The 56,469-nt window shown below is 60.2% G+C and overlaps 1 protein-coding gene across 1 annotated transcript; it reads left to right on the forward strand.

Annotated features, from left to right (window-relative positions):
- Positions 1-310: 310 nt before the first annotated feature.
- On the forward strand, positions 311-43,530 carry MUC5AC (mucin 5AC, oligomeric mucus/gel-forming). Its single transcript, XM_063783583.1, is given in 56 exon segments — positions 311-408; positions 2,765-2,836; positions 2,839-2,862; positions 3,700-3,759; positions 4,080-4,341; positions 4,705-4,819; positions 5,128-5,218; positions 6,055-6,164; positions 6,279-6,492; positions 6,580-6,705; positions 7,374-7,491; positions 7,692-7,830; positions 8,932-9,042; positions 9,538-9,607; positions 9,697-9,834; positions 9,917-10,081; positions 12,869-12,963; positions 14,944-14,992; positions 14,995-15,026; positions 15,028-15,070; positions 15,330-15,585; positions 15,666-15,718; positions 16,613-16,713; positions 16,976-17,127; positions 17,390-17,528; positions 17,693-17,806; positions 17,916-18,095; positions 18,904-19,143; positions 19,553-19,709; positions 20,570-20,698; positions 20,904-21,066; positions 21,690-21,733; positions 21,822-22,010; positions 22,707-26,030; positions 26,123-26,449; positions 26,628-26,917; positions 26,995-27,511; positions 27,642-34,874; positions 35,132-35,331; positions 35,835-36,009; positions 36,461-36,711; positions 36,838-37,021; positions 37,361-37,598; positions 38,262-38,440; positions 38,773-38,860; positions 39,003-39,106; positions 39,263-39,294; positions 39,850-40,021; positions 40,285-40,386; positions 40,650-40,687; positions 41,266-41,388; positions 41,479-41,577; positions 41,763-41,882; positions 42,087-42,156; positions 42,247-42,361; positions 42,830-43,530. Coding segments are annotated over 56 exon segments (18,270 nt in total). The 5' UTR covers positions 311-335; the 3' UTR covers positions 43,095-43,530.
- The last annotated feature ends 12,939 nt before the right edge of the window (positions 43,531-56,469 follow it).

Raw genomic sequence — 56,469 nt, forward strand, 5'->3', positions numbered from 1 at the left:
GGAACTCACAGGCTACTGGGCATGGCACGGTGCCCAGGGAGAGTCTAGGGTGGGGTATGTGGGGAGGACCCCTGCAGGCCAGGGCTTGGGGGGGCCCTCGGAAACTGGGCTCTACCCGGCAGACACACCCATCTCCGCCTGCCACCGGCCGCTGGCCAGCCCGCAGTGAGCACCCACTGTTTACTTGGGTGAGGGGGAACCACAGGCCCCGCCCTGCCCACCCACGTGAAGCACGGGGCTGGAGCCAGCTCTGGGGCTACAAAAAGCTCCTGCCACCTTGGGTCCCTCCTCAGAGGCTGCTGAGGGACAGGGCACTCTTCCCCGCCGTCCACACGATGAGTGTTGGCCGGAGGAAGCTGGCCCCGCTCTGGGCCCTGGCTCTCGCTCTGGCCTGCACCCGGCACACAGGTACGGCTCGGCCCCTGGCCGCTCTACTGGTCCTGGGTGGTGCGGTACTGAGTGGGCCTCAGGCAGCTCAGTCTTTGCCCTGGGTTCCGGGCAGGCTGCATGTGCCATGAACGGCTCCCAGCAGCATAGCCCCTGCCTGTGGCCTGGCCACCAATGAGCAGTTTCCCCTTGTGGGGTTGGGAAGGGATCTCTGGGCTTCGGGGACATCTGAGGCTGGGCCATTCCCTGAGGCAGGGAAGTAGGAACTCAGATCTCGGGCTTTCCCTCCCAGCCTGGATGCCTGCACCTGTCCCCAGAAGCCGACAGCACCCGGCCCACAGTATCTCCAGCTGCTCATGGCCCCTGCTGGGCCTGGTCGGGGCATCAGCCCCAGGCACCTGCCCTTGCACACCCCACACATGCCCAGTTCACCAGCTCACGTTCCCTGTCTGGGCCTCGATGGGGATCTCCTGCGGTGGGGAGGTCTCAGCCTCTGAGCTGGGATGTGATGGTGAGGTCCACAAGGGAACTGTTTCACCCCCGGCCTGAGGCTAAGAGGGTGATGGGGGAGGCTCCAGGTCCTGTGGTCTGGACTGCCCCTTGCTGGGCCAGCAGGTCCCTTCCTCTGCTTCTGAGGGACACCTGGGACCGGGTCTGCTGGTGACCATGTGCCCCCATGGGGTAATGCCTGAGGTTGGAGGGGGGTGGGTGCTCCTGGGCTCCTGGAACAGCAGGGCAGGGACCTCAGCACTGCTGAGACTGCCACATGGCCCACCCAGGTCCCTCGCCCAGCCCTGTCCCCAGCCTCTGGCCCTCTGCCAGGCAGTCTCAGAGCAAGAAGAACCCTCTCCCAGTGTCTCCGTGCCGCCCTCCGCTGTGGCCTAGTCGGACTCTGCCCCGCCGTCCCTCGTCTGTACCACCCTCATCTCAGAAGCAGGAATTCTGTCCCGGGGCTGCTCCCAGGAGAGGGCGGCGCTGGGGCTGGGGTCTGCGGGGGCTCAGAAGGTGGGGGCAGGCCTGGGCCGGGACTAGATAAGTGAGGCTCAGGCCGTCATCTCCGTCTCCCCCACAGGGCTTGCAGATGCTAACGCCCCCTCCGCCCACTGACGGATTTGATGCTGTGGGCCCCACTGGGGCCAGAGGGTGTGAGGGCGAGGGGGGTCTCCCAGCCTGGCCTGAGGACCCCATGCCAGTTGCGGGAACTGGAAAGCTGGGGCTGGGGTGCAGGCGAATCACAGCTTTCCCTAAGACCTCTCTCTGCAGGGTCCTGGGCTGGGCCGGGCGCCCCTCCCACCATGCTGGGGCTGTGCGGGGCTGTGCGGGGCTGTGCGGGGCTGTGCGGGGCTGTGCGGGGCTGTGCGGGGCTGTGCGGGGCTGGGGTCCAGTCCCACGATGATGGTGCTGTGCGGGGCTGTGCGGGGCTGTGAGGGGCTGTGTGGGGCTGGGGCTGGTCCCACCATGCTGGCTCTGTGCGGGGCTGTGCGGGGCTGGGGCTGGTCCCACCATGCTGGCTCTGTGCAGGGCTGTGCGGGGCTGTGCGGGGTTGTATGGGGCTGGGGCTGGTCCCACCATGCTGGCTCTGTGCAGGGCTGTGCGGGGCTGGGGCTGGTCCCACCATGCTGGCTCTGTGCAGGGCTGTGCGGGGCTGTGCGGGGCTGTGCGGGGTTGTGTGGGGCTGGGGCTGGTCCCACCATGCTGGCTCTGTGCAGGGCTGTGTGGGGCTGGGGCTGGTCCCACCATGCTGGCTCTGTGCAGGGCTGTGCAGGGCTGTGTGGGGCTGGGGCTGGTCCCACCATGCTGGCTCTGTGCAGGGCTGTGCGAGGCTGGGGTCTGATCCCATCATGCTGGTTCTGTGCAGGGCTGTGCGGGGCTGGGCCGGGCTGAAATCTGGTGACATTCTGCACATTAGCACAGTCTCTATGGACCCTGGAGATCAGCCTCCTGCAGGGTCTGCTGCTTGCAGGGAGGCAGGGTCCTCCAGGTGGTCTTGGGGCCGACCCCTCCCATGCCTTTGACTGCTCCAGCCCCTCAGTGGGATCACTGTACTGGACAGGGGTCCCAAGCGTGGCAGCGTGGAGGCCAGGGCCTGGCACGCTCGGCAGTGAGTGGGAATGAATAGATAGGGATGCCAGATCGGGGCGAAGGGTCCTGACGCCACCTGCTCCATGGGGCCAGGCTGAGGAGATGCTCCTGGAGGGTCTGGGCTCAGACTTCAGACTCACGTGGACAGAGGCCTCCTAGGACCCCCCAACCCAGCACAGAGAGAGCCCTCGCCACGGGCCACCCCCACGCACTGTGGCCTCCCATCCCTCTGGTGTCCACGCTGCATCTGTGGCCGCAGCCTGAGCCCCCTCAGCCACCCTGCATCTGGGCTCAGCCCCCCTCCTCTTTCTGCAGGCCATGCCCAGGATGGCTCCTCCGAATCCAGCTACAAGCACCACCCTGCCCTCTCTCCTATCGCCCGGGGGCCCGGCGGTGAGTCTGAGCGTCCGGCCCCCACCCTAAGCCTGTCAGATTCCACCCTCCACCGTGTGGCACGGCCCCCAGGGCCACTGGTCTTAGGGTGGCTCCCCAGCTGGCCACTGCTGAGGACCAAACCTGGGGGGACAGGAGGACACCCCCACATCCATGGCCCTGGTCGGTCACACTACCTGCCTCTCCTTGGGCCAGCCCCCTGCAGCGCTTAGGCTCTGAAGGAGCTGCAGGGCGGGGCAGATTTGTTGTGCCTGTGTCCCGTGGGAGCCGGTCACCCTCCGGGGATCTGGAGCTGGGTCCTGCCTTGGTGTCCCCCCCGTTCACCTCCTGACGCTTCAGCAACACGGGCATCTCCCTTGGCGCCGGCCGTCCCCATGTGGCTCGTGCTAGCGGGAGCCCGTGGAGGCCCAGCAGCCCTGGCAGAGGCAGGGCAGGCAAGGGCAGCCAGGGCAGGGGGCTTCGGGCAAACTCTCAGATTGCATTTCTCCAAATCGGGCCAGACAGGCCTAATCTCAGCACCTAAGAGATTGTCTTGAGCCGCTGATGCAGACTCAGGTTCTGAGGCCCATGGGTATGTGAGAGCTGGCAGCCCCTGGGGACTTCTTCCTGGTGACAGCCGGGAGGAATGAAAAAGTCACCGAACGCAGGGTGTGTGGCCACAAGTACACAACGTGCAGCTGGTGAGTGGGTGGGAGGGGGCCCAACACGCAGCAGAATCCGGAGTCGGCTTCGGAGCCAGGAGCTGGGACCTGCTGACTCTGGAACGTCTCCTCTGGCTGCGGAGCCCCCGCCCCACGTGGGGCCGTGCGTGCATCCTACCAGCCCCTGTCTCCGCAGGGGTCCCGCTCCGTGGGGCGACTGTCTTCCCATCTCTGAGGACCATCCCTGTGGTACGAGGTGAGTGGAGCCCGGAGGCCTGGGTGGGGAGGGGTCATAGCTTTGCTGAGCTCCCCGCTCAGGCCTGGAGGTGCCGGGTGGAGAGGGGCCCCAGCTTTCCGGGTGACCACTGGGTGGGTATTGGAGCCAGAGGGCCCAGCATCTCCCTGCACACGTTTCTGGGACTTCCCAGACGCAGGAAGGACCCCTGGGTGCCCCGTCCAGGGCAGCAGCACCTGCTGCAGGACCCTGGGGAGTGGCAGGAGGTACAGGGCAGAGGCAGGGGGTGCGGGGCGAGGACGAGGGCGACGCCCCCAAACGCCATGCTGCTTCCACCGCAGCCTCCAACCCGGCGCACAACGGGCGGGTGTGCAGCACCTGGGGCAGCTTCCACTACAAGACCTTCGACGGCGACGTCTTCCGCTTCCCCGGCCTCTGCAACTACGTGTTCTCCGAGCACTGCGGTGCCGCCTACGAGGATTTTAACATCCAGCTACGCCGCAGCCAGGAGTCAGCGGCCCCCACGCTGAGCAGGGTCCTCATGAAGGTGGATGGCATGGTCATCCAGCTGACCAAGGGCTCCGTCCTGGTCAACGGCCACCCGTGAGTCTGGGTTCTGGGATGGTGGGGGCCACGCGGCGTGTGGGGTGGCATTTCTGGGTGGTCACGGGGTTTCGCGGTCCTGGGAGGGATGTGGACTTCTCAGGAAGCCCCTGAGAGCGGAGCTGGACATGGGCCCTCCCTCGTCCCCCGAGTGGCCCACCTGCCCCTCCTGGGATTGCCAGGCTCTTATTCTGCCCCTTCCTAGCTCCTCGTGACCCCCGAGCTCCAGAGGTCAATGTCCCCATCCCAGACGTGACTTCACGGTCACGATGACCGTGTCACATTTGTGACCGCAGGCATCTGCCCTGCCTGGGGTCTCTCCTCACTGTGCTCCCAGCCCCTCAGCCCTGCCTTCCTCCGCAGGGTCCTGCTGCCCTTCAGCCAGTCTGGGGTCCTCATTCAGCAGAGCAGCAGCTACACCAAGGTGGAGGCCAGGCTGGGCCTTGTCCTCATGTGGAACCACGATGATAGCCTGCTGGTGAGGCTGGGTGGGGGTGTCCCGGTGTGCAACTCCAGCCCTCGAGGGCCGGCCTGCTCCCACAGCCTCTCCGGAGAGGGTAGAAGGTGCCCTGGGCCCAGTCAGGGTCAGACTCCACTCCACACAGCAGGCAAGAACAGGTGCCCAGACACCAATGGTGTCCCGGGGTCTGTGCTCCCAGGATGGAGACTGCTTTCGGGGGTGTCTCTTCCGTGGGCCTCGGCCCCTCCTCGGAAATCTCAGGCTCGAGCCTTATCTGTCCATCTGCTCCTGGTGGGGATGGGTGTCTGATGTCTCTCCCATTGCAGCTGGAGCTGGACACCAAATACGCCAACAAGACCTGTGGGCTCTGTGGGGACTTCAACGGGATGCCTGTGGTCAGCGAGCTCCTCTCCCACAGTAAGGCCCTACATCGCCCTCAGCCCCTTCCTCAGTATCCCCTGGGGGCTCAGTGTTGTGTGCACACACACCCTCCGACACTCCGGGCACACACATGCACAGATACACGGATGCAGCTGCCCTCCCTCCTAGCACAGCACACACGTGCACACACGCGATCCCGTAACACCGGCCTGTCTCAGGAGTGCAGGCGGGGAGCAAATCGCCCATTGGGCCCCTTGCTCTGTGTGGCTGCTCTGGGTGGCGACCCCTGACTGCACGCCCTCTCCTGAAATGACAGACCTGCCTCCTTCTTGGTCTTTGAGTCTCTGCCACCAGGCAGTGGCCTTGCAAATGTGACCTGCACCAGCCAAGGCCCCACTCCCCGCCTCCCCCTGCCAGGCCCATGAAGCCCCATACAAGCCCCGAGTACAGGGTGTCCCTCTGTGGGGAACTGAGTCTGCCTGGGTGTCCAGCAGCCCTTGGCAAGGCAGGCTCAGCGCTGGGTTGGCTGGGTTCTGTGGACTGGGAGGTGTTCAGGCTCCAGCCAGCCTGGCAGGAGGAGACCAGGGTCCTGGGTCAGTTGAGGCCTCAGCCGGCGGCACCCTGTGGCCCGGACACCAACCTCCTGGGCTGTTTCTCCCAATCATTCCAGACCCCCTGAGGGTCCCAGCAGCATGCATGGGGTGGCCAAGCGGGTGCAGTCAGGACAACTCAGGCATCCAGATGGGGCAGGAGCCACCGATGGCCCTTCTAACCCCACCCCAGGGACCCGGCCCTGGGGGCTCTGCTGCTCGGGTGCTGGGCTGACGGGTACCGGGACCTGCAGGCAGAGCCCACCTCTGTGCTTGCCGCAGACACCAAGCTGACACCCATGGAATTCGGGAACCTGCAGAAGATGGACGACCCCACGGAGCAGTGTCAGGACCCTGTCCCTGAACCCCCGAGGAACTGCTCCACTGGCTTTGTAAGCCTTGGAGGGAACAGAGGGCCCAGCAGGTTGAGCAGGAGGGGTTGTGAGCCTGGGAACCGGTCCAGATCCCCCACCGAGGACTCAGACGGGCTGTGGCCTTTGTCCTAGGGCATCTGTGAGGAGCTCCTGCACGGCCAGCTGTTCTCTGGCTGCGTGGCCCTGGTGGACGTCGGCAGCTACCTGGAGGCCTGCAGGCAAGACCTCTGCTTCTGTGAAGACACCGACCTGCTCAGCTGCGTCTGCCACACCCTTGCCGAGTACTCCCGGCAGTGCACCCATGCAGGGGGGTTGCCCCAGGACTGGCGGGGCCCTGACTTCTGCCGTGAGTGTCCCGGCCCCCTGTCCCCCAACCCCTTTGGCAGGGAGGGCAGGGGCAGGCGGACGTGAGCCCTCTCTCTGCCTCCCGCAGCCCAGAAGTGCCCCAACAACATGCAGTACCACGAGTGCCGCTCCCCCTGCGCAGACACCTGCTCCAACCAGGAGCACTCCCGGGCCTGTGAGGACCACTGTGTGGCCGGCTGCTTCTGCCCTGAGGGTGAGGCTCCCCCGCCCCTGGGAAACACAGGTGCACCCCGGCAACTAGGGGGCTGTGCTCCCATGGCTAAGCCTCAGAAGAAGGACCCCAGTCCTAGTGTCCCGGGCCCCTGAGGCTGACTGAGGCCCCTGTCCCGGGCCCCTGAGGCTGGCTGAGGCCCCTGTCCTGGGCCCCTGAGGCTGACTGAGGCCCCTGGCTTGAGGTGTCCCGGACCCCTGAGGCTGGCTGAGGCCTCCGTCCCGGGCCCCTGGAGCTGGCCGAGGCCCGTCTCCTGGGCCCCTGAGGCTGGCTGAGGATCCTGTCCTGGGCCCCCTGAGGCTGGCTGAGGCCCCTGTCCCGGGCCCCTGAGGCTGGCTGAGGCCCATGTCCTGGGCCCCTGAGGCTGGCTGAGGATCCTGTCCTGGGCCCCCTGAGGCTGGCTGAGGCCCCTGGCCCAAGGTGTCCCAGGCCCCTGAGGCTGGCTGAGGATCCTGTCCTGGGCCCCTGAGGCTGGCTGATGCCCCTGGCTTGAGGTGTCCCGGGCCCCTGAGGCTGGCTGAGGCCCCCGTCCCGGGCCCCTGGAGCTGGCTGAGGCCCCAGCTCGCTGTAGGGCTGCCATGTTGTTCCCCTGCAACGCCCACTGCGTGGACACAGCAGGCGCCCATCATAGGCCTGCCTGACCCCTGCAGGGACGGTGCTTGACGACGTCGGCCAGACCGGCTGTGTCCCTGTGTCAAAGTGTGCCTGCGTCTACAACGGGGCTGCCTATGCCCCAGGGGCCACCTACTCCACAGACTGCACCAACTGGTAGGTCCCAGCCCCCCTCCAGGCCCCCAGGATGTGCTATGGGACAGACCTGCTGGGGGTTGCGACCCAGGCCGGCAGGCGCCCTCGTCTGGGCTACGGTGTAGGCAGGCCTGGGTGAGACCCGGTCAGCCTCCTGACGCGGAGGCTGGAGGCTGGTCTCCTGGGGCCGGCACCCACGTGGCACCATCTCTTGCTGTCAGCACCTGCTCCGGAGGCCGGTGGAGCTGCCAGGAGGTTCCATGCCCGGGTACCTGCTCTGTGCTTGGAGGTGCCCACTTCTCAACGTTTGACGGGAAGCAATACACGGTGCACGGCGACTGCAGCTATGTGCTGACCAAGGTACGGCCTGGCTGCCTGGGGTGCTCGCCGGACAGAGGGGGCCCACGGCCAGCCTCCCACAGGCTCCCCCAGCTCGGCTGCATGTCACTGCTGCCCCTGGGGTCACCCTTGGGGGTCCCCGATGTTGAGACCTCAAGGAAGCACTCCAGCTCCCCAGCGCTAGTCCTCACAGGGCCATGAAGGCTGCAGATCAGAGCCTCCAGCACCCACCCAGCATTGGGCCTCACCCAGCACTGGGCCCTCTGCACCTTGGGCTGTTTATTTAACAGACTTTACTGTTGAGAATAGTTTTAGGTTAACAAGGAAATTGAGCACAAAGTACTCCTGCCCCAACACACAGTGTCCCCACGATGAGACCCTGCACCCAACACACAGTCTCCCCAAGATGAGACCCTGCACCCAACACAGTCTCCCCAAGATGAGACCCTGCACCCAACACACAGTCTCCCTATGGTGAGACCTGCACCCAACACACAGTCTCTCCCAGTTGAGACTCTGCACCCAACACAGTCTCCCCAAGATGAGACCTTGCACCCAACACATAGTCTCCCCCGATGAGACCCTGCACCCAACACACAGTCTCCCACGATGAGACCCTGCACCCAATACACAGTTTCCCTATGATGAGACCCTGCGCTGGGGTGGAGGCTGCACTGGTACCCTCACCTCCCAGGTCATGGTTGACGTCAGGGACCCTCGTGGTGGTGAAATTCCACGGTTAAGACAGATGTGCAGTGTCTTGTTCCTGCCAGGAAGTTTCACGCAGACAGCTCCACTGCCCTGAAACCCCTTGGAGCTCCTCACCCCTCTCTCGCCCAGCCCCTGGCAGCTGCTGGCATTTGCACCTTCTGAGTGCTGTCTTTCCCAGAGGGTCCTGTAGTTGGCGTTGCAGAGTGTGGCCTCCCCAGGGTGCATGCAGATTTCTGTGTGTGCCTGGGTGTCCACACCTGGGGGCCTCCAGCACACCTCCCTCTCGGGGACTGGGATGGTGGAGTGGGGGTTTCTAGTGAGGGAGAGGAGCACAGCCGGGTGGACGGGCAGGGCCAGGTGGGCTGGGCGTTGGATGGAGTGTGAGGACCCCTGGTGTGTCGTGTTCCGCAGCCCTGTGACAGCAGTGCCTTCACTGTACTGGCTGAGCTGCGGAGGTGCGGGCTGACGGACAGCGAGACCTGCCTGAAGAGTGTGACACTGAACCTGGACGGGGCGCAGACGGTGAGTGGAACCTGGCAGGGCAAACCCCGGGAAGAGGGAAGGGGCCTGTCTCTTCTGCAAGTCCCCTCTGCCCAAGCCCTTCATCCCTGGCGTGAACAGTGAGAGGCGGGGACCCTCTGGCAACACTGGCTGTGTCCATTACTTATGGGTCCACGTGACTGTCCCTAAAGGGAGAAGCTCAGGGCCGGGCCTCCCGGGCCGCCATACCTGACCCAAGGGGCCCCAGGAAGGAGGGACTGGGCGCACCTGCGGCCAGCATGGCTTCTCCACTGAAGTCAATTTATGTTTAGTTAATAACTTTGGTTTTCACTGAAGAATGAAAGGCATGGTCCTCGCAGAAAATTCAGAAAATCAGGCGAGCACAAGGCCACCTTGTAGGAGCCGCAGCTGCGGGGAAAGGCCTCCCAGGCACCTGCAGGCACATTTCACAGCCTCCGGGGGGCTGAGGTGCCGCAAGCCTGCCCCGCGCTCACACATCTGTCTGGCTGCCCTCAGGTGGTGGTGATCAAGGCCAGTGGGGAAGTGTTCCTGAACCAGATCTACACCCAGCTGCCTATCTCTGCAGGTGAGGGCGGTGGCCTCTTCCCCACCCTGGGGCTGCCTGGGGTCCCGCCCCACACCCCCCAGCAAAACCCTTGTCCTTTGTGTCCCCAGCCAACGTCACCATCTTCAGACCCTCAACCTTCTTCATCATCGCCCAGACCAGCCTGGGCCTGCAGCTGAACCTGCAGCTGGTGCCCACCATGCAGCTGTTCATGCGGCTGGCGCCCAAGCTCCGTGGGCAGACCTGCGGTAAGAGGGCTGCCTTCTGGGCTTGGAGCCCACCCACTCTGGCCAGGGCGCATGGTCCTCAACCTGCCTAACCCGCCCCCAGGTCTCTGTGGGAACTTCAACAGCATCCAGGCCGATGACTTCCGGACCCTCAGTGGGGTGGTGGAGGCCACCGCTGCGGCCTTCTTCAACACCTTCAAGACCCAGGCCGCCTGCCCCAACATCAGGAACAGCTTCGAGGACCCCTGCTCTCTGAGCGTGGAGAATGGTACGGGTGTCCACGGCTCGCCTCTGTGCTGGCCGCCTGGCGCTGGTTCACCCGCTTCCATTTGGCACTGCAGGCAGCGAGGCCGGCCCTGCGTGTGCCTGTGAGCTGGGTGGGGTGGCTCACGAAGGGTCCCAAGGACAGGCTCATGGTGGGCGCCCACCCCGGCTTATGTGGAGCTTCAGGAATGTGGGGCATCTGCTTCAGGGTCAAAGAAAGGGTGCAAGTCTCTGTTGGTCAACATCGGCCCTGACCGCCTACCCCTGCACAGAGTGGGGTGGTGGGGACGTGGGGAATGGATTCACCCACTCACCCACCCATTCACCCACTCACCCACTCACCCACTCACCCATTCACCCACTCACTCACCTCACTCGCCGACTCAACCATTCACTCACCCATTTGCCCACTCACTCACCTCACTCACTCACCTCACTCACTCACCCACTCACTCACCTCACTCACTCACCCATTCACCCATTCACTCACTCACTCACCCACTCACCCACTCACTCACCCATTCACCCATTCACCCACTCACTCACCTCACTCACTGACTCAACTATTCACTCACCCATTCACCCATTCACCCACTCACTCACCCACTCACCGACTCAACCATTCACTCACCCATTGCCCACTCACTCACCTCACTCACTCACCCACTCACTCACTCACCTCACTCACTCACCCACTCACCCATTCACCCATTCACTCACTCACCCACTCACCCATTCACCCATTCACTCACTCACCCACTCACCCACTCACTCACCCATTCACCCATTCACCCACTCACTCACCTCACTCACCGACTCAACCATTCACTCACCCATTTGCCCACTCACTCACCTCACTCACGCGCCCACTCACCCATTCACCCACTCACCTACTCACCCACTCACCCATTCACCCATTCACCCACTCACTCACCCACTCACCCACTCACCCATTCACCCACTCACCCACTCACTCACCCACTCACCGACTCAACCATTCACTCACCCATTCACCCATTCACTCACTCGCCCACTCACCCACTCACCCACTCACCCACTCACCTACTCACTCACTCACTCACCCATTCACCCACTCACCCACTCACCCATTCACCCATTCACCCACTCACTCACCCACTCACCGACTCACCCATTCACCCACTCACCCACTCACTCACCCACTCACCGACTCAACCATTCACTCACCCATTCACCCATTCACTCACTCGCCCACTCACCCACTCACCCACTCACCTACTCACTCACTCACTCACCCACTCACCCATTCACCCATTCACCCACTCACTCACCCACTGACCGACTCAACCATTCACTCGCCTATTCGCCCACTCACTCACCTCACTCACTCACCCACTCACTCACCTCACTCACTCACCCACTCACCCATTCGCCCACTCACCTACTCACTCACCCACTCACCCATTCACCCACTCACCTACTCACTCACCCACTCACCCATTCACCCATTCACCCACTCACTCACCCACTCACCGACTCACCCATTCACCCACTCACCGACTCAACCATTCACTCACCCATTCGCCCACTCATTCACCTCACTCACTCACCCACTCACCCACTCACTCATCCATTCACACACTCACCTCACTCACTCAACTTACTCACCCACTCACCCATTCACCCACTCACCCACTCACCCACTCACCCACTCACTCACCCACTCACCCATTCACCCATTCACCCACTCACTCACCCACTCACTCACTCACCTCACTCACTCACTCACCCACTCACCCATTCACTCACTCACTCACCCACTCACTCACCCACTCACCCACTCACCCATTCACCCATTCACTTACCCACTCACCCATTCACCCATTCATCCACTCACTCACCTCACTCACTCACTCAACTTACCCACTCACCCATTCACCCATTCACCCCCTCACTCACCCACTCACCCACTCACTCACCCATTCACCCATTCACCCACTCACTCACCCACTCACCCACTCATTCACCCACTCACCTACTCAACCACCCACTCACCCACTCACTCACCCATTCACCCACTCACCCACTCACCCATTCACCCACTCACGAACTCACTCACCCACTCACCCATTCACTCACTCACCCATTCACCCACTCACTCACCCATTCACCCACTCACCCACTCACTCACACACTCATCCATTCACTCACTCACCCATTCACCCACTCACCCACTCAACACTCACTCACCCACTTACCCATTCACCCACTCACCTAGTCACTCACCCATTCACCCACTCACCTACTCACTCACTCACTCATCCACTCACTCACTCACTCACTCACTCACTCACTCACTCACTCACTCAGTCATTCACTTCGCCTTCAGAGCTTGGGCGCCAGCCGTGGGGAGGTGGGATCCCATTTGCTGGTTCTGGCCTTCTTCCTGCAGCCTGGGAAGCCAGGGTCCAGTGAGCCCAGTGGAGGGGCCAGAAGGGCCTCGGTTTATCTGTCCACAGTGGTGGTCACTAGCGTCCCTGGAAGGCGGCACTGTGAGAGGCTGTGAGGGGCTGGGTGGGACATGCAGGAAACAAGAAAAGCCTCGGTTCTGGATGTTGTACCCTGCGTTTGGGGGAGCTTTTCCTAGGGGAGGGCGCCACACCACCCGGGCTGAGTGTGTAGCAGGATGAAGGGCCCAACATCAGACTGCCCAGAGAAGCTGGCACCCCAAACCCCACACCAGAGGCCAAGCTGGGTGGGATGAGTGTGCTGCCTGATCTTAATCCTAACCCTATCCCTCCTCTGTCCACAGAGAAGTATGCTCAGCACTGGTGCTCGCAGCTGACTGATGCCGACGGCCCCTTCGGCCGGTGCCATGCTGCCGTGAAGCCGGGCACCTACTACTCGGTAACATCTGCCGCCTCTTGGCCTGGTGGGGCTCCAGCCACTGAGCCTCATGGCTGCCTCCAGGAGGGCTGGGAGGGCACTGGTGGGCTCAGCAGGCAGGACTAACCTTTCTAGGTTGTGATGGGCACCAGGGGCTGGAACCCAGTCTGTCTGTCCAGCTCCATTCCCCACATCCCCACCCACCCATTCACTCATTCACACATTCACCACTCACCCACACACTCACCCATTCACCTACTCACTCACCCGTTCACCCATTCACTCACCCACTCACTCACCCATTCACCCATTTACCCACTCACCCATTCACTCACTCACCCACTCATCCACCCATTCACCCACTCATTCACCCATTCACCCATTTGCCCCCCCACTCACTCACCTATTCACCCATTTACCCACTCACCCATTCGCTCACTCGCCCACTCACCCATTCACTTACTCATCCACTCACCCACCCATTCACCCACTCACTCACCCGTTCACCCATTGGCCCCCCCACTCACCCATTCACTCACTCATTCACTAGCTTACTCACTCACTCACTCACCCACTAGCTCTTTCACTCACTCACTCACTCATTCATTCACTCATTTCTTCACTGACTCATTCACTCATTTACCCACTCACTAATTCCTTCACCTACTCATCTACTTACTCATTCACTCATCCGCTCACTCATTTACTCACTCATTCACGAATTTCTTCACTCATTTACTCATTTACTCACTCACTAATTCCTTCACTTATTCATTACTCACTCACTCATCCACTCACTCACTCATCCACTCACTCACTCATCCACTCACTCACCCACTCACTCACTCATCCACTCACTCACTCATTCCTTCATTCATTCCTTCACTCACTCATTCACTCATTTACTCACTCACTAATTCCTTCACCTACTCATTCATTCACCCACTCATCCACTCACTCACTCATCCACTCACTCATCCACTCACTCACTCATCCACTCACTCATCCACTCACTCGCTCATTCCCTCATTCATTCCTTCACTCACTCATTCACTCATTTACTGACTCACTAATTCCTTCACCTACTCATTCATCCACTCACTCACCCACTCACTCATCCACTCACTCACTCATCCACTCATTACTCATCCACTCACTCATCCACTCACTGATTCCCTCATTCATTCCTTTACTCATTCACTCATTTACTCACTCACTAATTCCTTCACCTACTCATTCATTCATGCACTCATCCACTCACTCACTCACTCATCCACTCACTCGCTCATTCCCTCATTCATTCCTTCACTCATTCACTCATTTACTGACTCACTAATTCCTTCACCTACTCATTCATCCACTCACTCACCCACTCACTCATCCACTCACTCACTCATCCACTCATTACTCATCCACTCACTTACTCATCCACTCACTGATTCCCTCATTCATTCCTTCACTCACTCATTCACTCATTTACTCACTAATTCCTTCACCTACTCATTCACTCACTCATTCATCCACTCATTCACTCACTCACTCATCCACTCACTCACTTATTCCCTCATTCATTCCTTCACTCATTGGTTAACCATGTTTATGGCATTTTTCTTGCACCTCCAGCCCTACACTAGGCCCAGGGGCTAAACTTCAGGGGTTTGTTGCCCACCTGGCCCCAGGGGCCAAATGAGAATTAGGCCAAGGCTGAGCTGATGTGCTGTGTCTGAGGCAAGCTGGTCTTGGCTGGACCTGTTGGGTCACAGAGATGAAGGATCTGGTCCTCCCAGTAACCCCTGCTCTGCACAGTGGTTCTGCTCCATGACATGCCAAGCAATTCTGCTGAGGGGGCAGGATGCCTGTGAGGACTCACAGAGGGGTCCTGGAGGCAGGAAGACCTGGGATGGGAGGACCCTGGCTGCTGGATGTGTGGCCTGCAGGGCGTGGGGGGCCACCAGGTGTGGGCTGGGGTCTCTGATGCCCCGATGACCCCCTTCCCTGCAGAACTGTATGTTTGACACCTGCAACTGTGAGCGGAGCGAGGACTGCCTGTGTGCCGCGCTGTCCTCCTACGTGCACGCCTGTGCCGCCAAGGGCGTGCAGCTCAGCGGCTGGAGGGACGGCGTCTGCAGTGAGTGCCTGCCAAGCCCAGCCCCTTTCCCTCGCTGGGTGGCCGCGGGTCTTGGGGTGCCCCCAGTGTGCACAGGTTGCTCTAAGGGCCCCCGTCCTCTGTGCTGGGCTTGAGGGCAAGGAGCGCCCAGGTCAGTGTGGCCTTGGACCCGGCCGAGGAGGGGAGGGGAGGGTAGCCGAGAGGGCTGGGCACACTCACTGCTGGCTGCCCACTGCCGGGCTGTGTGTCCTGAGAATCCCCTCTTCCTGGCATCCCGCAGCGAAGCCTATGACCACTTGCCCCAAGTCAATGACGTACCACTACCATGTCAGCACCTGCCAGCCCACCTGCCGCTCCCTGAGCGAGGGGGACATCACCTGCAGTGTTGGCTTCATCCCCGTGGATGGCTGCATCTGTCCCAAGGGCACCTTCCTGGACGACACGGGCAAGTGTGTGCAGGCCAGCAACTGTCCCTGCTACCACAGAGGCTCCATGATCCCCAATGGGGAGTCGGTGCACGACAGCGGGGCTATCTGGTAAGAGCTCCCGCTGTGGACTGGGGGGTCCCTCGCGTCTCCTGGCCCAGGGTGAGGCTCTGACCACCATCTCCTCACAGCACCTGCACACATGGGAAGCTGAGCTGCATCGGAGGCCAAGCCCCCGCCCCAGGTGAGTGCCAGAAAGGAGGCACTGTGGCCCCCAGCCTCCTCATCTCCATAAGAAATCCTGAAAAATGGCTTCAGGGTTAGCCCCACCGCAAGTCAGCGGGGCTGGTGGTTGTCCATCAGCTGCTCAGTGTCAGGCATGGTTTGTGCCCTCTAGGCAGCAAGGGGGAAGAAGGGAGGGTGTGGGCGCACATATGACACTCACACCCACTCATGCACATGCTCACACACCCACTCATGCACACGCGGACACGCCCACTCATGCACACACACCCATTCATGCACACACTCACACATGCACATGCTCACACACCCACTCATGCACACGCATTCACACCCTCATGCACACGCACTCACACCCACTTATGCAACACTCACACACCCACTCATACACACGCACTCACACCCACTCATGCACACACACCCACTCATACTCATGCACACGCTCACACACCCACTCATGCACATACACACCCAGTCATGCACCCACACTCATGCACATGCTCACACACCCACATGCACACGCACTCACACCCACTCATGCACACACACCCACTCATGCACACGCACTCACACCCACTTATGCAACACTCACACACCCACTTATGGACACGCTCACACACCCACGCATGCACACGCTTACACACCCACGCATGCACACACACCCACTCATGCACACACATACTCATGTACACACACTCACACCCACATATGCAACCCTCACACCCACTCATGGACACGCTCACACACCCACTCATGCACATGCACTCACACCCACTCATGCACACGCACCCACTCAGTGCACACGCACATGGCACAGACACGTCCTCCCTGAACACATGTTTGAGGCACCGCAGCAGCCTGTGGCTGGGCCCCCTGACGGCCCCTCCCTCTCCAGTGTGTGCTGCGCCCATGGTGTTCTTTGACTGCCGAAATGCCACGCCCGGGGACACAGGGGCTGGCTGTCAGAAGAGCTGCCACACACTGGACATGACCTGTGTAAGCCCCTGAGGACTCCCCAATGACAGACCCTCCATCCGCCCCTGCCTGCTAAGGGCGCCTGCCCCCAGGGTGGGCAGTGGTGAGCCTCTGACACATTAGGCCATGGGCTGCCCCACGTCCCAGAGGACCCCTGCCCATGTGCTCCCGGACTCCCTGGTCCTGTGGTCCCTCCACTGTGGTGTGGGTGAGCTGTCCCTGGGAGGACCTGGCAGGCCCCGTGCCCTGCCCCATCACTCAGTGGTGTCTGCTGGCCCTGCAGTACAGCCCCCAGTGTGTGCCTGGCTGCGTGTGCCCCGACGGGCTGGTGGCGGACGGCGAGGGCGGCTGCATCACTGCGGAGGACTGCCCCTGCGTGCACAATGAGGCCAGCTACCGGGCCGGCCAGACCATCCGGGTGGGCTGCAACACCTGGTATGCCGGGGGCTCAAAGCCCATGGGGGGCGTCAGGCCCAGGAAACCAGAGGCCCTCCTTAAAGACGGGCGAGCCCCCAGCACAGGGGTCCCAGGAAAACGCAGGGCACAGACTCAGGGCTGGACGCCACCAGCAGCCCCAGCCAGGGAGGCCCAGTGGGCACGTGTCTATGGTGCCAGGTCCCCCCGGGGGTAGGAAGGCTGCACCCAGTCAGGCAGGCACCCTGTGTGTGCTCTAGCCTGACCCCCAGATGTCCCCCAGCACCTGTGACAGCAGGATGTGGCAGTGCACAGATGACCCCTGCCTGGCCACCTGCGCCGTGTACGGGGACGGCCACTACCTCACCTTCGACGGACAGAGCTACAGCTTCAATGGAGACTGCGAGTACACGCTGGTGCAGGTGAGCCGGCGCGTTTGGGGTCCTCACGGCGGCCCCCGTGGCCCGAAGCTGCTCACTGCCTCTCTGCGGCTGCCCCAGGGTGCACACAGGTTGTCCCCGCCTCATCCTCCTTGCGGGAAGGAGGGCAGGGACTGCCTGGTCCTTGACGGCCTCTGCTTCCCCAGAACCACTGTGGCGGGAAAGACAGCACCCAGGACTCCTTCCGTGTTGTCACCGAGAACGTCCCCTGCGGCACCACAGGGACCACCTGCTCCAAGGCCATCAAGATTTTCCTGGGGGTGAGCGAGGCCGGGCGGTCGCGTGCCCTCCAGGAGGCTCCCATGGCAGCGTCTGGTCAGGTGGGCTGGGGTTCTTGCTGGGGGCCCTGAGTGACCCCTTGCCATGCAGGGCTTCGAGCTGAAGCTAAGCCATGGGAAGGTGGAGGTGATCGGGACGGACGAGAGCCAGGAGGTGCCATACACCATCCGGCAGATGGGCATCTACCTGGTGGTGGACACCGACATTGGCCTGGTGCTGCTGTGGGACAAGAAGACCAGCATCTTCATCAACCTCAGCCCCGAGTTCAAGGTGAGACTATGCCCCTCGTCCAGGCCAGGGCCGGCTGGAAACCTGGAGGTGGGGTGCGTGGAACAGGTGGGCAGAGACGAGAGGCACAGAGACACAGAGAGAAACACAAAGATGGAAGCGGGGTGGGAAGTGGGGGGGACGGAGCCTTGGCAAGGGCAGCGGGTCAGGAGACTCCTTGGCTGGGTGTCAGTGTTCTGGGGCCAGAGCAAAGGCCCGCACCCTGGCGGATTTGCCCGCAGCCTGGACACTGGAAGTCCAGCAGGGCATCCACAGGGCCGAACTCTTTCAGAAGGCTCTGGGGGCTCCTTTTGGCCCCTTGCATCTGCCGGGGTCCCCAGCGCTCCTTGGCTGTGGCCACATCGCTTGGATCGCCGCCCGGTCTTCACGCGGCCTCCTCCCTGTGACTGGGTCTAAGTTTCCCTCTTTTATAAGGACGCCAGGCACTGGATTCAGGACCCACTCATTACCTCGATCTGCAAGACCCCATCTCCCAGTGAGGTGCCATGCATAGGCGCCGGGGTCAGGACTAGGCGGGTCCTTCGAGGCCACGTCAGCTTCTTTTTCTCCAGGAGGGGCTTGCGTCTGGCCCCGGCCCTCGGTGCTCAGCTGCACTGCCCGGGGCCTTCCCAGGTGTAGCTGGAGGTGGGAAGGAGGAAGCAGCACCTGTGGTCGCTGTTGGCCACCTGGGTGGGAGGAGGCGGCCACAGGGCAGGGTGGCCCTGGGTGGGAGGAGGCGGCCTCGGGGCAGGGTGGCTCTGGCCTTCTCGGTTTGCTGCACCCACCTCCACCTCTCCCGGTGCCTCTGCAGGGCAGGGTCTGCGGCCTGTGTGGGAACTTCGACGACATCGCCGTTAATGACTTTGCCACGCGGAGCTGGTCTGTGGTGGGGGACGTGCTGGAGTTTGGGAACAGCTGGAAGCTCTCCCCCTCCTGCCCAGATGCCCTGGCGCCCAAGGACCCCTGCACGGCCAACCCCTTCCGCAAGTCCTGGGCCCAGAAGCAGTGCAGCATCCTCCACGGCCCCACCTTCGCCGCCTGCCACGCACACGTACGCTGGCCGGGGGGCGTTTCTCTGGGCCCAAGGGGGTCATGGTGACCCAAGGAGCCCCCAGAAGGGAGAAGGGAATGGGGGCTGGGGGACAGCTGCCAACCAAGGGTGTGGGCTGCTGGGACTGGCGCTGGTATGGACTCGCCTGGAGGGGCTGGGCTTCCAGCTCTGACACCTGTCAGCTATGGTTTCGGGGCCCTGGGGGGTGTTAACCCCAAGGGCTGCCGAGGAAGCCCCAGGCACTGTGGATATTCAGATGGGCCCAGCCGGCCACTTGGGGATGGGCATTCGCCCTCCCTGAGCTCCACTGGAACTCGGCCCCGGTCAATGTGCCAGCATGGGCCCGGTCCCCAAGAGCCCGCTGGGTGGGTGGGGGGGTCCCTGGAACCTGAAGCCCCGTCTCCCTCAGGTGGAACCGGCCAGGTACTACGAGGCCTGCGTGAACGACGCGTGCGCCTGCGACTCGGGGGGTGACTGCGAGTGCTTCTGCACGGCTGTGGCCGCCTACGCCCAGGCCTGCCATGAAGTAGGCCTGTGTGTGTCCTGGCGGACCCCGAGCATCTGCCGTGAGTGCGAGTGGGCACCTGGGGAAGAACAGGAAGCGCCGGCAGCGTGTGCCCCACCACACTCGCCGCTGATGCGTGGGGTGTGGGGCGGGTGGGGAAGGTTTCCAAATAAACAGAAACACCTGGGCCCAGAGAGGAGGGAGTGGCTGACGGAGGGGTCGCTGGCGTGGTAGAACATTATGGGCAGTGGGGTCAGCAGAGCTGCCCAGCTCTAGAGAGGAGGGCGTGGCTGACGGAGGGGTCCCTGGCATGGTAGAACGTTCTGGGCAGAGGGGTCAGCAGAGCTGCCCAGCTCTAGGGAGGAGGGCGTGGCTGACGGGTCGCTGGCGTGGTAGAACGTTCTGGGCAGTGGGGTCAGCAGAGCTGCCCAGCTCTAGGGAGGAGGGCGTGGCTGACGGGTTGCTGGCGTGGTAGAATGTTCTGGGCAGAGGGGTCAGCAGAGCTGCCCAGCTCTAGGGAGGAGGGCGTGGCTGACGGGTTGCTGGCGTGGTAGAACGTTCTGGGCAGAGGGGTCAGCAGAGCTGCCCAGCTCTAGGGAGGAGGGCGTGGCTGACGGGTTGCTGGCGTGGTAGAACGTTCTGGGCAGTGGGGTCAGCAGAGCTGCCCAGCTCTAGCCCACACGGAGCCTTGCCGGGAACGGGCACTGCTGGATCTGCTCTGACTGGAGACCCCACTCTGGTGGCAGCCTCCGTGGCACCCTGATAATTGGGGGGTCCCGATCTGGCCCACCCTCCCCTGTCCCCATCTTGTGATGGCCGGGAGGTGCAGGGGAGGGAAGCGGCTTTAGAACAGCCCTGGGGTGCGGGGCCTCTGCGAGTGAGTTCCTGGGACCCCACCGAGCCCTTCCTTCCTCCCTGCAGCTCTGTTCTGCGACTACTACAACCCCGAAGGCCAGTGCGAGTGGCACTACCAGCCCTGCGGGGCGCCCTGCCTGCGCACCTGCCGGAACCCCCGCGGAGATTGCCTGCGGGACGTCCGGGGCCTGGAAGGTGGGCTGGGGCCGGTCGGGAGGGGTGGCCTGGGCTCCGCCGCCTGTGGCCTTCTCCTGGCCCCTCGAGAAGCCTCTGTGGCCCCAGCTTCCAGCACATTCTGGTGCTGTCGGCGAGGCCCGCTGCTTGGGGGCTGGGCGGAGCCCTCCAGAGCGAGGCGGACGACACTCGGTCTGGTTGTGACTCTGGCCTCTTTGGCCTGCAGGCTGCTACCCCAAGTGCCCACCAGAGGCTCCCATCTTTGATGAGGACAAGATGCAGTGTGTGGCCACCTGCCCAACCCCGCCTCTGCCACCACGGTGCCACGTCCATGGGAAGTCCTACCGGCCAGGTGCAGTGGTGCCCTCGGACAAGAACTGCCAGTCCTGGTGAGTCCTTTGGTGGGAGGAATATGGAGCCTGCAGCATGCAGGGGAATTTGGCCACGGCCTGGGCTTTGGGTGGGGCTGGGAGCGGCAGGGCTGGGGACCTCCCCGTTACTGGAGTTGAAGCTGTGGGTCCTGTCCTGGCCCAGGCATCTGTGACATCAGCTTCTCAGGGACCAGCACCCCCATGTCCTGAGTCCCAGAGGCGGGACTGGGTGTAGGGCTCCTCTGGGCAGAAAACCAGCACAACCTCTGGGGAGCAGGCTCGAGGGGCTCAGGGGGCGGCAGGGTGAAGCTGGGCTGAGATGGAGCCCCAGGGTCCCCACCGGAAGGATGCCCATTAAAATCACCCCTGGAAAGTAATGGCTCCACTCTGGCACCCACCTCCCCTGGCCCCCGACTGGAGGGGCCCCACGAGGGAGGGACCTTGGGCTGACGCTGGAGAGACAACTGCTGGGACCCAGGTGGGGCCGGCCTCCTGTCCCCCAGTCCGGGGGTGCAATGCAGTGCCCAGGGAACTCCACCCCTGTCGGAGCTGCTCCCTGCCCGCCGTTGGTAGCATGGGATGCCCGTGGAAGGCACACGGCTGCCCCCACGCATCGGCCTGCCCTTCTTCCTTGTCTCCAGCCTTTGTACGGAGCGCGGCGTGGAGTGCACCTACAAAGCTGAGGGTGAGCGGCCGGCAGCCCCTGGGGCTGGGGTCCGGGGGTCTCTGTCTGCGCCCAGCCTCTGACGGGCCTGGGCCCTCTGTCCCCATAGCCTGTGTCTGCACCTACAATGGACAGCGCTTCCACCCAGGGGACGTCATCTACCACACGACGGATGGCACGGGTGGCTGCATCTCCGCCCGCTGCGGGGCCAACGGCACCATTGAGAGGAGGGTCTACCCCTGCAGCCCCACCACCCCTGTCCCCCCAACCACCTTCTCCTTCTCCACACCCCCGCTTGGTAAGGCAAATGCGGCCGAGGAGCCCCAGGGTGAGCCCCTCCCACTGCCTGGCACAGCTGCCCTTGCTGGACGCTGATGTCACAGCAGCTCTGGGCATGGGCGGCAGCCCCTGAGGATCAAGAAGGGATCGAGGAGCAGGGAGTCGGGCTCGGGGATGACCTGCTGTTTCCCCGCCAGCCACCTGCAGTGGGGAGGGCCTGGCCTCCAAGTCACCCCAGCAGGCCTGGCGTCCAAGTCCTGCCCTCAGCAGCCCCCGGGCCTGGCCTCATGGGGGTGTCAGGGGTCTGGCAGCCCAGGCTGGCCCCGGGGATGCATGGCTATCACTTGCCTCACACTGCTCAGGGCTCAGGTACCCCCATGTCCTCGCCCTCTTCTGGGGGATGTCTCAGGGCCCCAAGGCATCATCTGAGCTTCTCTGAGAGTAGAAAGCTCTGGAACTCAGGTGTTCTGGGGCACAGATGTGTGGACCCTGCTCAGGGCATGGCCTGGGAGCCACTTCCCTAAAACTCAGTCAGTTCGCCTGGCTCTTCAGAACCTGTGCCGCTCATGTGGGTTCTGAGCAGGGACCGTGGGTGGGGACAGGAAGACAGACCTGCTGGCGCAGCTCCAGACCGGTGACAGAGCCGCAGGGAGGGGCGGGGGCGGCCCCCAAGTGCCGGCCTCTCATGCTCAGCTGCCTTCTCTTCTGCCCACAGTCGTGAGCTCCACGCACACCCCCAGCAATGGCCCAAGCAGCGCGCACACAGGCCCTCCGAGCAGCGCCTGGCCCACCACAGCAGGCACTTCTCCCAGGACGAGGCTGCCCACAGCCTCTGCCTCGCTGCCGCCGGTCTGTGGGGAAAAGTGCCTGTGGTCACCATGGATGGATTTCAGCCGCCCTGGACGGGGCGCAGACAGCGGTGACTTCGACACACTGGAGAACCTCCGTGCCCATGGGTACCGGGTGTGCGAATCACCCAGGTCGGTGGAGTGCCGAGCCGAGGACGCCCCCGGAGTGCCGCTCCGAGCCCTGGGGCAGCGTGTGCAGTGCAGCCCGGATGTGGGGCTGACCTGTCGTAACAGGGAGCAGGCATCGGGGCTCTGCTACAACTACCAGATCAGGGTCCAGTGCTGCACGCCCCTAGCCTGCTCCACCTCTAGCAGTCCAGCCCAGACCACTCCTCCAACTACCTCCAAGACCACTGAAACACAGGCCTCAGGCTCCTCAGCCCCCAGCAGCACACCTGGCACCGTGGCTCTCTCTACAGCCAGGACGACACCTGCCCCAGGTACCGCTACCTCTGTCAAAAAAACTTTCTCAACTCCCAGCCCTCCGCCAGTGCCGGCAACATCAACATCATCCATGTCGACCACGGCCCCGGGGACCTCCGTGGTCTCCAGCAAGCCCACCCCCACCGAGCCCAGCACATCCTCCTGCCTGCAGGAGCTTTGCACCTGGACCGAGTGGATCGACGGCAGCTACCCTGCTCCCGGAATAAATGGTGGAGATTTTGACACATTTCAAAATTTGAGAGACGAAGGATACACATTCTGTGAAAGTCCTCGAAGCGTGCAGTGCCGGGCAGAGAGCTTCCCCAATACGCCGCTGGCAGACCTGGGGCAGGACGTCATCTGCAGCCGCACGGAGGGGCTGATTTGCCTGAATAAGAACCAGCTCCCACCCATCTGCTACAACTATGAGATCCGCATCCAGTGTTGCGAGACGGTGAACGTGTGCAGAGACATCACCAGACCGCCAAAGACCGTCGCAACGACATGGCCGACTCCACATCCAACCAGAGCTCAGACCCAGACCACCTTCACCACACACATGCCCTCGGCCTCCACAGAGCAACCCACGGCAACCTCCAGGGGTGGGCCCACAGCAACCAGCATCACACAGGGCACCCACACCAGACCAGTCACCAGAAACTGTCATCCCCGGTGCAACTGGACAAAGTGGTTCGACGTGGACTTCCCGTCCCCCGGACCCCATGGTGGAGACAAGGAAACCTACAACAACATCATCAGGAGTGGGGAAAAAATCTGCCGCCGACCTGAGGAGATCACCAGGCTCCAGTGCCGAGCCAAGAGCCACCCAGAGGTGAGCATCGAACACCTGGGCCAGGTGGTGCAGTGCAACCGGGAAGAGGGCCTGGTGTGCCGGAACCAGGACCAGCAGGGACCCTTCAAGATGTGCCTCAACTACGAGGTGCGTGTGCTCTGCTGCGAGACCCCCAGAGGCTGCCCCGTGACCTCCACACCTGTGACAGCTCCTAGCACCCCTAGTGGGAGAGCCACCAGCCCAACTCAGAGCACCTCCTCTTGGCAGAAATCCAGGACAACCACTTTGGTGACAACCAGCACAACCTCCACTCCACAGACCAATACAACCTATGCCCATACAAGCAGCACAACCTCTGCTCCTACAGCCAGAACAACCTCTGCTCCTACAACCAGCACAACCTCTGTCCCTACAACCAGCACAATCTCTGGTCCTGAAACTACTCTGAGCCCTGTTCCTACCATCAGCACAACCTCTGCTTCTGCAAGCAGCACATTTGGTCCTGGAACTACTCCCAGCCCCGCTCCTACCACCAGCACAACCTCTGCTGCTACAACAAGCACAATCTCTGCTCCAACAACGAGCACAACTTCTGGTCCTGGAACTACTCCCAGCCCTGTTCCCACCACCAGCACAACCTCTGCTCCTACAACCAGAACAACCTCTGCCTCTACAGCCAGTACAAACTCTGGTCCTGAAACTACTCCCGGCCCTGTTCCTACCACCAGCACAACCTCTGCTTCTACAACTAGCACAACCTCTGGTCCTGGAACTACTCCCAGCCCTGTTCCTACCACCAGCACAATCTCTGTTCCTACCACCAGCACAACTTCTGCTTCTACAACCAGCACAACCTCTGGTCCTGGAACTACTCCCAGCCCTGTTCCTACCACCAGCACAATCTCTGTTCCTACCACCAGCACAACTTCTGCTTCTACAACCAGCACAACCTCTGGTCCTGGAACTACTCCCAGCCCCGTTCCCACCACCAGCACAACCTCTGCTTCCACAACAAGCACAACCTCTGCCCCTACAACCAGCACAATCTCGGCCCCAACAACCAGCACAACCTCTGCCACTACAACCAGCACGACCTCTGCTCCTACACCCAGAAGAACCTCAGCCCCTACAACCAGCACAATCTCTGCCTCTACCAGCAGCACAACCTCTGCGACTACAACCAGCACAACCTCTGCTACTACAACCAGCACAATCTCTGCTCCTACAACCAGCACAACTTTGTCTCCTACAACCAGCACAACCTCTACTACTATAACCAGCACAACTTCTGCCCCTATAAGCAGCACAACTTCCACACCACAGACCAGCACAACTTCGTCTCCTACAACCAGCACAACTTCTGGTCCTGGAACTACTTCAAGCCCTGTTCCCACCACCAGCACAACCTCTGCCCCTACAACCAGCACAACCTCTGCCCCTACAACCAGAACAACCTCTGTCCCTACAAGAAGCACAATCTCTACCGCTACAACCAGCACAACCTCTGGCCCTGGAACTACTCCCAGCCCTGTTCCCACCACCAGCACAACCTCTGCTCCTACAACCAGAACAACCTCTGCCTCTACAGCCAGCACAACCTCTGGTCCTGGAACTACGCCCAGCCCTGTTCCCACCACCAGCACAAACTCTGCTCCTACAACCAGAACAACCTCTGCTCCTACAACCAGCACAACCTCTGCCCCTACAACCAGCACAACCTCTGCCCCTACAAGCAGCACAACCTCAGCTACTACAACCAGCACAATCTCTGTTCCTACAACCAGCACAACTTCTGTTCCTGGAACTACTCCCAGCCCTGTTCCTACCACCAGCACAATCTCTGTTCCTACCACCAGCACAACTTCTGCTTCTACAACCAGCACAACCTCTGGTCCTGGAACTACTCCCAGCCCTGTTCCCACCACCAGCACAACCTCTGCTCCCACAACAAGCACAACCTCTGCCCCTAAAACCAGCACAATCTCGGCCCCAACAACCAGCACAACCTCTGCCCCTACAACCAGCACAACCTCTACCCCTACAAGCAGCACAACCTCCACTCCACAGACCAGCACAACCTCGGCTTCTACAACCAGCATAACTTCTGGTCCTGGAACTACCCCAAGCCCTGTTCCCACCACCAGCACAACCTCTGCTCCTACAACCAGCACAACGTCTGCCGCTACAACCAGCAGAATCTCAGCCCCAACAACCAGCACAACGTCTGCTCTTACAACCAGCACAACTTCTGCCTCTACAGCCAGCAAAACCTCTGGTCTTGGAACTACTCCCAGCCCTGTTCCTACCACCAGCACAACCTCTCCTCCTACAACCAGCACAACTTCTGCCTCTACAGCCAGCAAAACCTCTGGTCCTGGAACCACTCCCAGCCCTGTTCCCACCACCAGCACAATCTTTGCTCCTAGAACCAGCACCACTTCTGCCTCTACAACCAGCACAACCCCTGGTCCTGGAACCACTCCCAGCCCCGTTCCCACCACCAGCACAGCCTCTGTTTCAAAGACCAGCACAAGCCATATTTCCATATCCAAGACAACCCACTCCCAACCAGTCACCAGAGACTGTCATCCCCGGTGCACCTGGACCAAGTGGTTTGACGTCGACTTCCCATCCCCTGGACCCCACGGCGGGGACAAGGAAACCTACAACAACATCATCAGGAGTGGGGAAAAAATCTGCCGCCGACCAGAGGAGATCACCAGGCTCCAGTGCCGAGCCGAGAGCCACCCGGAGGTGAGCATCGAACACCTGGGCCAGGTGGTGCAGTGCAGCCGCGAAGAGGGCCTGGTGTGCCGGAACCAGGACCAGCAGGGACCCTTCAAGATGTGCCTCAACTACGAGGTGCGTGTGCTCTGCTGTGAGACCCCCAAAGGTTGCCCCGTGACCTCCACACCTGTGACAGCTCCTAGCACCCCTAGTGGGAGAGCCACCAGCCCAACTCAGAGCACTTCCTCTTGGCAGAAATCCAGGACAACCACTTTGGTGACAACCAGCACAACGTCCACTCCACAGACCAGCACAACCTCTGCTCCTACAACCAGCACAACTTCTGCTCCCACAACCAGCACAACCTCCACTCCACAGACCAGCACATCCTCTGCCCCTACAAGCAGCACAACCTCTGCTCCCACAACCAGCACAACTTCTGCCCCTACAACCAGCACAACCTCCACTCCACAGACCAGCACATCCTCTGCCCCTATAAGCAGCACAACTTCGGCTCCTACAAGCAGCACAATCTCTGCTCCTACAACCAGCATAATCTCTGCCTCTACAACCAGCACAACCTCTTCCCCTACAACCAGCACAACCTCTGCTACTACAACCAGCACAACCTCTGCCCCTACAAGCAGCACAACCTCCACTCCACAGACCAGCAAAACCTCAGCTGCTACAAGCAGCACAACCTCCGGTTCTGGAACTACTCCCAGCCCTGTTACCACCACCAGCACAACCTCTGCTCCTACAACCAGCACAACCTCTGCCGCTACAACCAGCACAATCTCGGCCCCAACAACCAGCACAACGTCTGCTCCTACAACCAGCACAACCTCTGCCTCTACAGCCAGCAAAACCTCTGGTCCTGGAACCACTCCCAGCCCTGTTCCCACCACCAGCACAATCTTTGTTCCTAGAACCAGCACCACTTCTGCCTCTACAACCAGCACAACCCCTGGTCCTGGAACCACTCCCAGCCCCGTTCCCACCACCAGCACAGCCTCTGTTTCAAAGACCAGCACAAGCCATGTTTCCATATCCAAGACAACCCACTCCCAACCAGTCACCAGAGACTGTCATCCCCGGTGCACCTGGACCAAGTGGTTTGACGTCGACTTCCCATCCCCTGGACCCCACGGCGGGGACAAGGAAACCTACAACAACATCATCAGGAGTGGGGAAAAAATCTGCCGCCGACCGGAGGAGATCACCAGGCTCCAGTGCCGAGCCGAGAGCCACCCGGAGGTGAGCATCGAACACCTGGGCCAGGTGGTGCAGTGCAGCCGCGAAGAGGGCCTGGTGTGCCGGAACCAGGACCAGCAGGGACCCTTCAAGATGTGCCTCAACTACGAGGTGCGTGTGCTGTGCTGCGAGACCCCCAAAGGTTGCCCCGTGACCTCCACACCTGTGACAGCTCCTAGCACCCCTAGTGGGAGAGCCACCAGCCCAACTCAGAGCACTTCCTCTTGGCAGAAATCCAGGACAACCACTTTGGTGACAACCAGCACAACCTCCACTCCACAGACCAGCACAACCTCTGCTCCCACAACCAGCACAACTTCTGCTCCCACAACCAGCACAACTTCTGCCCCTACAACCAGCACAACCTCCACTCCACAGACTAGTACATCCTCTGCCCCTACAAGCAGCACAACTTCGGCTCCTACAAGCAGCACAATCTCTGCTCCTACAACCAGCATAATCTCTGCCCCTACAACCAGCACAACCTCTTCCCCTACAACCAACACAACCTCTGCTACTACAACCAGCACAACCTCTGCCCCTACAAGCAGCACAACCTCCACTCCACAGACCAGCAAAACCTCAGCTGCTACAAGCAGCACAACCTCCAGTTCTGGAACTACTCCCAGCCCTGTTACCACCACCAGCACAACCTCTCCTCCTACAACCAGCACAACCTCTGCCGCTACAACCAGCACAATCTCGGCCCCAACAACCAGCACAACGTCTGCTCCTACAACCAGCACAACCTCTGCCTCTACAGCCAGCAAAACCTCTGGTCTTGGAACTACTCCCAGCCCTGTTCCTACCACCAGCGCCACCTCTCCTCCTACAACCAGCACAACTTCTGCCTCTACAGCCAGCAAAACCTCTGGTCCTGGAACCACTCCCAGCCCTGTTCCCACCACCAGCACAATCTTTGCTCCTAGAACCAGCACCACTTCTGCCTCTACAACCAGCACAACCCCTGGTCCTGGAACCACTCCCAGCCCTGTTCCCACCACCAGCACAGCCTCTGTTTCAAAGACCAGCACAAGCCATATTTCCATATCCAAGACAACCCACTCCCAACCAGTCACCAGAGACTGTCATCCCCGGTGCACCTGGACCAAGTGGTTTGACGTCGACTTCCCATCCCCTGGACCCCACGGCGGGGACAAGGAAACCTACAACAACATCATCAGGAGTGGGGAAAAAATCTGCCGCCGACCGGAGGAGATCACCAGGCTCCAGTGCCGAGCCGAGAGCCACCCGGAGGTGAGCATCGAACACCTGGGCCAGGTGGTGCAGTGCAGCCGCGAAGAGGGCCTGGTGTGCCGGAACCAGGACCAGCAGGGACCCTTCAAGATGTGCCTCAACTACGAGGTGCGTGTGCTGTGCTGCGAGACCCCCAAAGGTTGCCCTGTGACCTCCACACCTGTGACAGCTCCTAGCACCCCTAGTGGGAGAGCCACCAGCCCAACTCAGAGCACTTCCTCTTGGCAGAAATCCAGGACAACCACTTTGGTGACAACCAGCACAACGTCCACTCCACAGACCAGCACAACCTCTGCTCCTACAACCAGCACAACCTCTGCTCCCACAACCAGCACAACTTCTGCCCCTACAACCAGCACAACCTCCACTCCACAGACCAGTACATCCTCTGCCCCTACAAGCAGCACAACTTCGGCTCCTACAAGCAGCACAACTTCGGCTCCTAAAACCAGCATAATCTCTGCCCCTACAACCAGCACAACCTCTTCCCCTACAACCAGCACAACGTCTGCTCCTACAACCAGCACAACCTCTGCCGCTACAACCAGCACAATCTCGGCCCCAACAACCAGCACAACGTCTGCTCCTACAACCAGCACAACCTCTGCCTCTACAGCCAGCAAAACCTCTGGTCCTGGAACCACTCCCAGCCCTGTTCCCACCACCAGCACAATCTTTGCTCCTAGAACCAGCACCACCTCTGCTTCTACAACCAGCACAACCCCTGGTCCTGGAACCACTCCCAGCCCCGTTCCCACCACCAGCACAGCCTCTGTTTCAAAGACCAGCACAAGCCATGTTTCCATATCCAAGACAACCCACTCCCAACCAGTCACCAGAGACTGTCATCCCCGGTGCACCTGGACCAAGTGGTTTGACGTCGACTTCCCATCCCCTGGACCCCACGGCGGGGACAAGGAAACCTACAACAACATCATCAGGAGTGGGGAAAAAATCTGCCGCCGACCAGAGGAGATCACCAGGCTCCAGTGCCGAGCCGAGAGCCACCCAGAGGTGAGCATCGAACACCTGGGCCAGGTGGTGCAGTGCAGCCGCGAAGAGGGCCTGGTGTGCCGGAACCAGGACCAGCAGGGACCCTTCAAGATGTGCCTCAACTACGAGGTGCGTGTGCTGTGCTGCGAGACCCCCAAAGGTTGCCCCGTGACCTCCACACCTGTGACAGCTCCTAGCACCCCTAGTGGGAGAGCCACCAGCCCAACTCAGAGCACTTCCTCTTGGCAGAAATCCAGGACAACCACTTTGGTGACAACCAGCACAACCTCCACTCCACAGACCAGCACAACCTCTGCTCCCACAACCAGCACAACTTCTGCCCCTACAACCAGCACAACCTCCACTCCACAGACCAGCACATCCTCTGCCCCTACAAGCAGCACAACCTCGGCTCCTACAAGCACCACAATCTCTGCTCCTACAACCAGCATAATCTCTGCCCCTACAACCAGCACAACCTCTTCCCCTACAACCAGCACAACCTCTGCTACTACAACCAGCACAACCTCTGCCCCTACAAGCAGCACAACCTCCACTCCACAGACCAGCAAAACCTCAGCTGCTACAAGCAGCACAACCTCCGGTTCTGGAACTACTCCCAGCCCTGTTACCACCACCAGCACAGCCTCTGTTTCAAAGACCAGCACAAGCCATGTTTCTGTATCCAAGACAACCCACTCCCAACCAGTCACCAGAGACTGTCATCCCCGGTGCACCTGGACAAAGTGGTTTGACGTGGACTTTCCATCCCCTGGACCCCACGGCGGGGACAAGGAAACCTACAACAACATCATCAGGAGTGGGGAAAAAATCTGCCGCCGACCGGAGGAGATCACCAGGCTCCAGTGCCGAGCCGAGAGCCACCCGGAGGTGAGCATCGAACACCTGGGCCAGGTGGTGCAGTGCAGCCGCGAAGAGGGCCTGGTGTGCCGGAACCAGGACCAGCAGGGACCCTTCAAGATGTGCCTCAACTACGAGGTGCGTGTGCTCTGCTGCGAGACCCCCAGAGGCTGCCCCGTGACCTCCACACCTGTGACAGCTCCTAGCACCCCTAGTGGGAGAGCCACCAGCCCGACTCAGAGCACCTACTCTTGGCAGAAATCCAGGACAACCACTTTGGTGACAAGCAGCACAACCTCCAGTACACAGACCAGCACAACCTCTGCCCCTACAACTAGCACAACCCCTGCTTCTACACCCAGCACAACCTCTGCCCCAACAACCAGCACAACCTCTGCTGCCACAACGAGCACAACTTCTGCCCCTACAACCAGCACAACCTCCACTCCACAGACCACCACATCCTCTGCCCCTACAAGCAGCACAACCTCGGCTCCTACCACCAGCACAACCTCTGCTCCTACAAGCAGCACAACCTCTGCTCCTACAACCAGCACAATCTCTGCCCCTACAACCAGCACAATCTCTGCCCCTACAACCAGCACAACCTCTGCTCCCACAGCCAGCACGTCAGCTCCTACGAGCACTTCCTCGGCTCCTACAAGCAACACAACCTCTGCCCCTACAACTAGCACAACCTCTGCTCCCATAACCAGCAAAATCTCTGCCCCTACAACCAGCACAACCTCCACTCCACAGACCAGCACAATCTCTGCCCCTACAACCAGCACAACCTCCACTCCACAGACCAGCACAACCTCTTCCCCTACAACTAGCACAACCTCAGCTCCTATAACCAGCACAACTTCTGCCCCTACAACCAGCACAACCTCCACTCCACAGACCAGCATATCCTCTGCCCCTACAAGCAGCACAACCTCTGCTCCTACAGCCAGCACAACCTCTTTCCATATAACCAGCACAACCTCTCCCCCTACAAGCAGCACAAGCTCCACTCCACAGACCAGCAAAACCTCAGCTGCTACAAGCAGCACAACCTCCGGTTCTGGAACTACTCCCAGCCCCGTTCCCACCACCAGCACAGCCTCTGTTTCAAAGACCAGCACAAGCCGTGTTTCTGTATCCAAGACAACCCACTCTCAACCAGTCACCAGAGACTGTCATCCCCGGTGCACCTGGACCAAGTGGTTTGACGTGGACTTTCCATCCCCTGGACCCCACGGCGGGGACAAGGAAACCTACAACAACATCATCAGGAGTGGGGAAAAAATCTGCCGCCGACCGGAGGAGATCACCAGGCTCCAGTGCCGAGCCGAGAGCCACCCGGAGGTGAGCATCGAACACCTGGGCCAGGTGGTGCAGTGCAGCCGTGAAGAGGGCCTGGTGTGCCGGAACCAGGACCAGCAGGGACCCTTCAAGATGTGCCTCAACTACGAGGTGCGTGTGCTCTGCTGCGAGACCCCCAGAGGCTGCCCCGTGACCTCCACACCTGTGACAGCTCCTAGCACCCCTAGTGGGAGAGCCACCAGCCCAACTCAGAGCACTTCCTCTTGGCAGAAATCCAGGACAACCACTTTGGTGACAACTAGCACAACCTCCACTCCACAGACCAGCACAACCTCTGCCCCTACAACTAGCACAATCCCTGCTTCTATACCCAGCACAACCTCTGCCCCTACAACCAGCACAACCTCTGCCCCTACAACCAGCACGACCTCAGCTCCTACACACAGAACCACTTCTGGTCCTACAACCAGCACAACCTTGGCTCCTACCACCAGCACAACCTCTGCTCCAACAACCAGCACAAACTCTGCTCCTACAACCAGCACAATCTCTGCCTCTACAACCAGCACAATCTCTGCCCCTACAACCAGCACAATCTCTGCCCCTACAAGCAGCACAACCTCCACTCCACAGACCAGCAAAACCTCAGCTGCTACAAGCAGCACAACCTCTGGTTCTGGAACTACTCCAAGCCCTGTTCCCACCACCAGCACAACCTCTGCCTCTACAACCAGCACAACTTCTGCTCCTACAACCAGCACAACCTCTGGTCCTGGAACTGCTCCCAGCCCTGTTCCCAGCACCAGTACAACCTCTGCTGCTACAACCAGCACAACCTCTGCTCCTACAACCAGAACAACCTCTGCTCCTACGAGCAGCATGACCTCTGGTCCTGGAACTACTCCCAGCCCTGTTCCCACCACCAGCACAACCTCTGCTCCTACAACTAGCACAACCTCTGGTCCTGGAACTACTCCCAGCCCTGTTCCCACCACCAGCACAACCTCTGCTCCTATAACCAGCACAACCTCTGGTCCTAGAACTACTCCCAGCCCTGTTCCCACCACCAGCACAACCTCTGCTCCTACAACCAGCACAACCTCTGCCTCTACAGCCAGCACAACCTCTGGTCCTGGAACTACTCCCAGCCCTGTTCCCACCACCAGCACAACCTCTGCTCCTACAACCAGAACAACCTCTGCCTCTACAGCCAGCACAACCTCTGGTCCTGGAACTACTCCCAGCCCTGTTCCCACCACCAGCACAACCTCTGCTCCTACAACCAGCATGACCTCTGGTCCTGGAACTACTCCCAGCCCTGTTCCCACCACCAGCACAACCTCTGCTTCTACAACCAGCACAATCTCTCCCCTTACAACCAGCACAACCTCTGCTCCTACAACCAGCACAACCTCTGCCTCTACAGCCAGCACAACCTCTGGTCCTGGAACTACTCCCAGCCCTGTTCCCACCACCAGCACAACCTCTGCTCCTACAACCAGAACAACCTCTGCCTCTACAGCCAGCACAACCTCTGGTCCTGGAACTACTCCCAGCCCTGTTCCCACCACCAGCACAACCTCTGCTCCTACAACCAGCATGACCTCTGGTCCTGGAACTACTCCCAGCCCTGTTCCCACCACCAGCACAACCTCTGCTTCTACAACCAGCACAATCTCTCCCCTTACAACCAGCACAACCTCTGCTCCTACAACCAGCATGACCTCTGGTCCTGGAACTACTCCCAGCCCTGTTCCCACCACCAGCACAACCTCTGCTCCTACAACCAGCACCACCTCTGGTCCTGGAACTACTCCCAGCCCCGTTCCCACCACCAGCACAACCCATGTTTCAAAGACCAGCACAAGCCATCTTTCTGTATCCAAGACAACCCACTCCCAACCAGTCACCAGTGACTGTCATCCTCTGTGCGCCTGGACAAAGTGGTTCGACGTGGACTTCCCATCCCCTGGACCCCATGGTGGGGACAAGGAAACCTATAACAACATCATCAGGAGTGGGGAAAAAATCTGCCGCCGACCTGAGGAGATCACCAGGCTCCAGTGCCGAGCCGAGAGCCACCCGGAGGTGAGCATCGAACACCTGGGCCAGGTGGTGCAGTGCAGCCGTGAAGAGGGCCTGGTGTGCCGGAACCAGGACCAGCAGGGACCCTTCAAGATGTGCCTCAACTACGAGGTGCGCGTGCTCTGCTGCGAGACCCCCAGAGGCTGCCCGGTGACCTCTGTGACCCCATATGGGACTTCTCCTACCAATGCCCTGTATCCTTCCCTGTCTACTTCCGTGGCATCCGCCTCCGTGGCATCCACCTCTGTGGCATCCAGCTCTGTGGCATCCAGCTCTGTGGCTTACTCCACCCAAACCTGCTTCTGCAACGTAGCTGACCGGCTCTACCCTGCGGGTTCGTGAGTGTTTCTGGTGCAATTGTTTCTAAGCTCACCCTGGTCAGTTTTTTATCCAGGAACGCCAAGCTGTGATGATGATAGGAGTCTCTGCTCTTTGTGGCACAGGCTCATTGTCACAGAGTGGCTGCTGGCATTCTCTGAAATTTTTTCCCATTACACAGGTGGTAGAAAGTGCCCCTCTGGCTCTGGGAGTTTTTTGCTTCTCCTTTGAGCAGGACTCCACTAAAGGCTGCCATGTCCCTTCCTCTTACAGGATCCACCATATACCACCACAGAGACCTCGCTGGCCACTGCTATTATGCCCGGTGTAGCCAGGACTGCCAAGTGGTCAGAAGGGTTGACAGTGACTGTCCGTCCACCACGCTGCCTCCTGCCCCAGCCACGTCCCCTTCAACATCCACCTCTGAGCCCGTCACTGAGCTGGGATGCCCAAATGCGGTTCCCCCCAGAAAGGTAACCCCCTACTTCTCACCCTTCTGAAGGCTCAGGGGCTCCTACAGGGAACTTGAATGTCTTTGCAATTAGTCTTCAGCTGCAAAGTCTTGAGAAGGTCACTGGCGCTAGTGGAGGCAGCCCGGCCGTCAGGAGAGGGCCGTGCTGTAGCCCGGCGTCTCTGATCACCCTGGACTTCCCAGGCACGTGCTTTCCCGACACTGGGTGTGTGGGGCCGAAGGCTGAGGCTGTGCTGAGGACAGCCAGGGCCAGAGCAGGTGGATGAGGCTGCACAGCCAGGGAGTGTGGCAGAGCCAGGGAGGAGCCACTCCCACACCAGAGGCCCCTGCCCCGGGCCAGCTCGGTGTCTGGGGTGGGTGCTGAGGGTGGGGCAGGAAGGAGACTGGGGCACAGCCACCCTCCCCTGTCCCCACACGGGACTCTCGGGACTGTGACCCCGAGAACCAAGGGGTGCCCCGGAGATCGGGAGAGGCCGGACCCTGCAGGTCTCTGTGCTTCTGCAGAAAGGTGAGACCTGGGCCACACCCAACTGCTCCGAGGCCACCTGTGAGGGCAACAATGTCATCTCCCTGCGCCCGCGCACGTGCCCGAGGGTGGAGAAGCCCACTTGTGCCAACGGCTACCCGGCCGTGAAGGTGGCTGACCAAGATGGCTGCTGCCATCACTACCAGTGCCAGTGTGAGTGGAGCGCTGAGCGGGAGCCAGGGCAGCCGGGGCAGCCACTCCCCACCCAGGTGGAAATGGGCGGGGCAGAGGAGGGGGCTTGGCTGAAGCAGAAAAGAATTGGGTGGGACAGCAGGAATGACTTCCCAGCATCAAGGCGGGGCCGCATGGGGCCGAGCCTCCCCCCCTTAGGGGTGCTGAGTGAATCCCTGTGAGCCTCGGAGCAGCCTGGCTGGAGAAGGTGGAGGAGTCTGTCCCTGCCTCGCTCCAGCCTTGTCAAGCGCCTGCTGGATGGAGCTCTGTGCAGACGCTGGCCACGTGTGTTCTGATGATGTGGAGGGTGTTGTGCGCCCTGTGAGACGAGACGGTGGGGGGTCAGGGACAGATGTGACCTGTTGGGAGGAAGCCCCAGGGCCATGGTGCCACCACTCGAGCCACCCGTAAGGCTGCCCCTGGGGCCTGGCAGGTGTGTGCAGCGGCTGGGGTGACCCCCACTACATCACCTTCGACGGCACCTACTACACCTTCCTGGACAACTGCACGTACGTGCTGGTGCAGCAGATTGTGCCCGTGTATGGCCACTTCCGCGTGCTCGTCGACAACTACTTCTGCGGTGCGGAGGATGGGCTCTCCTGCCCGAGGTCCATCATCCTGGAGTACCACCAGGACCGCGTGGTGCTGACCCGCAAGCCAGTCCACGGGGTGATGACGAACGAGGTGGGGGCGCGCCCGGTGTGCCGGGGAGGGGGTGGGGGACGCGGCTTTCCTGGCAAGAGCCTGAGCAGCGGCTGACCGCCCGCCCGCCTGCCTTCTGACTTCCCGTCGACTGTGCCCTGCGTCCAGATCATCTTCAACAACAAGGTGGTCGGCCCCGGCTTCCGGAAAAACGGCATCGTGGTCTCGCGCATCGGCATCAAGATGTACGCGACCATCCCGGAGCTGGGAGTCCAGGTCATGTTCTCCGGCCTCATCTTCTCCGTGGAGGTGCCCTTCAGCAAGTTTGCCAACAACACCGAGGGCCAGTGCGGTGAGGCCACAGGGCTCCGGGGCATCATCTGGCATTCGCGGGGGCGGGGGTGCCGGGCAGGGGCGAGGCCACCACGTGCCGCGTGTGCCGGTGTCTCTGCTTTCTGGCTGCTCTGCTGAGTGCAGGCCACACGCATGAGGCTTATGCCTGCCAGTACCTGCAGCTCCCCAGTACCATGGGGACTGTCCCAGGGTTGTTCTCGGGGGACAGTGAGGCACAGGCAAGGCCCGCTGCAGTTCACCAAGGTGTGACCCTGAGACACCAGGTCCTGTCCCCCAGCTGGGGGTGGGGCCAGCCGGCTCTGCTGTCCAGCAGCCTGACCCCACCGCGTCTGCCCAGGCACTTGCACCAACGACAGGAAGGATGAGTGCCGCACGCCTAGGGGGACGGTGGTCGCTTCCTGCTCTGAGATGTCCGGCCTCTGGAATGTGAGCATCCCTGACCAGCCAGCCTGCCACCGGCCTCACCCGACGCCCACCACGGTCAGGCCCACGACAGTTGGGTCTACCACGGTCGGGCCCACCACACCGCCTGCTCCGTGCCTGCCATCACCCATCTGCCAGCTGATTCTGAGCAAGTGAGACTTGGGTGCAAGGAAGGGAGGGTCAGTGCGGCCGCCCCACCTCCCACCCTTCCAAGGGCTGGAGGGGAAGAGGCGCATTTTCAGGGGGCTCCTGAGAGGAAACGAGAGCTGCTGGTACCACAGACCAAGGAGGGGTGGGTGTTAGGGAGAAGTGGGTGCCGGGGAGGGGTGGGCACTGGGGAGGGGTGGGTGCCAGGGAGGGGTGGGCACTGGGGAGGGGGGGATGCTGGGGAGGGGTGGGTACTGGGGAGGGGCGGGTGCCGGGAGGGGTGGTCGTGGCTGGAATGCTGCCAAGGGGTCACCAGGGTTGGCCAGCTGGGCCGTCTCTGAGGCTCTCTGCTGGCTCAGGTGTATGGACGGAGGCATCGGTCACCACCCCCAGGCAGCTCCCAGGTTTGCAGGGCAGGGGTTGGGGGGGCCAGGAAGAAGAACTTGCAGAAATAAATGGATGATGCCATCTGGACCCCCACCCCCAGCGCCCAAGCACACAGAATGTGTGGAAGGAGCCTGTCCGGGAATACAGGAGGGCAGCCACACACCAGCGGCTGCTCTGGGACTCGCCTCACCTGGGGACTGCCCTGAAGCCTGGGAGCCTGACGTGGAGCAGGCAGGTGGCCGGAGAGGCTGCACCCAGCACCCCGCCCATCCCTCCCACAGGGTCTTTGAGCCATGCCACACCGTGATACCCCCACTGCCGTTCTATGAGGGCTGCGTCTTTGACCGGTGCCACATGACCGACCTGGATGTGGTGTGCTCCAGCCTGGAGCTGTACGCGGCGCTCTGCGCGTCCCACGACATCTGCATCGATTGGAGAGGCCGGACCGGCCACATGTGCCGTGAGTGCCACCACTGTCCTCAGGGTCCCAAGTCGCTTGTGAGGGGCACAGGCACACCGGTGGACCATCAGGGTGGGCTCGGGCAGTCAGTGGGGGACCTGGAGGAGGAGGGGGCAGCCCCAGGGCAGAGTGCACCCAGTTCCCTGGAGAGAAGGGAGGGCGTCCACGTCGGGGAGCCCGTGGCGGGGCACCGGGGTGTGGGAGGCCATAGCCAGGCCCAGGCCCACAGGTGGCTGCGGGCAGCTCCGGAGCAGATGTCGGTGCCCAGCGGCCCGCGTTGCTCTGGGTGGGTGCCCTCCCACCCTCTCAGGTGTGGCTTCCCCTCCCCACAGCATTCACCTGCCCAGCCGACAAGGTGTACCAGCCCTGCGGCCCGAGCAACCCCTCCTACTGCTACGGGAATGACAGCGCCAGCCTCGGGTAGGCACTCTCCCTCCTGGCCCTGCCATGGGCTGCTGGAGCCACCCAGTCCCCAGCCTCCTGCTGCATCTCCCACTCCCAGGCTGGGGCCCTTCCCACCCGGAGGGAAAAAGGAGACCCACCAACCCTATGCTCTCTACAGGGCTCTGCCGGAGGCCGGCCCCATCACCGAAGGCTGCTTCTGTCCAGAGGGCATGACCCTCTTCAGCACCAGTGTCCAAGTCTGCGTGCCCACGGGCTGCCCCAGTACGTGCCCCAGGCCGGGGCTGGGGGGTATGGCAGGACTGGGCCTGTGACTGTTGGCCAGGTCCTGGGGTCTGCCCCGGCCCCAATATGGGACCCTGCCTCTCGCCCCTATTGTGGTGGCTGACCCCCAGTGACCTCAGATCTCTCTCCTTCCAGGGTGTCTGGGGCCCCACGGAGAGCCGGTGAAGGTGAGTGGCAGGCATGGCCCAAGAGGGCACTGGGGTCCAAGAGCCCGAGGAGGGAGGCTCTTGAAACACCGGCCCCAGAAATGGTCAGGTGGGGCTCAGGGGTCGGGGTGTCCTCTCTGTGCCAGAGGCCCAGAGAAAGGGCTGCGGGAGGAGCCGGGCTCCCAGAAAGACTCGGGATCTCCCTTCCCAGGTACCCACTCTGTCCGCATTGGGGACGGTGCCGGGGCCTCTGTCCTGGTGTTGCTCTGTGGGTGCCAGCCCTGAGGCTGGCTGTGCTCTTCCCTTCCTTGGGACACCCCTTCTGCCCAGCCAAGACTATGGAGGTGTGAGGTGGGGGGCGCAGGCCAGTCACCCCACAGCCTGCCCACCTTGCAGAGCTTTGTGCCCATCCCTGGGCCCTACTCTGCACTTTTGAAGCCCTACTCCTGCGGGGTCCTCAGTGCAGGCCACAGGGCCTCCACACCTGGCCACTCCGGCACCGCATGAGCCGGGCTGGCTGCTGCACCCCTGGGTGGAGCCGCTGCGGACGCTGGACCTCAGTCCCCTTCCTTGCAGGTGGGCCACACCGTCAGCATGGACTGCCAGGAGTGCACATGTGAGGCGGCCACGTGGACGCTGACCTGCCGACCCAAGCTCTGCCCACTGCCCCCCGCCTGCCCCCTGCCCGGCTTCGTGCCTGTGCCTGCAACCCCACAGGCCGGCCAGTGCTGCCCCCAGTACAGCTGCGGTAAGCCCTTTGCTGGGTGGGGGGCATGGCGTGGCAGGCAGGTGACCCAGAGCCCACTCGGCCCGGCCTTTGCTGCTGCCTTGGGGCGTGCACCTGGGGACAGTGCCTACGAGGGCGTCCCCTCCTCCGCTCCTGCAACAGCCTCATCTGGAGACCCCCGAGCGGGCTGTCTAGGTGGTCCGCAATCCTAGAGACCCCAGGGGGTGGGCCTTCGGGTGGGGGCGGGGGACAGACTCCTAATTGCCTCACTCCCGCCCCCGCAGCCTGCAACACCAGCCGCTGCCCCGCGCCCGTGGGCTGTCCTGAGGGCGCCCGCGCGATCCCGACCTACGAGGAGGGGGCCTGCTGCCCGGTCCAAAACTGCAGTGAGTGGCCTGGACCAGGCCCTGTCAGGGGCCGTGGGCTGGGGTCTCCACCTGGGATTTTGGGGGGCCATAACCAGATGCCACTGCGGCTTGTCCACTGCCGGTCTGTGGCTCTGGACTGAGCCTTCCGCAGGGATGAGGCTGGACAAACCCCAGTGGCGAGCCCGGGAATGAGGCGCCCAGGAGGCTGCAGGGGCGGGAATGCTGAGGGTGAGGGGAGAGCGGGCGGCGGGGGGTGCAGCTGCTTCTCTTCTCGTGGGCAGGCTGGACAGTGTGCAGCATCAACGGGACCCTGTACCAGGTAAGAGCCACGGAGCTCAGACCCCCTCAGCCATAGGGACGGAGCTTCCCACTGACCCTGAGGCCCAGGTAGACTTTGGAGCAACTGCCAACTCCGGCCGGGGCCAGGGACTCGAGTCTCTGCAGACACAGCCCACTATCAAGTGTGGCTGAGGCCCGAGGTCGGCCCCAGGTCCCGGAAATATGGACATCTACAACCTGGCCTGCCTGGCTCCGGGGGGCTCCGGGGGGCTCCGGGGGACTTTGCCTCTCCTGGCACCACAGCGCAGCCAGGCCTGGATCCCATGGCTCTGTCCTGAGCCGGCTGAGCATGTGGCCCTGCAGAGTGTGTGGCCTTGTTGGGCACCCCATCCAAGGGGGTGCAGCGTGGGGCTCTGCTCTAGGGATGGGGACCCTGGGCTGTGGCCTCTGCACCAAGAGGTGCCACCACGAGTCACCCCAGGGGTGCAACTCGGCCTGGTAGGAAGCGGCCTGGAGGGGGATGTCTGGGAAGGTGGGGGCAGCAAGCCAGTGGGGAGGCAGGGGCGGGTCTCCCCAGGGCCCAAGCTCATGAGTGTCTGCTGCCCTGGCTCCCCCCAGCCCGGTGCCGTGGTCTCCTCGAGCCTGTGCGAAACCTGCAGGTGTGAGCTGCCGGGCGGCCCCCCGTCGGATGCGTTTGTGGTCAGCTGTGAGACCCAGATCTGCAACACACACTGCCCTGTGGTGAGTGCCCCCACCCGGCCCCCACCCTGCCCTGGCTCTCGGGGGGCAGCGGTCCCCTGGATTCCAGCCACATGTCCATCCCTCCCGCAGGGCTTCGAGTACCAGGAGCAGAGCGGGCAGTGCTGTGGCACTTGTGTGCAGGTTGCCTGTGTCACCAACACCAGCAAGAGCCCCGCCCACCTGTTCTACGTGAGTAGTGGCTGCCACAAAGAGGAAGGGCAGGGTCTGGGAGCACTGGGGCATGTGGGGACCTGTCGTTGCCAGGCATGCGTCTGGCAGAGGCTGGGGACTCTCTGGAAGCCCACGGGCTGGGGTGCAGACAGAGGGACAGATGGAGGGAGGGTCACTCACCCCGGGGTCTGGCCTCCCTCCAGCCCGGCGAGACCTGGTCAGACCCCGGGAACCACTGTGTGACCCACGAGTGTGAGAAGCACCGGGACGGGCTCGTGGTGGTCACCACGAAGAAGGCGTGCCCCCCGCTCAGCTGTTCTCTGGTGAGGTCCAGGATCCCCACTCCAGCCAAGGGGGGCTTCACCCCTAGATGGGTTTGGGGGGCTGTGATCATCCCTGCAGCACCAGCAGACACCCCCTCCTGCTTGGGGCCGTCCACTCCTGAGCCTGGCCCCATGTCCCCATCCCTCACTTCTGCGGGGGCCGCCGAGCGCCTCGGCACTGAGGGCGCCCCTCTGTCGGCACAGGACGAGGCCCGCATGAGCAAGGACGGCTGCTGCCGCTTCTGCCCGCCGCCCCCGCCCCCGTACCAGAACCGTGAGTGCCCAGCCTGCTGGGCGGGGCGGGCTCCACCCTCAGAGGTCCAGGAGCAGCTGGGCTGGTCCTAAACCCTGTGTTCCTCTCCAGAGTCGACCTGTGCTGTGTACCATAGAAGCCAGATCATCCAGCAGCAGGGCTGCAGCTCCTCGGAGCCCGTGCGCCTGGCTTACTGCCGGGGGAACTGTGGGGACAGCTCTTCCATGTACGTGCCTGGGCAGCGGGCAGGGAGACGCGATTGGCTGTGGGGTGCAGTCAGGGCCCCCAGGGCTCTGGGTGCCAGATAGATGAGGGGCAGGACCATGAGGGGCCAGGCAAAGGGCTCTGAGGGTGAGGCAGGAAAGGGGTCCTGAGATGGCAAGGGTGGGGCTGGGGTAACTACATCCCCAGAGCCTGTGTCGGCATCACGCTCTCCTGTTTGCTGAGCTCCGCCAGGAACTTGCCGCAGCCGCCCCGAGTCTCCCTCCCTCCCATCAGCACGGAGCCGGAGTCGGCCCTGGTGGGACTGTTGGCGCCTGGAGAACTGGCAAAGGAGAGCTGGTTGTCAGACACTGGCAGCACGCCTCCAGGAGCAGGGAACACGATGAGGCCGCCCAGAGCTCGGCACGGTGCCGGCTTACGGCAGGAGGCTGGGGTGGCCCAGCAGCTGGTGCTGAGCAGCCCCTGCCCACAGGTACTCGCTCGAGGGCAACATGGTGGAGCACAGGTGCCAGTGCTGCCAGGAGCTGCGGACCTCGCTGAGGAATGTGACCCTGCACTGCACCGACGGCTCCAGCCGGGCCTTCAGCTACACCCAGGTGGAAGAGTGCGGCTGCATGGGCCGGCGGTGCCCTGCGCCGGGCGACACCCAGCACTCGGAGGAGGCGGAACCCGAGCCCAGCCCGGAGGCAGAGAGTGGGAGCTGGGAGAGAGGCGTCCCAGTGTCCCCCATCCACTGACCAGCACTGCCGCCCTCCTGACCTCCAAGGAGAACCTCCCATATGTCCTCTGAGCTCGGCTTCCAAGGCCAGTGGAACTTGTGCCCCTGTCCAGGCGGCTGCAGCTTTGAACACACTGTCCACGCCCGCTTTCTTGTGGAGGGTGTGGGCTATGGGTCACCTGCTGCCTGGAGGAGGGGCCCTTACCCACCCCGCCTGCAGCCACCTCTCAGGACCAGCCCCGGGGCTGGCCGAGCTCCTCTGGCCATGCATCCAGCCTGCTGTTCTGGGGACGTGAGCATCACCTGAGGGTCTCAGGAATGACGCTTGGACATGGTGATCAGCTGCCTGGTGGCTGCAGGAGGAAGAACCTCACTCCTACCTCAGCCCTCAGCCTGCACTCCCCTCCTCAGTACACGGCCAATCTGTTGCATAAATACACTTGAGCATTTTGCAATTTGTGGACTGTGCATTTTTTGAGATTGTTCATAAAACCCAGGAATAGGGTGGGGGCAAACCCGGGCCCTGTGGGGTGCACACCTCAGGCCAGCCACCCAGTACTGGGCAGCCCTGCTGCTTCTGTGGGCTGGCTGGGACAGTGTCTATCTGCTCAGAGAGGAGAGGCCAGAGCTTGGATCTGCCCCAAGAAGAGACCACCACCCTGCAGAGGTCTTTGAGGGCTTGGCTGCAGTCTAGAGTCCAGAATGCATCTGTTCAGAACACAGAGAGTGAGTGAATGAGAGTGAGAGAATGAATGAGTGAATAAATGAGTGAGTGAATAAGTGAGTGCATGAGTGAATGAATAAGTGAATGTGTGAGTGAGTGCATGTGAGTGAATGAGTGAATGTGAGTGAATGAATGTGAGTGAATAAGTGAGTGACTGAATGAGTGAATGAAAGAGTGAATGAGTGAGTGAATAAGTGAATGAGTGAGTGAATAAGTGAGTGCATGAGTGAGTGAATGAATAAGTGAATGTGTGAGTGAGTGCATGTGAGTGAACGAGTGAATGTGAGTGAATGAATGTGAGTGAATAAGTGAGTGACTGAATGAGTGAATGAATGAATGAGTGAGCGAATAAGTGAATGAGTGAGTGAATAAGTGAGTGCATGAGTGAGTGAATGAATAAGTGAATGTGTGAATGAATGAGTGCATGTGAGTGAATAAGTATGTGAGAGATTGAATGAATGAGTGAATGAGTGAGCAAATGAGTGAGTGAATGAACGAGTGAATGAGTAAATGAGTGAGTGAATGAACGAGTGAATGAATGAGCAAATGGGTAAGTGAATGAGCGAATGAGTGAGAGAATGAGTGAGTGAATGAGTGAATAAGTGAATGAGTGAATGAATGAGTGAATGTGTGAGCGAGTGAATGAGTGAGTGAATAAGTGAATGAGTGAGTGAATGAGTGAGTGATGAATGAATGCGTGAGGGAGGGAGTCAGCAGGGAATGGGGCCAGCCCAGGCATCCAGGGCACCTCATGGCCCAGGCAAGGGCCTCTGACATGGGAGGGCTGCCCCTGGTGATGGAGGCGTTCTGGGATGGGGGGTTCCAGCTCTGTGCAGTTCCTAGACTCGCCGTTACTGGGGCTGAGCTTGGGCTGTGCACACTCCTGAGTGTATCTGCCGGCAAGCGGGAGGTCGGCAACCCCACGGAGCGTCTGCCGGATGCTCTGCAGAGGGTGGGCTGGGCCCTGGAAGCTTGTCACTCTCTTAGTCCTCTCTGACCACTGCCACCCCTCCCCGGAGCCTCCATGTTCCTGATGCCCAGTGTTCTCCTCTTGGAGGGCTCCAGGGAGTCTGCAGATCCCCTAGGACACACCAGCCTCAGACTGGGCCCTGCCTCAGCCACACAGCAGTGCCAGTAGAGTGGGCGGCACTGACCCGGCATCCCAGGAGTGGGCAGAGGGGTCTGGAGGAGCCCATGCTGAGCTGGGTGGGGCTGGGGAGCCCACTGCCTAGACAGGGCCAGCGCAGGGCGGGGGAAAGACAGGGAGGACTGCGGTCGGCCCTGGCCAGGCCTGTGGCCCACACAGGAAGGCCCAGGAACATCTGGAGTCCCCCACACCTGATGGTGGGACAGGTGGGTGGGAAGCTGCGCCCAGAGTGGAGGCGGTGACGTGGCGGGCACCAGCTCCCTGGTGACTTTCTGGGGCTCAGGGTCCTGCCCGGGCCTCCCATGGCTTCAGGTGGCCCCAGTGTCCCTCTGGGCCAGAGAGGGTCTCAGGGACCTGTGCACCCTGGGCGTGGTGTAGAGTAGCTGAGGGGCCGGCAGGGGGATTCTCTATCAGCAAGGTGGACGTAGGGGCCCAGCCTCATGTGCCTGTCTGGGTGGGCGCTTTTCCCAGCCCTCCTGGACTTCAGCCGCGCCCATTGCTCCAACCTCCCCCAGCCTCCGTTTCAGGTGCCAGGCCCGGCGGGGTGGGGTCTGGGGAACCGACCTTCCATTCTCAGGCGTGCAGCCGCGCTTCCGGCAGCTGCCACGAGGTGGCAGCACAGTCAGGCCCGGCACCCGTCGGCTCAGGCCTGGGCTCCAGGCACCGCAGAGCCAGGGGAGTCCCGGGTCTCAGCCCACATCCCTAAAGGCCTGCCCATGGCCCTGGGAGGCTGAGGACACCCCTCACGGCTTACAGGCACATGGCAGCCTGGAGGGCTTGGGCTGGGCCGAGGGGCCGCGGCCCCTCCCGCTACTGTGTGCCTGGCCCTGTGAGGAGGCCGGGCCAGTCCCAGAGTCCCTCTTGCCCTCAAGCCACGTCTGCAGGTACTGGGAGGTCACAAGGCAAGGCCGGCCCAGTCCCTGCACCAGGACTTTTGACCCAATGGCAGGCAGTGAGGCCTCCGTGGCTCCAGCGTTGGCTCACATCTGGGGGTTGCTTTGACAGGTCTCAGGGCTGGGGCGCCCAGGACCCCCCAGGTCCAGTTCTCCAACTGCCTGCCCACCCTGGCCCACTGTGTGCTCCCAGACACCTGGGCAGTGGGGCTGCCTCCGAGCCTGACTGCTGGGGTGAGCAGGTGGGGCAGAGGGGGCTCCCCAGCCTCGACCCATGTCCCCTTGGCGGCCAGGCGGAAGCACAGCCCGGGAACTCCCGCTCTAAGACCCGTCGGCTCCAGCGCTCCGCTGACCCCCTGACCTCACAGCCGCAGGGCACCCTAACCAGCACCAGTGTGCCCGGGGTGGATCAGGTATCCTAGAAAGCTGCCAATTCCTCTCAGGGTAGGGTGGGAACGGCTGACTAATCACCCACCCCCTGGGGTGAGCTTGGCCCCACGGCCTCCTGCCCGGCCCTCCCTGCCTGGAACACGGCAGAGTGGCCGGAGGTAACCGGATAGCAGGTCCCTGGGAGGGAGCAGCCGCCTCCCGGCCGCCCACCTGGGTCGCCACAGCCCCTGGCCCCAGTTATGCAAGTCGCCATTCCAGAAAGAGCCACAGAGGTGGGTGTGGCCCCAAACACCTTGGCGGCTGCCAGCCTGCCCCTGCTCCCCACTCCTCCTGGACGTGAGCGGGAAGAGGCCAGGGCTGGCCTGGGTGGCCCCTGCCCCACCCCCCACACTCCCGTGCCAGGAGGCTGCCTGGAGTATGGCCTTGGCGGAGGCGTCACGTCGAGGCTGGACACTCATGATTCTGGGACCCCTCCAGGAGCCGAAACTTCCCCCACGCTGATGGAGAAGGGGTGTCCCACCATGTGCCCAGGGAGTCCGTATTGGGGCCCATACTGGGGCCAGGTCCCAGATAAGGGGACCTGGGAGGCTCCCGGCCATGGGGAGCAAGATGGACAGAGATGCAGGGCTCAGGGGTCTGTGACCGTGGAGGGTGGGCTGTGCTCTCAGCCCCCTCTCAGCTCTCCCCAGCATGGCAGCACCCAAGGCTCCTGGGGAGCTGGGTCCCCGCAGTCGGCCACATCTTGGGGTATGCACAGGCAGCAGCTCTGAGCTCCGGGCAGCAGGGTGGGTCCCCGTGGTTGGCCACATCTTGGGGTGTCCCCAGCAGCAGCTCTGAGCTTCCGGGCAGCAAGGTGGGTCCCCGCAGTCGGCCACGTCTTGGGGTATCCCCGGCAGCAGCTCTGAGCTTTGGGCAGCAGGGTGGGTCCCTGCGGTCGGCCACGTCTTGGGGTGTGCACAGGCAGCAGCTCTGAGCTCCCAGGCAGCAGGGTGGGTCCCCGCGATTGGCCATGTCTTGGGGTGTGCACAGGCAGCAGCTCTGAGCTCCCGGGCAGCAGGATGGGTCCCCGCGATCGGCCATGTCTTGGGGTGTCCCCGGCAGCAGCTCTGAGCTCCGGGCAGCAGGGTGACTTCTCGGAGCAAGCAGAGATCCAGGGCAGCTGCCTGGCCCAGGTGCAGAGAGATGGATGCTGCGGTGGCATGGATGCCAGCTGAAGCCCTGGGAGCAGAGAGACCTGAGGATGATTTTAAGGAGGCTGGGGCCAGTGTAGGGAAGCAGGGCAGCTGCCCGGGGCTGGCCACTCACCCTGGGCACAGCTCCTGCCCCCAGGTGTGCCTGTATTCAGGACAGGCACCGACTGTGTGCTCGAATGTCCCTAGGCAGGACCTGGAACGTGTTTGACGGAGGGACAGCCTCGTGGGGGACAAAAGACTGCAGAAGAGATGACCACCTATGTAGAGAACCCAACTGAACCAACAGAGGAGCCATGGGTGCTGACGGGACAGCCCCACAGAGCCTTGGCTAGAGCGGCCCAAAGTCAGCGTGGTTCTTCCACACCCTGGACCACCACCGGAAAACGACCACGTCTCTGGCTGTGTGAAGCTGCGTAGTGAATGTCCATGTCTCCAGCAGCGGGCTGGAGGGATGCAGAGGAGGACTCAGAGACGGAAGGGGCATTGCACACACAGGCGTGGCTTCCCCAGGCCGATGGCAGTTGGTGAGAGCTTTGGAGGAAGTTGGCAAACTCGTACAATCTACCCGGACTGAAAAAGGTCCTCAAATATCCAGGTGGATGTTGAAAGGCACGAGCAAAGAGTGCAGTGCCCTGCCACCCAGGAGGGCTCCCCGGCAAAGCGCCCCTCCCCCTGGGTCACAGTGGCTTCCAGCAGCCGTGCTGTGTGGACCACCCCACGCAGGCCAAAGGGACTCACTGAGGGCCCGGTGAGGTGCCCGTGTCCCTGGGGCCTCGCTGTGTTGCAGGAGCAGTGTGCAGGGCTGTCGGCTCCTGAGCATCTGCTGGAAGGCCTGCAAGGTTTGGTCGCTGAGTGCTCACAGCCCAGAGCCCAGGGATGGAGCCTGGCCCTCACAGTGAGCAGAGCAGACGAGATTACCGGGTGGAAGGAACCCTAAACTGGAGCTACAGAGCAAAATAAGCAGAAAAGGAGAATTCAAGATATTGGGGCTAGAACTGTGGGTGTGCTGACCAGAGCCTGCGGGAGCCTGGGGTGCGTGTGGGGTTGGGGGTGGCGGGACAGAGAGCCCCGCTGGGAGCAGGGCTGTGAGAGAGCCCCCGGCCAGGGTGGCTGGACCAAGGTGGGCCGGGAGGGGTGGATACAGAGGTGGCCAGGCCAGGCTGAGTGCGGCGGGCTTTGGAGGTCCCAGTAGAGGCACCTCGAAGTCTGCCTCAAATCCTGCTGCTTCTCACTCACCCTGGGGCTTTCTCAATGCTCATAAAACCCACCTGGAGGTCACACACAGGCTGCTGTATTTTTACAGAATAGAATAAAAAATAAAACCCCAGAGGGTGACTGTGACAAAGTATGTGCATCCTGGGCCCTGGAGAAAGACATTTTTATGACTGAGGTTCTGGGAGGCGTAGACACGGCGGCCCGGAGGACATGGAGAGCAGCAAGTTCAGGTCAGAAAGAAGGCGCCTGCAGGCAGGACTATGTGGCTGGGAGGCCGCAGTGCGTCCGGCGGCCCCGACACAGGCCCAGCGGGAAGGACGTGCTGGCGCCGCACTCTCTGCTCTCACCCGCCATCATCATCCGGACTGACTGTTTATCCGAAGGCGACGTGCACCCCTTACCGCAATCTCACCCCGCTCCCTGCCTCGCACAACCATCCCTGCCCGGCCCGCCCACTTCTCCAAATGGGGGGCTCCTCAGCCCTCGGAGCCCACTCCTGGGGTCCCCCAGCCTTGGTGCCTTAGCTGGGACTGTGGGGTGGGGGCTCCTGTGCTGGCCCCGCCCTCACCAGGTGAAGGTAGACAATGAAGACTGGGCCACCTGAGCTGTGGGGCCTAGGGGACTCAGAGGCCGCTGGCTGGGCCCCTGTCAATGGTGGAGGCAGCTCTGTTACCTCCGGGAGCTCGCCCTGCTCACGACCCACCACGTGCCACCCTAGTCCCAGACCCTGCAGGGGCCCTGAGAGCGGTGCTTACCAAACCAGAGGCAGAGGTCCTGAACCCCAAACCATCCAGACCCATCCCAGGCCAGCGTCCCACTGCTCCTCTCTGGCTGGGCTGAGCCAGAGGCTCATTTCCACCCGGGCAGGGTTGGGGGGCTGCTCCTCTGACTGTCCCACCCAGAGGGAGATCAGCCCTGATGCACCACCCTGCAGGCCCCGGGGGCTCAGGCTGCCTCGCCCAGCACCCACCCTGGAGGCCTCAGATGCCTGGGCGGGGGCTGGCAGGAGGGTGCCAGGGAAGGGCCCCCAAGCTGATGTCCCCAGTCGATGGCTCTCAAGCTTCCACCCTCCCACGAAAGGATGGTTCAGAATTTAGTGAAAACAGAATCCACGTCCTGCCGGGAGGGGCCCTGGCAGGCTGGCTCCAGCTCACAGGGTCCAGGAAGAAGCCCCTGGGGGCAGGGAGGTCACCAGGCCACACCCTGGTGGTAGGATGTGCCTTAGGTCCCCAGAGCCAAGAGGCACTATGGCCTTGCTCCCGGCACCCCACCCTGCCTGCCGTGGCCCCGTGCGCCTGTGCGCAGCTCAGGAAGCCACCGGTAGCTCCACTGAGACCAGCCTCCTCTCCCGGGGCGTCTCAGCTGTCCCCGGGGCCACGTCCCCCCCTCACTTGGGTCTCCACAGCAGCGCCAGCCGAGCTGGTTTGCAGACTCTGCCTCTGGAGAATCGTGGGCGGTGGCTCCTGTTTGCCTACGTGTGTGCTGCATGGACAGAGCTGCAAGGCCCCGGGCGGACATGCAGGCAGACGGACATGGATACACAGAGGCTTGGAAATGCCTCTTCAGCCCTGCTAAGAGCTGGGCCTGGGGCTTTGCTCCCCTTCCCTGGAAGCAGAGCGTGGGGCTGCTCAGCTGGGCAGAAGCCCGTCCGTCCGGAGGCTCAGCAACGCCAGGGCAGGGCCCCTGCCGACCCCAGGCCAGTCCCACCATCCTCCTGGGCGATAAAGGGTCGGTGCTGGGTGACCTTAAGTTCTGAGAAAGGGGCCTGGCAGCAGCTCTCGACCAAACTCTGCCAAAGCCTCAGGCCGGCCATGGGCGAGGCTGCCCCTCGTGTCCCCGTGGCTGGGTAGAACTGGGCGTGAGGCCTTGGTCTGGTCGCCAACCTCCCCCCAACAAACAAGTCCTCATTGTGCCCCTTGAGCCGTTCTGACCACCGTGACCTCTGAATGGGGTCGTAGGTCAGAGTTCAGAGTTCACTCACCACTGCCCTTGGAGCAGCTCTGACTCTGTACCCCACAGGGGTGTGGGCGCATTCGCCACCATCTGCTCAGACCACACAGGCTTTCAGAACGTCAGCCACATCCCAGATGTGGGGCAGGCAGGGCCCTGGTGAGGCTGAGTGCACAGACAGGGCGGCCGGGCCCAAAGGTGAAAGGGGCGGGGATCACGCCTGGGCCTGTGTCCCATGAGGGTCGGGCCCTGCAAGTGGGCTGCCCCTCTGCTGCTCGGCCTGCCCCATCCCGGCGCGGGAGTCAGGACTGTGGTGGGTCCCTTGGGCTAGGCCTGGATCTCCCTTTCCCAGTTCCTGCAGGGGCCCTGGGGCCAGGTGGGGCAGGAGCCGGCGGTAGCAGGAGCCTGTAGGGCTTGGGTGTGGGTGCTGGCCTTGGTATCAGGTGCCTAACCCAGCACCGGGCCATTGGGGAAGGTGGCCTCGGCCACACGGGGCCACGTTGGCCCCTCTGCCAGCCCCGCAGGCGCTAAGTCAACATCGGGGTTCCTGGAGGGAAGGGAGGGCCTGTTTGCCGCTGACACTTGGCAGGGAACCGGACAACGTGCGCCCCACTCCTGTTTGCTCTGACTCGAGTTGTCTTAATCCTGAGCAAATGCGGCCAAGGGGCCTGCCTCGGCCTTGTCCTCTGTCCACACCCTGCCCGCATCCTCACCTGCCCGCCACACTGAGGTCACGCCTGCCCGCCACACTGAGGTCACGCCTGCCCGCCACACTGAGGTCACGCCTGCCCGCCACACCGAGGTCACGCCTGCCCGCCACACTGAGGTCACGCCTGCCCGCCACACCGAGGTCACGCCTGCCCGCCACACTGAGGTCACGCCTGCCCGCCACACTGAGGTCACGCCTGCCCGCCACACCGAGGTCACGCCTGCCCGCCACACCGAGGTCACGCCTGCCCGCCACTGTGAGCCACTCCAAGACTCTGGCCCTGCATGGGGGTGCTGCTTCCCCAGGAGACTCTCAGGCCTGGGGAGCCACTAAGCATCCACGGTGCCAGGGCCAGGACAGCCCCGACACCGGCCTCAGAGCCTGGCCACGGCACGCCAGCCCCTTGCATCCCTGTTGCCTGCTCAGGCGTCTCTGCCATGTCCCCCTCCTCCTCCTTCCACACGTGTCCCCTCCACTTCTCCCTTTTCCCTTTTGTCCCCCTTCGCTACTGCACCCCTGCATCCAGGCCCCACTGGGCTACTGCAGGGGACGCACTCTGGTGGCGTCATGCCTCTGGGGAAAGTTCTCCTTCGCTGAGGTTCTGAACTTGCAGGTAAGTTGAATGAGTGGAACAGAGACCTCCTCCATGCCCTTCCTCAGGCTCCGGGGCTTGCGTTTTGTTCCAGGGACTTGTGCTATTTGCTGTCTGTAGCTACATATTTTTCTGAACCTCTGGTGTTTGAGAAGCATGTCCCTTCACCCTTATATACGCAGACGTGTCGCCTAGAAACAGCAGGGGTCACACCCAGACGGGTCGGTGATGTGACATCACAGCCCAGAGGCAGACCCCTCTGCTGTCCTGCCTGTGTCCATCACAGCTTTCATCTTTCCCACCCCAGGGTTTGGTGTAGGACCACCTGTCCCACCACTGCCAGCTCTTCAGTCTCCTTGTATCTGGAATCTGTCCGCAGCTTTTCTGTTTCTTGACCGTGGTCTTTTGAGGAGAGTAGGCTGGTTATGTTGCGTGGCACCCCTAAGTCTGTCTGAGGTTTGCTTGTGCTCCAGCTGGGCTGTACCCTGGCAGGGTCACCACGGGGAAGCTGTGCGTGTCTCCAGGGGATGTGATGTCGACTGGACCCAGCACTGGGACGCCAGCCTTCATCACTTGGTTCAGGGGTGTCTGCCGGTTTTCTCCACTGGAAAGTTGTTGGGAACAGGCCCCCCAAAATCTGCCCATAAACTGGCCCCAAAACTGGCCATAAACAAAATCTCGGCAGCACTGTGACATGTTCATGATGGCCATGACGCCTACGCTGAAGGTTGTGGGTTTACTGGAATGAGGGCAAGGAACACCTGGCCCACCCAGGGTGGAAAACCGCTTAAAGGCGTTCCTAAGCCACAAACAATAGCATGAGTGATCTGAGCCTTAAGGACATGCTCCTGCTGCAGATAACTAGCCAAACCCATCGCTTTATTTCGGCCCATCCTTTCATTTCCCATAAGGCATACTTTTAGTTAATCTATAATCTATAGAAACAATGCTTATCACTGGCTTGCTGTTAATACATACATGGGTAAATCTGTGTTCGAGGCTCTCAGCTCTGGAGGCTGTGAGACCCCTGACTTCCCACTCCACATCTCTATATTTCTGTGTGTGTCTTTAATTCCTCTAGTGCCGCTGGGTTAGGGTCTCCCCGACCAAGTTGGTCTCAGCAGAAAGTTGCCATCTCCTCCCCTGGAGCTAAGGAGTCTCTTGTGGGAGGTGCTTCAGGACCACATAATTATTCTATTCCTCCCTAGCTGCTGTGCGTTAACTAGTGTCAATATCCATTAATGAGTCTAATTCCTCCCACTTTTCTTAGTCTTTCTCTCAAAAAACTGGGAGAGCTCCCGGCATTCAAGGAAATCTCTGTCAAAACATCAGTTGAACATGAGCTAAAGGAACACAGACTTCATGATCACACATGACAAGAAATAGTCTTTGGCAGCCAGGTGTGGTGGCTCATGCCTGTAGTCCCAGCACTGTGGGATGCCGAGGAGGGCAGCTCACCTGAGGTCAGGAGCTCAAGACCAGCCTGACCAATATAGCAAAACCAGTCTCTACTAGAAATACAAAAAATTAGTCAGGTGTAGTGGTGGGTGCCTGTAATCCCAGATACTTGGGAGGCTGAGGCAGGAGAATTGCTTGAACCCAGGAGGCAGAGGTTGCAGTGAGCATGCCATTGCACTCCAGCCTGGGCAACAGAACAAGACTCTGTCCAGAAAAAAAAAAAAACACCAAGAAACAGGCTTTGCAAAGTTCACTTAAAAACATCTCAAATGGATCACTACAGCCTTCAATAATAAAAAAGAAGAAAAAAACCCAGCCAACACTAGAAAAAGGGGGAAATCTGATTTCCAGAGTTACCACATTATAATAGTTAAATCCCCAATTTTCAACAAAAAAATCACAAGACTTACAAAGAAACGATATAGCCCATTCAGAGGAACAAAATAAACTGGGAGAACTTATCCCTGAGTAAATTCAGACATCAGTCTTACTAGCCAGTGATTTTAAAGCAACTGTCTTAAGTTGCTCAAAGAACTAAAGCAAAAGACGGACAAAGAACCAAAGGAGGTCAGTAAGACAATGCACATACAAAATGAGAATACCCACAAAGAGACAGAAATCATTTTAAAAAGAACCAAACAGATATTCTGTACTTGGAAATTATAATAACTGAAATGAAAAAAATCACTAGAGGGGTTCAACAGCATATTTGAGCAGTTATAAGAAAGGCTCAGCCAAACTTGAAGACAAGGCAATTGAAATGATCAAGTCTGAGGAGCAGAAAGAAAAAAAGATTGAAGAAAAGTGAATAGAATCTGAGGTACTTGTTGACCACCAAGTGGGTCTTACAGGAGGAGAGAAAGGGGGAAATTATTCAAAGAAACTCAAAAAAATTCAAAGGAACAAAAATGGCCAAAAGCTTTCTAAAATTGATGAAAAACATGAATCTACAAATCCAAGGAGTTCAAGAAACTCCAAGTAGGATAAACTCAAAGAGATCCACACTGAGACACATTATAATCAAACAGTTGAAGGATAAAAGCAAAGAAAGAATCTCAAAAGCAAGAAGAGACGTGACTTGTCATATTTAAGGGATCTTCAGTAAGATTGGCAGCATATTTACCATCAGAAACCTTAAAGGCCAGCAAGGTAGTGGATGATAACATTTAAAGTGCTGAAATTAAAAAACAACAACACTGTCAACCAAGAATTCTATATCTGGCAAAACTGTCCTTCAAAACTTAGGGTGAAATTAGGACATTACCAGATAAACAAAAGGTAAGGGATTTGTTGCCACTAGCCAAGCCCTGCAAGAAATGCTACACAAAGTCCTTCAGGCTGAAATAAAAGGACACTAGACAGTAACTCAAAGCTGTAAAAAGAAATAGATCTTCACTGAAACTACATACATGGCCAAATATAAAAATCCAGTATTACTGTAAATTTGATTTTAATCCACTTCTTCTTTTCTACAGGATATAAAAGGCAAATGCATAAAAATAACTATAAATCTATGTTATTGAATACACAAGGTATAAAGATGTAATTTGTGACATCAGTGAAATAAAGGGAGGGGGTGGAGCTGTGTAGAAGGAGGGTTTTGTGTGCAATTAAAGTTATGTTGGTATCAATTCAAACTAGACTGTTATAACTTTAGGATGTTATATGTCATCCCGAGGGTAACCACAAAGAAAATGCTATAGAATATACACAAAAAGAAATGAGAAGGGAATAAAAATTTGTCACTTCAAAAAATCAACTGAAGACAAAAGAAGGCAGTGATGGAGACAATGAGGAACAAAAAAATTAGAAGACATACAAAAAATAGTAAAATGGCAGTGGTAAGTACATCCTTATTAGTAATTACTTTAAATGCAAATAGACTTAGACTCTCCATTTAAAATGCAGAGACTGGTTAAAATCAATTTTTAAAAAACCATGATTGGCTGGGCATGGTGGCTCACGCCTGTAATCCCAGCACTTTGGGAGTCCGAGGCAGGCGGATCATGAGGTCAGGAGATTGAGACCATCCTGGCTAACATGGTGAAACCCCATCTCTACTAAAAATACAAAAAATTAGCCGGGTGTGGTGGTGGGTGCCTGTAGTCCCAGCTACTTGGGAGGCTGAGGCAGGAGAATGGCGTAAACGTGGGAGGCAGAGATTGTAGTGAACCAAGATTATGCCACTGCACTCCAGCCTGGGCAACAGAGTGAGTCTCTGTCTCAAAAAAAAAAAAAGTCAATTCAACAAGAAGATATAACAACTATAAATATATATGAACCAAACAACAGAGCCTCCAGGTATATGAAGCAAACATTGTCAGAATGAAGGGAGAAATAAATAGTTCTATAACAATAGCTGAAGACTTCAGTACCACACTTTCAATAATCAATACAACAACCAGACAGATCAATAAGGAAGAGGACTTGAACAACACTATAGACCAATTAGACATAATGTACATGCACAGAACACTTCACCTTTCGATGGCAGAAGACACATTTTTTTCCAAGTGCACATGAAATATTCTCCAGGAGAAACTATATGATAGGATCCAAAACAAGTCTTAATAAACTTTCAAAGATTGAAATCACACAAAGTATTCTACAAAGGAATGAAGCTAAAAATCAATAATAAAAGAAAAACTAAAATGTACAAATATGAGGAAATTGAATATCACACCCTTAAATAACAAACAGGTCAAAGAAGAAATCACCAAAGATATTAGGCATTCTTAAAGCTTGAATGAAAACAAAACCACAATGTATCCAAACTTATAAGACACACAAAGGTAGTAATGAGAGGGAAATGTATAGCTAGAAACAACTAAATCAAAAAAGAAGAAATATCTTATATCAATAACCTAATCGTATACCTTAAGGAACTAGAAAAAGAAGAGAAAACTAAACTCAAAGCTACCAAAAGGGAGGACATAATAAAGGTTACAATAGAAATAAATAAAATAAGGAATTTTAAAAAATAATAGGAAAAAAAAGCCTTCAATGAAACCAAAAGTTGGTTCTTTAAAAAGATCAACCAAATTGACAAACTTTTAGCTAGATTGGCTAAGAAAAAAGAGAAGATTCAAATTACTAAAATCAGAAATGAAAAGGATATTACTA

Source organism: Pan troglodytes, chromosome 9, assembly GCF_028858775.2.
Source record: "Pan troglodytes isolate AG18354 chromosome 9, NHGRI_mPanTro3-v2.0_pri, whole genome shotgun sequence".
Classification (NCBI taxonomy): domain Eukaryota; kingdom Metazoa; phylum Chordata; class Mammalia; order Primates; family Hominidae; genus Pan; species Pan troglodytes.